A 72089-nucleotide genomic window follows, 5' to 3' on the forward strand; every position below is an offset into this window, starting at 1 on the left:
ACTGCAGTTTTATAATGTACTTTGAAATCAGATACTGCTAGCTCTCCAATATCATTCTTTTTCAAAGTCATTTTGGATGTCCAAGGTCTTTTACATTTCTATATAAGTTTTAGAATGAATCTAGATCAATCTGCGGGGAACTTACCTCTTAAAAATATTGAGTCTTTGGATCCATGAATAAGGTGCGTCTCTCCATTTTATTGTCTTCAGTAATATCTCCCAGCAATGTTTTGTAGTTGTCAGTGTACAGTGTCTGACATCTTCTGTCAGACTTCTCCCTGAGTACTTCACATTATTTGATGCTATTGTAAAGGTTATTTTCTACAACTTGAATGTTCAATGTTCATTGCTATGATATAAAAATATAATTTTAATCCAATATTAATCCTGTATCCTGAAATCTTGCTGAACTCACTTATTAGTTCTAGTACTACTTTCCTCTTTTCCATCAGATTTTCTTACTAGGCAATCATGGGTTTTTTTGGTTTTTGTTTTTGAGACAGGGTCTCACTCTGTCACCTAGGCTGGAGTGCAGTGTCACAATCCCTGCTCACTGCAACCTCCACCTCCCAGGTTCAAGTGATTTTCATGCCTCAGCCTCCCAAGTAGCTGGGACTACAAGCACGTGCCACCACGCCCAGCTAATGTTTGTATTTTTGGTAGAGACAGGATTTCACCATGTTGGCCAGGCTAGTCTCAAACTTCTGACCTCAAGTGATCTGCCCTCCATGAGCTCCCAAAGTGCTGGGATTACAGGCATGAGCCACTGCACTCGGCCCAATCATGTTTTTGAGAATAAAGAGTTTTATTTTTTTTTCCCCAATCTGGATTCCCTTTATTTCTTTTTCTTGCCTTATTGCATTGGACAAAAACTCCATTACAATGTTGAATAGAAGTGATGAGAGTAGATGTCATCGTCTTTTTCCCAATATTAGGGAGAACACACTTAGTCTTTCACCATTAAGTATAATGTTAGGTGTACATTTTTCTTATATGCTCTTTATCAAGTTGAGGAAGTTCCCTTATAGTCTTAATTTACTTAGAGATTTTGTCAAGAATGGATGTCTCATCTATTGAGATAAGCATGATTTTTATTTTTTGCCTTGTTAATAAAATAAATGTTATTAACTGATTTCTAATATTAAACAAAATTTTTATTCCTTGAATAAACTCCATTTGGGCATAGGTATTATTGTTTTCATATATTGTTGGATTCAATTTGCTAAAATTTTATTTAGAATTTTTTGATTTATGTTCATTATGGATATTGGTCTGTAGTTTTTTTGTTTGTTTGTTTGTTTTCATTTTAACATATTTGGCTTTGGTATCAGGGTAGTTATGGAATCTTAAAATAAGTTGTAAAGTATTCTCTCCTTTTCAGTTTTCAGGATGTCTGTGTCAAATTTATGTTTCTTCCTTAAGTGTTTGGTAGAATTCATCAGTGAAACCAATTGGAATTGGAATTATATTTGTGGGGAGATTTTCAACTACAAACTCAGTTTTCTTACTAGATTTAGGGCAATTCAGGTTACCTATTTCTTCTCAAGTGAGGTTTGATAGTTCGCATCTTTCCAGGAATTTTTCCATTTTATCTAAGTTCCCAGAGGTTTCTTGATTTTTCTCAAAGAGCCAGTTTTCAGTTTCACTGATTTTCTTCATTATCTTTCTATTTTCTATTATAGTGACTGTCATTCTGATTTTTACCCATTTCTTTTTTCCACTCACTTTGGGTTTGATTTGCTCTTCTGTTCCTAGTTTCTTAAGGTGGAAGCTGAAGTCATTGATTTGGAACTTTCTTCTTTACTAATATAGGTGGTTAGTGCTATGAATTTTCCCTAAGTACTGTTTAGCAGCATTCCACAAGTTTTAATGTATGGTATTCTGATTTTCATTCAGTTTGAAATACTTCATAATTTCCTTCTGATTTCTTCTCTGACCCATGAGTTAGTCACAAGTATGGCAGCGATGGGTATTTTTCCCTCTAATCCTTTTGTTGGGTTCTTCCCCCAGCTTTGGATAGCTTCCTCACATGTGTATGCTGACCAGAATCTTATGTGGATCTTTGAAGCCTTCTCTCCCTGTGGCTTTATCCTCTCCAGTACTCTGTCCTGTGAATTCTGTCTACCATGGTGTCTCAGAACTCTCAGTTTCATCTCCTCTACTCCAGAAGTCTGCTGGACTCTGTCTGGGTCCCTTCCTTATGTCACAGCCTGAACACTGCCTCCAGGCAGTAAACTGAAGCAGTTGTAGGCTCACCTCATTTGTTTCCTTTCTTTTAGGGATTGCTGTTCTTTATTGCCTGGTGTCCAGTGTCTTAACAGCCATTATTTCATATACTTTGGTATTTTTGGTTGTTCCAAGTGTGAAAATAATCCAGTCCCTCTTATTCATGTTGGCTGGAATCAGAAGTCAGTCTAGCTTGCATTTATGGACGTATGTATGTCATTTACTATAAAAACAGCTCTATTTTGTTTTTTGTTTGTGCTTTCTCTGCTATTTAAGATGGGTTACATTTCTATTTTAGTGGTTACCAGTTTATATCTTTATAAAACATCCTTAGTTCTCTCTACTTTTTGGACACTATCTGCTAGTTCATTATAAGTGATGACACAATTAGTGTGCTTATCTTCCTCCTTCTTAACAAACCCATTTCAGTCAACAACATTTTCCTTAGTGTGTCTGTTTATATGGATACTTATGTAATTAAGCTTATACTTCTATTATTTGAGTCTTCTACTTTCCCTCCTATTTTTATTGTCCCTTTAGTATAATTTCCTGGTAATAAGGGCAAAAGTGTTGACTTAAACAGACATATTTCATTAGAAGTCCCAAAAGCATTGCTTTAGAATATAGAGAAATGTATCTGAGCCCTGGTTCCTCTAATTACCAGCTCTATTCTGACCTTGGAGTAGCAGCTTAACCCATCAGAGTGTCAGTCTTCTAGTCTATAAGGAAGAATAACAATACAGTTGACTGAAGAACAACATGGGGATTAGGGGCGCCAACCCCCTGCACAATTGAAAATCCACGTATAACTTTTGACTCCTCAAAAATTTAACTTCTAGTAGCCTACTTTTGACTAGAAATCTTGCCAATAATACAAACAGTCAATTAACACGTATTTTGTATGTTATATGTACTATTAGTATATACTGTATTCTTACAATAAAGTAAGCTAGAGAAAAGCACATATTGCTAAGAAAATCATAAGGAAAAGAAAATATATTATTCATTAAGTGGAAGTGGATCATAATAAATGTCTTCATCCTTTTTGTCTTCATGTTGAGTAGGCTGAAGGGGAGGTAGAAGGGAGGAGTTGATCTTGCTGTCTGAGATGTGCAGAGGTGGGTGAAAATCTGCATATAAATGGACCCTTGCTGTTCAAACTGTGTTGTTCAAGGATCAACTGTATCTATTTTTTAAGGTTGTCATGAGACTTACTCCATATAACACATGTAAAATGCTTAGCATAAAGCCTGATGCATAGAAAATGCATACAAAATGTTAGTTATAATTATTATTAATAGAAATAGAAATCAACAAACAAATATATATGTACTATGTACTATACACCAGGCACTGTGCTAGCCACCTTACATTCCTTGTGTAATCTTTACAATGAATCTACGGCAAATGCATTACCTCATTTTAGAGAGGAGGGAGGGAGGCCGTAAGAGGTTAAGAATATAACAAAAGTCGCTCAGCGTGCGCAGGAATGACAATGGTGAAATTAAGACCTAAATGATGCCAAGTTCAGAGCTCTTGCCACTACTCCACAGCTGCCTCTATTGTGCTGAACCTTGCTGTGCTAATGAAAGCAGCACACATACACATACACGCACATATGTGTGCTCACTTTATTCTGAGAACAAACTTGGCTTTACAGCTCAGTATGTATACAGGATACACCTGGATGAATATAACCTGCCTGTTTTTCCAAACCCTAGGTTCAGAGTCTGGCTTGCAGACAAGGTACAGATGGAAATCTTCCTGGACTCAGGCCAAGAAGAGGAGAAAGGGTGAGAAAGGCTTGCCCCATGGCCTGCAGTAGCACTGAGTATACCCTTTAGATTAATCCTTGGAGAGTAGCTGGAGGAATGAAGCCAGTGATGTCTCTGGCTTGCCCAGTGCTTTACAGTTTACAAATTTCTTCAGCACTCACACCCTTTTAGACTTTTCATGGCAGTATTATAGCTGAGGAAATGGAGGGTTAATATCCTGCCCAAGGTCACATGTTAGTTGGTGATAGGGCCTGGACGACAATCCCAGATCTCCTGGCCACCTGTCCAGCGCATTTCTCATGATACGGTTTTGACTTTATGGATAGTATTTTCCCTTTTCTAGTTCTGTTGGGGCATGATTGTACCCCATAGATGTGTAAAAGGAAAATCAATATTTGACTGGATACTGAACATCCTCAGCATTATGCTATGAGCTGCAACAGATAAAAAAGCTTAAAGTCTGGTCCTGGTTCTTAATATTCATTCATTTACTCATTCATTCATTCATTCATGCTAAGGATTCACTAGTACCAGGCCCTGTTAGGATCTGGGAAATACCCTTCAAGGGGCTCACTATATAATAAAGTAGACGGATTCAAAAGTCAACTGTTCTAACTCAGAAGGAGAAGAGCTAAAATACATGTATTTGGGGTGTGGTGGGTTGTACTATTGAGAGTAGTTAACTTTGCCTGTGGGATCCAGGAAGGTATCCTAGAAAGATGAGGGTGGAAAGCCTCATAGGAGCTGAGGGATAGAATCTGACACAGATGGAGGCAGAAGTGAGCCTACCAGTGAGTGGGTGTGGCTGAAGGCAGGAAGGGTAGGGCAAGGCTGGGAGTTAGGTGGGCCACATGGCCACATTGTGGAGGCCTCATGATCATGCTGAGGAGTTTAGACTCTATCCTGTGGATGATGGAAAGACATTCCAAAACATTAAAGCTAGGCAAAGTGGCTCACACCTATAATTCCAGCACTTTGGGAGGCTGAGGTAGGAGGATCATTTGAGTCCAGGAGGTCGAGACCAGCCTGGGCAATGTAAGGAGAGCCCCATCTTTACAAAAAAATTATTTTAAAAATTAGTGGGTTGTGGTGGTGCATGCTTGTAGTCCCAGCCACTCAACCACTCAAGAGGCTGAGATAGGAGGATCGATTGAGCCCAGGAGGTTGAGGCTGTAGTGAGCTATGATTCCGCCACTGCACTCCAACCTGGGCATTAGAGCAAGACCTTGTATCTAAAGAAGAAAAAGTAAAAGAAAAAAAAAGGAGTAATAATGTGATCAGATTTGATTAGAAAGCTCACTGTGACACATGTGAGAAGAATGGACCAACAACAGTGGGATCAATGAAGAAACTGGTCAAGGTGAGGCCCACAGAGCAGGGTGTGGGGGGATGGGGAGAATTGTTCTGGCTAAACCCTACTCACATTGTAAGGCTCAGCATAGACAACAGCTCAAAGAAGGACCTTTAATATGGTTAGGAGCTCCTCCCCAGGGACCCCTCTTCAATGCCCTCAAAGCAGAACCTGAGCTCACTAGTGGTTACAGCTACAGCTTTTAAGCCAACTTTATAAGCCATTGCACCTTCCTCCACTGCTAGTGAGTTGTGTGACTTTGGCCAAGTTGTTTATTTACTCTGTTGTCTTGGTTTCCTTATCTATAAGGTAAAGATACTAATATCACCTATCTCTTAGCGTTATTGTGATGATTAAGTGGTTTAATGTATATAACGCTCTTAGAACAGTGTCCAGCAGTGATTAAGTGTGCAATAAAAGTGGGCTTTTATTATCGCTACACCCACTTGCTATTGAGAAATTGTGTATTTATGGATGCACCTGACCAGCCAGGGAGCTCCTTAGGGACAGGTATCCCTGTGCCAGCAGAGGGCCTGGGACAGAGCAGGCCCTCAATAAATATTTGTTAAATAAATTGGAGATGTAGGGGAAGATACATTCAATGAATATTTAGGAATTAAATTGTGCATTGCTGGGTGATGGACAGAACATTAGGTAGAGGGTTCAGGGTGAGAATAAAATCATTCTGAGCTTTCTAAACTGGGACAAAAAGATGATGGTGATGCCATGGCTGAGACAGGGAATCTGAGAGAAGGAGTTGGTTCAGAGAGATAAGTAGCTAACCTGCCTGAGATCCAATCTTTAGAAATGGACAAAGCAGAGATTTGAACCCAGGTCTGTAAGAGTCCATGTTTCATAAACAAGTTTATGTAACCTTCATGTCTGTATGTCATTGCCTAGCACAGGGCCTAATGCAGTAAGTGTTTAATAACATATGTCAAACGAGTAGGTAGATGCTTAAGTAAATGGTTCTCCTTTGTAGATGCCAGGGTATTATGGTTGCTTTTCTTTTCAATGGTAAATAGAAGTCTGTGAAGACAAGAGAAAAAGAAAAGAAAATCTCCATTAAAGACTAAAGAAAGAGGAACTAGTAACCAATATTTCAAATGAATGAACATGAGGAGCCATCATCCTTCTTCTTCCCTTTTTATGACACATCAGGACATTTTTTAAATGATTTCCAGCTTCATAACATACTCTTGCAAACTGCTAGGAAGGATGACTAAAACTACCCACCAGGAAGTTTTGCAAAGCCCAAGCCAAAAAAAAAAAAAAAAAAAGTGATATCAAGGAATCTAGGAAACAGGAAAATGCCTGGTGACAGGGAGACCAGTCATGCAGGCTCCTCTATACATGATCCCCATTTCAATCACCACCTCCTCAGAAAACAGATTTCTTAAGTCAAAGTGCTTATGGAATTGGCACCTGAGCGTTAGGGCAGGAAGAACTGTCTACATAGTGCCTATTTGAAATTAATAAGTTCTCCTTCAATACAAGTCTGGGTAGCAGAGCAGTAATAATAATAATTATTATAATGCCTATAATTTATTGAACGTTTCCCTCTAAAAACTGGTAAGTACTTTATGCACACTATTTCATTGAAACCTCGCCAAATCCTACAAGAAACATACTGTTAGCGCCATATGAAAGACAGGAAAACTAAGCCTCAGAGAGGTTAAGTAACCTGACCAAGGTCACTCAGCAAGAAAGGTGATATAAACCCTTATTCATGGATAAATTTTCTCCTTGACTCCTTTGAATTTGGAGCTGTGCATGGTTTAACTTCATCCAAATAATCCTAGTTGAGGCACGGAGCTCACATTCTAACTCCAGGGATGACAAGAGTATCTCTGCTCAAATGCCTTTTGCCAGTCCAAAGAAATTTGAGAAGTGTTGTGCAAGGATCAAGAGACATGGATTCAGAGAACTGGGTTCCAGTATTGACTTCGCCACTTATTGCTTGTGAGGCTTCTGCTGAATACCTTAAATTCTTTGGGTCCCATTAGTTTCTTAGTTTTTCCTCCTTCCCTTTCAACCCTCCTGCCCAGCACACACTCTGGAATATGAAAGGATTTATCTCAATGATCTCTCAAAGCTCTTAGGAAACTAATTTTTTGTTTCAATAATTGTATCTTTTCTAATAAAAATTTTCTAGTTAAAAAGGGATACAAACGTTTTAAAGAGAAACATACATGTTAAAGAAAAAGCAACACATACTTGTTAAAGGATACAAAAGAGTAGAAAGTAAAATGCTTCTTTTTAGTACAAGTAGAGTTATTGCTAGAATTTTAAATTTAGAAAAAACTATTAAAGGCCGGGCACGGTGGCTCATGCCTGTAATCCCAGCACTTTGGGCTGAGGAGGGTGGATCACCTGAGGTCAGGAGTTCAAGACCAGCCTGATCAATATGGTGAAACCCTGTCTCTACTAAAAATACAAAAATTAGCCAGGCATGATGGCGGGCACCTGTAGTCCTAGCTACTTGGGAGGCTGAAACAGGAGAATTGCTTGAACTCAGGAGGCAGAGGTCGCAGTGAGCTGAGATCACACCACTGCACTCCAACCTGGGTGACAGAGTGAGACTTTGTTTCAAAAAACAAAAACAAAAACAAATTAAAAAACTATTAAAGAAGGTTGATAAAGCTTTAACATTTAGCAACAACAACAAGCATGTTTGAACACTTCTCGTCACTTTCCTAAATATTTATTGACTTTCCTTTTGAAAGCATTTGTATTGCATATCCCCTTTCCAATATTCAGTGTTAAGGCTTAACAAGTCCCTAGGAACATTTTTATTCCTTTGGTGACTGAAAGTAAAATAAAGCAAAACCAAATCTTCTTGGGGAAATTTCTGTCCAAAACAATTCACTCCACAGCCTCTAGTTAAGAGCTTACTGTTCTCACGACTTGTGCAAGGAGATGCACAGAACACAATGTGGTCTAGTTGAGGGGACCCAGTGCTCAGTGGAGACAAAGCCAAAGAGGATCTGTGAGTGAATGAAGGTGAGTACCCAGTGCTGTGGGAGTGCAGATTAATTCTGTCACAGAGGAAGTGACAGAGGCTGCGTCTTGAAACGTGAACTGGAGTCCAACAGATGGCAAAACCTTGGGAAAGCAACCACTTAGACAAGCTCTTGTTTGGTTACCCAGTGCTAGAGTGACCATATAATTTATTTTCCAAATTATGGTACCTGATAATAAAAGGGGAACTATTGGCAATTATGTCAGGACAATGGGTGTAAACCAGAACCTCCTAGGTAAACCAGATGATATGGTGATTTTACTGTGTGCAAAGATTTTTATATCATGAACAACAGGTCCCTGAATTGCATTTCATGCTTATTGAAACCTGTGACAAGATAGTATGTTAAAAATGCTCCAGAGAAGGCTTCCCCACCCTGGGTAACTTTCTGAAAAAAATTGTAGATGTTTCCCTAACAATGCTTTTTAGTCCTATTGCTGGATTTTAGCATAACATCTATATGGCAAATTGTTCCAACTTAGGAACACATTGTTGTATTATCCTTAAATTCATTTGGTAGCAACTCAAGACTTTCCAAACCACACTGATACTCAACCTTATAAGTTTTGATCTTCCAATAATGCTTTGGGGACCCACTCAATGCTTCAAACTTCAGTGCTTCTAGTTGGTGTTTTTTGATTTGTTTAGCTGTGTTCGCAGTTGTAATTCCATAGAGGCAGCAAAGGTTCTCTCTTAGCTGGGACTATTCAGGAGTGGGAGAGGAAAACCAATGCATTTTAACACAGGATTGATGTTTTCATCTAGATGTGACATCTGTGGTGGTGTGCTATGGGGCAGGAGGAATAGCATGTGCAAAGGCATGGAAGCAAGAACAAGCTTAGAGTATTCAGGGGACTATGCGAGATTCTCTGGCTGGGAGTGGAGCTGGGAATGTGGTAGGAGAAAACGTGAAAAAGGTGAGTTAGGACTAGATTGTGGAAGGTCTTGAATGCCACCCCAAGGAGTCCGGACTTCATCCTGTTGGGAAAGGTGAGCCTCGGGAGCTATTTGAGCAGGATATTTGTGGTTTTTCGTTTGTTTGTTTGTTTGTTTTTAAAGACAGTAAACTGAATAAAACCTGGAGCCAATTTCTCCCTCCAGTTTTGCAGGTCTGATTTAGCCTAACTTTTTGCTAATGTGTTCGCTGCCTCCACCACACTCCAAACCCTACCTCCAAGGAAATGTATCTCAATTGACTGGGAATTATAGATGCACATTTCTGATGCTTTGAGTTCAGCCCCCTCCCAATCAAGGCTGTACTGAAATTCCTTAGCATCCCACAGCTCTGTCCCCAGGCAGGACCCCGTCAGTGGGGGGCTGGGGGTGAGGCCCAAAAAAGTAGGAGCAGAGGCTTCTGTCCTCTGGCCACCCAATTGTAAACTACTCCTGAGACCCTCCCTTGGTGGAATTCATATTCTCCCTTTTCTTAACCCTTAATACAAATCATGTCTTCCTGGAGCGCAAGTGCAAAGTCATGAATGAAACTCACGTAAAAAGGCAGCTGTACCCTTTTTGGCTGTTCAGGATTCTTAATAATGAACAGGCTTGAAAGACAATAGGTTCTTTGTCCCCAGAGGTATCGAAACAGGCATGTGTTAGAGAGGATTCTTGCAGGCCTTGGGAGCCAAAGCCTGACAAGTGATGATCCTACATCCCACCCAACTAGTTACAAGCTTGTTAACCTCTAGCCTCTGTTTCCTCAGCTATAGAAAGGGGATCATAGTAGTGACTTCTTTACAGGGTTCTTGAGAATACTAAACAAGACAATAATGGCACTTGGCCCAATGCCAGGCGCTAAGACCTGCCCAGAAAAAGCTGGCAATTATCAAAACTGGTACAATCCTCTACCTCTGAGTTCATGCGGTTGAGCTTCATGCTTCCAGGGGCAAACCAGTCATTTATTTTTTAGTGTGACCCCTAACTGGGAACATTACACAAGCAAAGTCCTAGAGGCACAGAATTAATACACTGAATATTACCCTTTGAAGTCATCTAGCAGTGGGAGCCAAACTTATCATTTTGCAGAAGAGGAAACAGATTCAGACAGAGGGAGGAACAGGCCCAATCCAAACATAAAGTTAAAGGCAGAGCCAGGATGAGAACCTAGGTCTCTGATACCTACTCCTGCTCTTAACTCTGCAACATGCTTTCTATCTCACTATCTTAGTAAGCAACATTCAAGACCTTCACGATTCCGTCTTCATTCAGTGAACATCTGATTACTTAGAGGTTCAAAGTGCTTTCTATATCTTAACTCATTCAATCCTTATAGCAACCCCACAAGGCTGATCTTATTGTCAATTTCCATGTTGTAGATAAGGACAGTGAGGCTGAAAGGGGTTAAGTCACTTGGTTAAGGCTCACAACCAGTAGGTAGTAAAGCCAAGATCTGAAACTGGACAGTTGGGCCCCTAAGCCTGTGCCCTTAACCACAACACCATATTGACCCTTCAAGAGTGAAAAAGTATGTGGCGTCTGCCTTAGACAGGCATACTCCCCAGGTGGGAGACACAACCTGCAATAAGTGTGTGCAGCCTCGTACTATGGGCACCAAGAGAAGAAAGGAAGGAAGGATTAATTTTACAGGGGGAGGAGGGAGAGAATCAGGAAAGCTGCCTGGAGGAGGTGAGCTTTATCCAGTTTCCAGAGCTGACTCACTTTCCTCCAGGTTTCTCTGCAGATGGAGGAGTCTTTGCTGAGGCAGGCAGGTAGAAAGGGACTGGAGCTTAAGGGATGCAGTCAAGGAAGTCAGTGAGAGAGGGAGGGCAGGACATTAGGCTTGAAGTGTGTGAGGTGGGCAAGTTAATGAACCTCCAAGAGCCTCAACTTTCTCATCTGCAGAATAGGGATGATAACACCCACCTTCTGAAGCTGTTTGAATATTAAATGAGATAATGTGTATATACTTCCCGACCCAGTATTATTCCTCTTTATTTACCTTTCATAAAACTATTTCGCTCACTAAAAATAAATTTAATTGAGCATATTTTTGACACAGTAGCATTAATAATCTTGAGTGTCATTATCAGTCATTCATAATAACAATATAATGAATAATAACGTTAATTGCCATTGACAGCACTAAGTGCTTAAAATGTATGATCCGTATTTATCCAATCTAATCCTCAGAATGTATCTTAAAGATAGGTAAGGCGTCATTATCCCCATTTTACAGATGAGGATAATGAGGCTGAGAGAGATGGAGAAAGATATACAAAGGTCACCCAGCGAGGAAGCGGCAGGATGGGTATTCAGACCCAGGTCTCTTGGTCCCGGAAAAATGTCCCCCCACACAGAGGATGTCCCGTGTTTGCAGTTCATGTTGGTCTTGGCCACGTCCCTCCGCTCTTTCTCAGAAGGAAAACAAACATTCTAAGAGGTCTGCTAGGCCGAGGGAACGCGAACGCCAAAGAGAGGGAGGGAAGGGGCTGGCCGAGGCCGGAGGATGGGCCCAGACTGGGAGGGTGGAGCCGGCTCCTCGCCCCGAGCCCCATAGCCGCATAAAGCGTGCTGCTTTCACTGGCCCGGTGGGGGCCAGCAGGGTCAGGGCCCGCGGAAACCCTCAGCCTGGCAGGCCGGGAGGCCGCGGTGCTGCGCTGGGTCGGCGCGCTCCCCGAGTGGCGCTCAGGCGGGGCGCGTTCATTTCATCTACAGACTGTCGGGAAGGCTTCCCGAACTCCTCCTCCCTGCCCGCCTTTGCGCAGGGCCGGACTCCTCGGAAACTGAAATCACGGGCCGCCCGGCCCCCACCAGTCCTCGTGGGATCCGGCCCGGGTTTACCTTCTATGGGGAGGCCCAGGAGGGCCGGGCGGAGCGCCGGGGCGGGCGTGCGCTGACGTGGCGAGCGGCTCCCTCCACCCGCTCCTCCCGCGGGCACTGCCGAGGCCCATGGGCGGGAAGCCGGGCGGTGGGCGGGACGTGGCCTCGGTCCCGGCCCTGCCCCGCCCCGCCGCCACTGAGACTCCCAACGCCACCAACGTCGGAGTTGCAGTTTCTTTAGCTGTCATATGCAGACAAGTACTACCCACCTCGCCTTTGGAGTGAGCAGCATGTATGTACCGTACCTGACACCTAAGAAATGCTCAATGTATGGTCCCTACATGGTGTCACTGTGATTGTTGTCGTTGTGGTTACGCTGGGTTGGGCAGCTCGCCTTGTGAAATAATGAGCTCCCATTGCTGAGACCGTTCAGGCACAAGTTGAATGAGTTCGGGGGACAAAAAGAAATACGTTAGAACAGGAAGTCCCCCAAATTTGGCATCCCTCAATACCGATCTGGTGACTTCAGAATCACCTGGGAAGCTCAAACAGCACCTCAGACCAGGGATCGAAATCCCGGAAGTCAAGCTCGTCTAAAAGTACAGCTTCGTGTGTAAACCACTGATCTAGGCCAATAGTCCCTGCACTTTTCATCTTCAAAGACCCTTCTGTGATTCCCTCCTGCCCCACTGACTGCACAGTGTAAAGTATGTTGTTGACCAAACTAGATTTAACTCACAATTAATTTACTCTCTAACTAAATTATTAATCAAAGCCCCAGAGTTCATTAAACAATTATTGAATACCTACTGTGTGCCAGGCACTGTGCTGGACACTGGTGGTCTGGCGGATAGACAAGGACTCTGTCCTCATGGACTTACCAGTCTGGGGAGGGAAAGCAGAAAATGAACAAGAATTCAAATACTGACACTGAAGCCAAGAGAATCCAGCTGAGCTGAAGGCACCCAATATTCCTACAATGAGCAGATATGGGTGTATCAAAAGCAAAAGCAAATAGAAGCCTGGCACAGTGGCTCACACCGGTAATCCCAACACTTTGGGAGGCCGAGGCAGGCAGATCGCTGCCTGCCTTAGAATATATTGTGATAGAGAAGAGTCCGTGAGTTCAAGACCAGCCTGACCAACATGGTGAAACCCCATCTCTACTAAAAATACAAAAATTAGCCGAGCGTGGTGGCGCACTCCTGTAATCTCAGCTATTCAGGTGGCTGAGGCACAAGAATCCTTTGGACCCGGGAGCAGAGGTTTCAGTGAGCTAAGATCATGCCACTGCATTCCAGCCTGGGGGACAGAGTAAGCTTCTGTCTCAAAAAAAAAAATGGAACTGTATAATTCCCCTGAGAAAGGTGGGTGTACCCCTCAACACACAAGCACAAATGCATATACCACAGCATTATTATTTTCATGGATCCCAAAAGGTCCAGGTCCTAGATGAAGAACATGTAAGGCCTCATGAAGAAAGTGCCTAAAGCCGGCATACAGGAAGACCCTGTAGACCAGATTCCTGCCTATGTGACCAGTTGCACTGCCTGCCTCACCTGTGAGGAACTACTAGCAGCTGCCCCCAAACACTCCAAGTAGAGTAGCTGAGAGGATGGGCTCTGAAGCTAGGCTGCCCAGGGCTGAATTCTAGCTCTATTCCTTACTAGCTGTGTGAGCAAAGGCAAGGTGCCTGTTCTCTATGTGCCTATGTTTCCTCTTCTATAAAGTGGTCTGAATAATACCTACTTCACAGAATTGACATGGGAATCAGAGAGATGGCACTTAAAACAGGTGGTAAGCACTCAATTTGTGACCCGTTAAACTGTATCTTTTTTTTTTTTTTTTTAACCTTTGGTGCTCTCTCTCCCTGGAGTAACCCCTTTCCCCCTTTCTCTGCCTGGAGAGCATATCAGCCCAATGTCCCTTCCTTTCCAGAGGCCTCCTTGCTTTACTTCATCAAGTAATTTGATGCTTTTCCTCTATGTTCTTGTGGCTCTTTTTAGACACCTCTTAAGCACCCGTCATATTGCAGTCATTTGTCTTACTGTTGTGTAGGTGTTTGCCCTCTTCACTGGATTATGAGTTCTTAAAAAGCAAGGGCCAGATTTTATATATCTTTTCATCTCTAGGGACAAGACAGTCCCTGGAGTAAACAGTTGACACTATCTGTTGAATTAATGAGTGGACAGATGGATGATGGATAGATGAGTGAAGTGACTTGCCCAGGATCACAGAGTTTAAATCCAGGGTCTCTGTTTAATTTACGTTGGGAAAATTACTCTTCTGAGCCTCTGGTTTCCCATCTGGAAAACAGATTTGATAATAATGGCTCCTACATCTTGGCATGGGAGGGTTCAACAAAGTACACACAGGGAAGTATTCAAGAATATAAGCGCTAGAGTCAGATTGCATGGGTTCAAGTCCCAGCTCCACCACTTATGAGCTGTGTGATCTTTGATAAATTCTTAACCTTGCTATGCCTAGAGGAGGCAGAACACATTAATGAGCTGTTCAGAAAATTAAAAGACATACTCTCTGTGAAGTCCCCAGTGCCTGGCTCAGAGTAGGTATTCAGTAAGTAAATATTGGTTTCCTTCCCCCAACCCCCACCTTCTCCAGACCTGTAGGGTTTGGACTCTGAATACCCAAAACAGCTGTTCAAATGCCATGTTTTGTTCCTAGTGACTAATGTCCCTTAAGCCAAGGTTGGAAAGGCGACTCCAGAATTGAGCTTACACTTGGGTACTGAGTTAGATGAGGGGAATGTGGCTGAGTGGTTTATTTAATAAGGAAACTTTTTAAAGGAGACAGTTTAAAATCAACAAACATAATACAAAATTGAAAGCAAGAGCTAACCCACAATTTCATATATGGGTTTCATATGTCATTGGAATATCTCTTTATGTAAAGCTATGAATAACAGGATCATCCAAACCCAAAATAATGTATTACAAACCATAAGAGCAGTGATCAGAATTGGTTTTGTAGCAAATTAGCCAGTTAATCAGTGTACAACATTGTAACAATTCTTGAATTTCCTTCTTCTCTATCACGATGTATTCTAATAAACTATTCAAAATTCTCCAATGGTCACATGTCAATTACTAAGCCAAAAAGTATGGAAGAAAAAGGGAAATATCTTTTTATGTTGGACCTAGTCTCCCATCACATGCCCACCCAGAGCTCCCCAAATCTCCTTCTTACTCTGGGGTTTGGAAGAGGCTGAAATGTGGGTACTCAGGGCCCTGGAAGCTGGCAAGTATTTGGCAGTTCAGTTCAAAGAGGAAATCCGAGAGGGTAGGGGCCTCAGCGGGACCGAAGGGATGAGATGCACAGAGAGGGAGGGAGAAGGGCAGGAATCTTATTAGCAAAACTAGCTGCCTGCTAAGTAGGGCATGTGTCTGAATTTCTGCAGAAAAGAGAGGATAGTTGCTGTTAGTTTTAACTTCAGTCCTTCAAAACTTGGGTAAAAAGGGGAATTGTGCGTGTGTATAATACTCCACTCTCTATTTCCCAAATAAACTCTATCTGCATCTTCCATCTGAATCTTTCTTAACCTGACCCTTACTTATCCATACCTTGAGCCTTGTTGAAACCCTGTTCTAAGAACTCCTTCCTGATCTCTTCCGTTTGGGAATGAATCTCTACCTTCTTCTCTTACGTGCCCATGGTACTTTGTGTCCCCACTTTAAGACTGCTCACAGACTTATTTAATTATACGCCAGCCAACTTCCTTCATTCTTTTCCCCACTTACGTTCCTCTTTTTAAATAGCTTTATGGAGATATAATTGACATACAATAAACTGTGTGTATTTAAAGTGTACAATTAGATACGTGCAGACATGAGAAACTCTCAGCACCAGATAGTAAGCATGTCTACCACCCTAAAAGGTTCCTTGTGCTTCTCTGAATCCTTTTCTTCTGCCTCACTTCCCCAAACAACCATGGATCTGCTTTCTGTCACTGTAGATCAGCTTGCATTTTCTAGAGTTTTCTATAAATGGAATTATACAATGTGTACTCTTCTTTCATTGGCCTCTTTCACTGTGCACAATTCTGTTGAGATTCATCCCTTCAACCTTCCCTCCTTATTGGATTGTGGACTTCGCCAGGCAGGAACGATGGCTCGCCTGGGGCATGGAGCTCAGTGATGGGCACAAAGCAAGACTCATGGAGGAGGATGTGTTTGGCAGCTCTGGATTTTGTGGGAGAATATATGTGGCTTTCAGGCTGGACTCGGTCACTTGTAGCTGCGTAGCCAGCAGTCAGTCAGTTACAATCGCAGCCTCAGCTTCCTCATCTGTAAATTGAGGGTGATGATAAACTCCCTTCTCTCTGGAGGGTTCTGTGAGACTTCACTGAGCCAGGAGATAAAGTGCTCTGTAAACTGTGAAAGGTCAGTCCTGGGCAAAGGATTAGGCCTGGATCAAGCCAGCAGCACACTGGGAATGCCCCAGATCCCAGGGCTAGTCAAAGTCAGCGTTGTCATCCAGGGAAGCCATGTGGATTTGAGATTCCTCATAGAAATAGCCAATAAGGACTATGCCTGGTGGCCTTTAATCCTGGCCCAGTCGCCAGAATGTCAAGGTTTCTTTCCCCTTGACCCTCCCCCCTTCCTCTGCGTGGGCTGTATGTATTTATGAGGTCTCTCTCCCTCCAGAGAGCCACACGTGACCGGAGGATTCCTCCTCTGGCCTGGAGCCGGCTGATAAGGGCAGTCCATCTGCTGGGGGCTCCCAGGACCAGCAGGAACAGGAACCAAGCTGGTGGAAGGGAGCAGGGGAGACTGCCAGGCCTGGCTGCAGCTTCCTCTGGCTAGAACTGAGGAGAAGGGGGAGAAGGAGAAAAGGAAATATTTGTCGCATATTTAAAGTCAACTTGACCTATAAAATCACACCAAACTTGGGGAGGCTGCCTATCTCCTCTGATGGACTACATTTCTTATATGGTATTGCTTAATAAAGAGAAGTATGGTGAACTGGAAGAGCCCAGAGATGGAGATTCAAGGCCTAGCACAGTCACTAATTTCCTATGTGAGCTTGCAAAAGCTGGTTTCCGTCTCCGGGCTTTACTTAATTAGAACCATTAACTGAATACCTACTGTGTGTTAGCCACGACACTGCATTTTCCATATGCTTTTATAAATGTAACCTTCAAAGCTATCCTGAGAAGTGAATATTCTTCCTCTCATTTTACAGCTGATGAAGGTGAAGTAACATGTACAAAGTCACCTAGGAAATAGCCAAATTATGAACTTAGTGCTATCTGGCAACAGAATCCACATTATTATTATTATTATTATTATTATTATTTTTGAGAACTTAAGGACAGCAATTCTCAAGGAATTAGCTTAATACTGAATTATTTGGCTGGGTGCAGTGGCTCACATCTATAATCCCATGACTCTGGGAGGCCGGGGCGGGTAGATCATCTGAGGTCAGGAGTTTGAGACCAGCCTGGCCGACATAGTGAATGAAACCCCATCTCTACTAAAAATACAAAAATTAGCATGGCGTGGTGGCACTGGCCTGTATTCCCAGCTACTTGGGAGGCTGAGACACGAGAACTGCTTGAACCTGGGAGGTGGAGTTTGCAGTAAGCTGAAATGGCACCACTGCACTCCAGCCTGGGCAACAAAGTGAGACTCTGTCTCAAAAAAAAAAAAATTATAATAATACTAATAAGTAATAATAATAGCAAATTATTTCTTGCTCATACTCTGTGGAAAGAAGGCTCTGTAACCAACTTAATATGGGGAATGCTGCATACAGCATATCCCTGTCTTGAAGACCCACGATTTCATTTTCATGTCTTAGAAGGTTCTGAAAAATCTTGGAGTAAAGAGATTTAACTCCTTCATTTAACCAAGGTCTTTGGGTTCAAGGCATGAATATATGGCCTCACAGGCAGCCACCAGTCCCGAGAATGAGTTCTGCTTGGCTGTGTCCTCACACATCCTCCCTCAAGAGTCCCTCATCATGGAGCTCAGCCCTCTGGCAGTGATCTGCTAAGGTCTGTCTTTCCCTGGAAAAGGGCTTTCCAAACTTTAAAGTGCTGCATGAACAAAAGGCCTCATTCCCCTAACTCCTAGTGAAGCAGGCTTACAGTCCCACAGGACTTTTCATGTTCTCATCACACTTACTTTATATTGAACCTACAGGCAGTGGCCAATACATTGTCTAGCTTGGAGCAACTCCTTTCTGCTCCGTGGGCCTCAGTGTCCCCATCTGTCAAATAATATATTTGAGCTTTCTGTGATTCAGACACTTTTAGTCTTTTCTTATCCACACTTCTCTTTTTCCCTACCTACCACATTTCTTATTAAACCAAGTCTTCTGTTATTCAGGAAATAGTTTTATCCTCCCATATACCATAATAATAAGCATTTCTTGAACGTTTGTCATGTGTCAGGCACTGTGCTAAAAGCCTTATAGATAGCATCTCATTTAAGCCTCGCCATACCCAAGTGAATTAAACACTATTATTATCCCCTTTTATAATTGTGGAAACTGAGGCATCAAGCAGTTGAGTCATGGATCACATGCCTCATGAGGAGAACAGCTGAAAATTACAATCCAGCATCTTCCCATGGCTCTCTGATCCTAGGCTGTGAATCAGGACCAGTCCTTGGACCTGAGCTCAGCCCAGGTCTCAGATTACGGAAAAGAGACAAGGGTCCAGGGAAGTTTTTGTTGTTGTTGTTGTTGTTTGTTTTTTGTTTTTTGTTTTGTTTTGGCCTTTTGTTGTTGCTGCTGAAACCCATGGAGCATCCTCCTTTCTGTTTTGCAGAGGAAGGAAATATGGTTATACTTTCCTTGCTAAGGAAATCCAACCCTCCACAAGGCAGCTTTCTTCCCATCCCCTTGACCTTTTAGGAAAAAGGTGAGGCCCCTGGGAAGGCTCTGGGGGAGACCAGAGGAGCTCAATGTGCCCTGTCTAGGGCAGGGGTATTTTTAGAGCTGGCTGCACACTGTTTACAAGGAAGCCAGTCCTTTGAGCGTGCCCTCGCCCTACAGGGAAACACTGGCCGCCAGCCCCACCCGCTGGCCCAGGCTCCTGCTGGCCCTCCCTTCCTCCCTCCCTCCCAGCTGTTCCTTTCTTATCGTCTCTATCAGCATGTGGGCTCTATCAGCATGTGGGTGTGCTGTCATTAGCACCCTGAGAGCACAACTGAACAAAACTGTAGCCCAGGGCACTGAAAACCTCTCGGAGAGGGCCAGGTGTGACCAGGTACTGGGGAAAAAATAAGAAGCTGCCATCAGTTGAGAAGATGGCCCTGGCAACTGGCTATCAACTGAAAATCCTGCAAAAGGATATTTCTCCTGTGAAGCAGCTGTGGAACCTCATTGTCCCGGACTTCCCGAAAGTGAAGGCCTGACAACTGGAGAGGGTGGCTTGGGGGAATGAAGAGGCCACAGGCCTGGGCCAGGAGCTCAGTTCTGCCTCCAACTCTTACCACAGGCCAGTTGCTCTCAACTGTGACAAGTCACTTACCCTTCAGAGCCTCTCTTTCTGCTGCTGTAAACCAAGGAGGGCTTGAATGGTGAGGGCTGTCCAATCAATGACTGAACGTCTCAGGCTCCTCAGTGATGAAATGAGAGTACTTAGGCCTGCTTCCTGGGGCTAGTGGTGGATATTAAATAGGGTGGTGGTGTTAAGCCCCTGGCACATGGTGGGCATGCAATGCATGCAGCCATGAAGGATACTTTCCTTATCTTTAGCACTTTACAGTGTCTAGCACAAAGTAAGCACCCAGCAAAAGATGCTCTTCTTTATTCTTGTAGCTCAGAGTTCTTTCACCTCTAAGACTACAAAAGCTCTCTCCAACTATGCAATTTTTATAATTAAGTATTTATTTCTTCTCCCCCAGCCCTGTGCCCATCCTGCTGTGATTCAGGAGTCTTGCAGAAGACATCAGAATGCCTTTCTCTGAGTCACAGTCTGTATCTTCTAGAAAAGGCTGTCCATCATCACCCCAAGCCCACTGGCTCCTGAGATACGACATCCAGACCCAGTGCAGCTGGACCTGGCTGGCCCAGGTAAGCCAGGCTTCCCAGGGTCCGATCCCAAGCTTGCAGGGTTGGGTGGGAAGCTGGACCCAGGCAGCCCCACCCCGTCCAAGCTTCTCCAGATGTGGGTACAGAGATTACAAGGCCTCCAGCCTCCTCAGAGGAAGTACCCTTCCTCCTCTGCCCTGTGGGCAGACTGGACTTCTCTAGCAGCTGCAAGAGACTGCAAGATTGTTATTTGAGGTGGCTAAACTCTCACCAAGTATTCTTCTCCTCACTGCCTCCTCCACCTGCCCCTCCAATTTCCCTCTTCCCTTCCCAGCCCTTTTTCCTTCCTCCTCTCCACTCCTCCTCCTCCTCTTCCTCATACCCATTCTTTCCTCCTGTTCTTCCCTACAGCTGTGCTTTTGACCCAAGTGACAGTCTGCTTATATTCCTAAGGGGAGAGTCCCAGCCAAGGGGAGAGAGATTGGCTCCTCTCTGTGGCTCCACGCCTCCCCTGTCAGTCCTTCCACAAAGATGTTCTGGTGGCCTCTGGCATATGAGGCCACCAGAACATCTGGCACTGGGCCAGCACCTAAGGGGCATAGCCAGGGGCTTGCACAGAGCTAGTTAGCCTGCCGGCCTGGGCCAGGCAAGCACACTTGGTTGGTTGGGTTGCATATTAACAAGGTGTCACTTCTGGCCACCTTCTTTACTGTCTCAAGGTCTTGCATGCACGCTCTGTTTCTAGAGTCATTTCACTGTGTCCCCAACAACTATCGTAACAACATATTACCTTAACTTCAACTAGCAGGTGCCACTTTGGGAGAATGTGGTTTTTTGTTTTTTGTTTTCTTTTTGACGAAGTTTCACTCTTGTCGCCCAGACTGGAGTGCAATGGCATGATCTCGGCTCACTGCAACCTCTACCTCCTGGGTTCAAGCAGTTCCTCTGCCTCAGCCTCCCGAGTAGCTGGGATTACAGGCACCCACCACCACGCCTGGCTAATTTTTTGTATTTTTAGTAGAGACGGGGTTTCACTATGTTGGCCAGGCTGGTCTCGAACTCCTGACCTCGTGATCCGCCCGCCTCAGGCTCCCAAAGTGCTGGGATTACAGGCGTGAGAGAAAGTGTTTTAGAAAAGAGGTTCCTCCTGTTTCTCTATCCCCTGCCCACCAGGAAAGAGAAGCAGTGCTTTTTTTTTGTTTGTTTGTTTGTTTGTTTTTGTTGCTGTTGTTGTTCTTTTTTGAGACGGAGTCTCACTGCATCGCCCAGGCTGGAGTGCAGTGGCATGATCTTGGCTCACTTCAACCTTTACCTCCCAGGTTCAAGTGATTCTCCTGCCTCAGCCTCCCGAATAGCTGGGATTACAGCTGCCTGCCACCACGTCAAGCTATTTTTTGTATTTTTAGTAGAAACAGCGTTTCACCACGTTAGCCAGGTTGGTCTTGAACTCCTGACCACAGGTGATCCGCCCACCTTGGCCTCCCAAAGTGCTGGGATTACAGGTGTGAGCCACTGCACCCGGCCAAAAAGCAGCACATTTAATGGCACAAGTGGCCAAATGAGTAATGGGGCCAGCCAGCTAACATAGGTGGCTTGAGTATGGAGTACTGGCAAGGAAGGATGTCAGGAGAGGAGGCTGGAGACCCAGCATGGGCCAAATCATGCCAGCAGCCACCACTGGAAGCCATTGCCCTTCGCATTCTGCAGCAAGGACTGCCTCTAGGAAGATATGGAGGCTGGGCTAGAGAATGGAGAGAAAAGCAGCAGGCAGACCCAGAGGAAAACAGCAACAATTCTTCTGGCCCCATCGAGCCTCTTTAATCCCAAATCTTTTCTTCCAAGCCACCCCTGACTTTACAAATCTCAAGGGTTCTAAGAGGCATGTGTTCATTCCCAAGCCACTTCTATACCCACCTGTGCCTTGCTGCCTGAGTGACCTTAGATAAGTCCTTTAGCCACTCTGGACATATTTTCTTTGCATGTAATCAGAAAGAAGGTGTGTGTGTGTGTGCATGAGAACACACACACACAACCACCAAAGGGTGGTTACAAAGCTTTAATAAATAAGACAATGTTACAAGGAAAGCACAAGCAGTTCTCTTTATGCTCGCCTTCAGCTGCTATTCCCATTCTACGAGGGGAAATCCTCACCCGGAAAACCTTGTTCACACTGGCACAGGTCCCAGGGCGTGAGCCCCTGTGGAGGCTGGGTCTCTCCCTTTCCATTTCCCTTGTTGACTTCCAGCGCGACTGTTGTTAGCTCGCAGATGGACAGGCAGTGCTCCATGACTTGCCAGCTGCCAGGCTGAATCTGCCTTGGTTCCCTAGGAGAACAAGCCTGATATCAAGGATGCAAAGGGGGCCATGGGGCCTCTGCTCAAGGCGGGAATCTCGGGTGTCTACACAGAGTCAGACAAGGGCTTGTGTTTAGGCTGCAGCTTCGAGATAACCTGCCACCTCCAGAAAGCCTCCCAGCAAGATAGAAGTTGGTGAGGTGACCTGGGAGTTAGGAAAGAGCAAGCAACAGGGGAGGAGAGGGAATCCCAGGAAGAGAGATGGAGCTTCGCAAAGGCACAAAGGTGTGAACGAGCAGGACAGGTTTGCAGTTCGTGGCCGCTACTGCCCTGAACACAGCTTCTCTGTTAATTAGTCACATTTTTGCTTTGATCATTTCTTCTCCCCAACTGGCCCATCCCCATCAACTGCCAATTTTCGTGCAGATTCTACCATCTTGTGGGTCTCTAGTATCCATTTCCTCTTCTCTACCCCTATGGCCATTGTCTGGGACACATAGCTCTTCTGGCCTAGACTAATTAGAACAGTTTTCTAACCGATCTCCTTGCCTCTAGTTTCTCCCACCTTCCAATCCATCCACCTCATAGTTGCCAAAATAATCTTTCTGACTGTGTTCCTTTTCTGCTTAAGTCCTTCAAGGACACCCCATCAACTCTGGGACCAATTCTGTAGCTTAGGACTCAGAACCTCCATAAGCTGATCCCATTGTCTTCCTCTCCTGCTTAATTTCCCAACAAAACCTACACATACCCTGAGTTATTACCACACTAACTATCAGTTCTCCCAAATAAGGCATACAGTTTAATGCTGTCTGTTGCTCTTCCTTTTACCTGGAATTCCCTCCACCCCTATCTTTCTGGCTAACTCCTACTCCTTCTTCAGAACCCAGCTAAGGAATCACCTCCTCTAGAAAGGTTTTTCTGACCCCTCCTCTGTGCTCTCAGAGCCTGACAGCACATATATCTCTAGTATCGAGGTTCTTAGGGCTGGAATTCAGGAGCTTTGTGAATCTGTATGGGGGAAGAAATGTTCACTAACTTGTACATAAAATTAATTTAACATTTCCTTCAATTACAAATGTAGGCTCAAATCACAGTGATATCAATGGTTCCTGTAATTTATTACTAATAGAAATCATAGTTATGTTCATACCACTTTACAGTTGTTACAGATTATCTAAAAATTGTATCTATGATTATCAATATTTTGAAAATAAAATAGTTAATAGACCTATAGATCTGGTTACTCAGTGTACAAATATGAAACCACATACATTATTACCAATTTATTTTTTTCTGTATTTTGTTAACTTTTGAAAAATAATTGCTTTCTTTACGATTGTATGTGCTTAATTTTATGCATTTTAAAATGTTATTCTGAGAAGAGGCCCAAGGGCACCACCAGACTGTCCAAGGGCTTCCCAGCATGAATGGTGACACCTTCTCTGGCATAATGCTCTTAAATCCCCACTGTAACTGTTGGTTCATCTTGTCCTCCTCTGTCAATAGAGTGTGTGCATCTTGAAAGAAGGGGGCCCTCTTTTTACATGCAAGACTTAATGCAGTGCATGGCACCTAGCATATTCCTAGAAATATTTTTTGAAATAAATACATGCAGGCAAAAAGGAAGAAAAGAAAGGAAGGAGGAAGGGAAATAGAAAATTTGATCTTCAAAGGCCATCTGCTCTTCCCTCTGCCTTGGACACTCTACTCCCAGCTGTGACTAGCTATCCTGCCTCCTCTATGCCTCTGTAACTCTAGTCTACTCTGTGACTCGACTCTACTCTCACTCTACTCTGTGACTAGCTATCCTGCCTCCTCTATGCCTCTTCTCTTATGTGATCTTCCCAGGGGGACCATCCATAGCACTGTATTTAAAATTACAGTTCCACCCCATGGGCATGCTCTGTCCCCCTTCCCTGCTCTGTCTTCTTAACACTTAGCACCATCAGACACACCATGTGTTTCTGACTTCTTACTTATTAACTCCTTGCCTCTCCTCACTAGAATGTAAGCTTCATGAGGGCAGGGACCTTTATCACATTCATTCATGTCTGTATCCCTAGTACCTGATAGAGCACTCAACAGATAATAAGCATTAAGTAACTTGAACGGGTCAATGGAAGCAAGCAAGTGGTGAAGGCCCATCAGTTAGCAGGAACCCCATTCTGTTGGGAGAGGTTGAGGGCTGTCAGGGTCGGTGGCAGAGCCAACTGGCTATGGGTGAATGGTGGGAAGAAGCTTGGGTTGTTTGGATTGGGCATGGTCGGAAGGACCTGGCACCATGACTGGGGAGTTGGACCCCATGGTGTGCCTGTTTACAGTGGAGAAATGACAGAGTCCCAGGAAGGCTGATCTGAGCCCGGGAGAAGGACTGGGGTGCAGCATGGAGGCTCACAGGGAACACATCTCATCTCAAGGCCATTGGTGTTGGATCAACAGCCTAGATTTGGGAAACTCCTGACACCTTATTTTCCTCAGTGTCTGGGAAAGCCAAAGCCTGTTCCCTTGTGAGGCCTGACAGCTCCAAGACCTCGGAAAGATTCAGGAACCACAACGAGTATGCCCCCTGGATTCCTCCCAGCTCTGTGTGCAAACCTCTGCCACAGAGCTTACTCAATGAGGTGGTGGTGTTCTTCCTCCACCAGGCAGCGAGCTCTCTGATGACAGCACTACCTCACAGTCTTCAGTCATTGGTAGTACAAGGCCAGGACTGACACAAAGTACATTTTCAGAGACCATTTATTGATGGAAAAATTGTGATTAGAAAATCACAGATGTGATAGTGATCATTCATTTGAATCACGAGGAGAGTAATGAACTTTGAGCTCCTACTGTAACCAGGTACTGTGCTGGCTACCTGAGCCACAGAACTGAATCAAATGGGGCCCCTCATCTCCAGGAGCTTGTGGCAGAGGAGGAAGCTCAACATAAAAATGGGTAATAACAACAGAGTGTGCCAAGGATTGAGGGACCACACTTAGGAAACCCGCCCCTCACCCAGTCTTCTGGTACTTACCAAACTAAATTACATTATTATTTAATTACTTGTACTCCGTCTTCCCATAAGAATATAAGCAATGAGAAAAGCTTTGTATTGTTCACTGCTCTCCTCCTAGCACATAGTAGATGCTCACTTGGGAAGTCTCAGAGGGGCACTGGTGTAGGTTTGATAAATATCTGTGAATATGTGCATGGCTTGAGGAAGCACAGAAAGTTGCATGTGCCTAGCTCAGTCCATGGATGGGAGCCACAGAAGACTTCCAGCAAGAAGAGGCTTTGGCCAGGAACACGGCGTTCCAAAGCTCACACCCTTCAGCATTCCCCATTTCATGACTTCTTCACAACTCAGCGAAGTAACACCCATTTTATGAATGAAGAAACAAATCTCAGAGACAGGAAGAAGCTTGGTAAAGGCCACTCAGCTGGGAGAGCAGGGCCCACATCTTCTGCTGAAAGTCTATGCTTTTTCCACACTGTTCTGCCTCTTGCCAACACATAATGAGGACTCCTTGTGGCAAAGGATGACTTGCTGTCCATGCAGGTTCTGAGGGGGTGAGAGACCATTCCCAAGGAATGGAGGGGGCTGGGTCCAGAGAGAGATCATCATCTCCAACATCAGCAGCTAAAGGAATGCACTTTCCCAGAAGCTCTACACAAGTTCACTCATTCTTCATAATCACCTGGTACTGGAGATTCAATTATTGTTCCCAATTTACAAATGAGCAAACTGAGGTACTATTAGGTAATTTTCTTAGATCACACTGGTGGTAAGGAAAGTGTCTGGGGTTCAAACCCACACAGTTGATCTCAGAGCCTACACTTTTAACCATTTTGTCTCCTGCCTCAATAGAACATGCCCACCTTGTCCAACTCTGGGAGGCTGCTAGAAACTTCCCAGTTAAGCACTCTTCATGTTTTAGACATGATACTGGGTACTCTGAGGAAAAGCTACAAAGAATAACTTTATAAACTTCCTGCCTTCAAGAAGTTGCTGACTCAGAAGACATAAGAAATCAATGAAACTAAAATGAAAGGTACAAAGTAAGTGCACCGGGGATAGGACATTTGAGCTGGGCCTTGTAAATTAAAGAGAGAATGGTGCTCTAGGAACAGGTCGCAGCATATACCACCTCATCCAGGCATGGCAGTAGACTCCAGGTTAGGGAAACATCAAATCAATTTGTGTGTCTGGGGAACAGAGGGTATAGGGTGAAGACAGGGGCAAGTCAAAGGAGAATTGGGCTCCAGATCCTGGAGAGTTTGAATTAATACAGTAAATACAGAATTTGCTCACTGTTTAGTTGATACTGACCTATCAGAGGTGGGGAAAAAAGGAAGTAATATAACCTCACCTGCATTTTAGGAAGATCATGCGGTTTCTGGGAAGCACTGGAGAAGGAAAAGCCTGAAGAAAGGAAGACCGGTGAGTCATTTAGCTCTTTCTGCAAAATCAGCCACCCCATAACCTAGAGGCCTAAAATAACCACTGTCTTATTATTGTTCACAAGTCTAGGAGTCAGTGGGCAGCTCTACAGTCAGCTACCTGCTCACGTGTTTGGTGGGTACTGGATGGGGCAATGGAGATGACTGGGGCACGTGTCTCTTATTACCTTGGGCTTCTTCTCATGGTAGATGGTTGCCAGGTTACCAAGAAAAGCAAGAAAGAGCAAGCCCTGATGCACACAAGTTCTTTTCAAGCCTCGGCTTATGTCGTCTTTCTTAGTGTCCGTTGGCCAAGCACAGATTCAAAGGGTGGTGCAATAGACAGCATTTCTTGACGGCAAGAACAGCAAAGTCATATAACAAAGGGGTGTGCATAGGGATGGGATGAATTTGGGGTTGTTTTTGTTAGGAGGCCATTTTTGTAATGGGCCAAGCAAGAATTAATAGTTGCTTAACCTAGGAGATGGCAGAAGAAACGGAGAGATGATTAGAATATATTTGAGACATATTCAGGAGAATGATTATGAGGGAGAGGAAAGAATTCAGGATACCTCCTGGGTTTTTGGAGAGAGTAACTGGGCAGATGGTTCTTTGTATCAATGAAGAGAACCAAAAAAAGAAGCAGGTTTAGGAGTTGTAAACACATTCCAGCTCATATGATTCTGCTGTGGTCCATGAACGTGCTACCTTCCTTTCTTAGAGAAATGTTCTTTTTCCAAACCTCCCTCCACTCTGACCACGTGTCCACATGGAAAGTGAGATCACTTGCATGACCCTGCCTTTCTAACAGTAGTAATTGGCCAGGTGTAGACATCTGATTCGAACTGGGAGTGCCCAGCCCCACATCCACTGCCAGCCAGGTCCGCCACGTACAGTTGTGCAGGTTATGCCCTGTAGAAGCTTGTCTGGCAGGGATAATAAGTGGGGACTGGAATCCAGCCTGTGCTCTGCAGGGCAAGCTTGCACCTGTGGAGGTGCAGACACTCAGAAGATAGTGCCCTCTTCTAACTCCCACAGAGGTGCTCTTTGCTGCCAACCCCAGTGGCTGGTCCAGGGGCAGGCCCATATGCCACACTAGGTAAATTGGAGTTCTCTAGGAATTATGACATTGCAGCACATGGGAAAGAGGTTTTTTCTACTCTGACCCCAAAACTGTATAGATAGGAGTGTGTAGCATCCACATCCCTGTGATACTGAGGAAACTGCTGAGAGAGAATGAGGCCAGTACATCAATGAACTCAGAAGACGGAGGTGTAAGAGAAAGAGAGCTGTCAGAATCAGAGCACCCCGTTCCAGCCAACTCTGCCATTCCTGGGGCTTGGTAGTTTGGTTTCTCCATCAGTTCTTTGATTTTCCCTATATTCTTCTCATTTAAAATCTCCTTTTTGGCTTATGCAAGTTCAAGTTGGGTTTTTGCTCCTTGTAACCAATACAATCTTGCACAATAAAGTAAAGAAGTTCATGTGTTCAGATTTGGAGAGGAGGAGATTGGCATGAAAGACAGGTCAGAGGGTGAATTGAAAGAACGTGGTGACCAGTTTGCTGAGAGTCACATGAGAGAAGGGGTGTCCTGGGGAAGTCCTGGGCTTTTGGCTTGAGAAACTGTAGAGGGATGAGGATCTCAGCAGAAGTAGGCAATCCAAAAAATAAACTATGTTGGAGGGAGGGAAAATGCATTCTTCCATTTATTCATTGAACAATTGTTCCCCAAGCCTTGTCTAGGCACTGGGGACTCAGCAGTGGATACGGTGAACTTAGATTCAGATATTATCTGTAGGACATCATTGACTATTTATTCAACAGTGAGCACCCACTCTAGGCCAAGCATTGTATCTAGAACTGAGCATAAATCCAGGCAGTGATGTCCAGCAGGCAGCTGGAAAGAGGGTGGAGCTGGCATTTCTGTTGTAAGCATCATCCCCATGGGGATAATTTTGGAAGTTGTGGGAGAGAGCACTTGGAGAAGAAAAGTCTAGTTCCATAAGCCTTGTCCATCATGCCTCAGCTTCATTCGTGGGCTGGGAACATGGTGTTTCTTTGGCTTGTATGGCTGAGAGGCAGACGCAGAAAGAGCGTGAGTGGAAGAGCCCAATCTGGGGCCAGCCTGGGGTCACACAACAGCCCTACCAGGTAACTGTGTGTATGACCCTGACTGAGTTGGCTACTCTCTCAGAGCCTCAGTTTCCTCAGTTTCAGAAGAAAAACAGGAATGCTTATCCCTCTGTTAAGAAAGAATATTCGTAAAAGTGTATTCATTCAACCACAAACAGGTATTGAACACCAATATGTGCCATGTTCCAGGGTAAAAGCCTCAAATGGGAGTATCAGAGCCATCATCTGGGAGGGATATATAAATCTTTGTGGCTGCCATACCTGGCTTCTGCCGCACCTAAGGCTGCCAATCTGACCCTGTCCACCACCAATCAACACCAATCTGCCCCTTCCCCAGCCCATCTGAAAAGCAATATTTTTGTGATTAGTAAAGAAAGAGAAAAACGAATGTTGTGCTGTCCTCTGGAGAGCTGGTTTCCAGAGCAGCAGAAAAAGGGCCCACGTGAACCATGCTGTTCTTGGCAGCCGCTGCGCTGTTCCTCACAGCCAGAGGCTTAGAGCTTTATTTGTGGTTTGAGTTACAAGCAGGGGTGAAAACCCCAGAAAAGTGGGGGGAAGGGAGAAAACATTTTAAAAGTCAAGAAAATTGCCCTGTATTCTCAAATGCAGGCAATTTGTCCAAACACCTGAGCTCTGTAGAATCCTAGTGGTCTGACTGTGGTTTTATATTCTGGGGCTCTGGGCCCAGTGTCAAGGGCGGGGGACATTTTTTCATACATTAAGAAAATCACAAAATCACTTTTTACAAGATATTAATGAATACCTTTACTGCTTCAATGGTGACATTGTTGGAGGTTTTAAAAAAACTCCAGGTTAAGGTTTGGGGGTGATTTTGTTTTGAAGGCTGCTACATAAGGTATTTCACAGTCATTAAATAGGAGATTTAGATGTTGACCCCAGGATCCCGTGCAGAGGACACTAAACATTTTCGAGATAAAAGAGCCCTTTAAGATCTTTAAATTCAACCCCCTCCTTACACCGATGATAAAAACAAGGCCCAGAGGAAGTAAGAAATATGTTCAAGGAAACACAGCAAGTTTGTGGTAGAATCAAGTCCAGATTCCAGGACCCAAAGGTCTTTGTAGCAGCCTTTGCAGCAGCCTGGAGGTGACATTGGGCCTCAGAAACCATGACTGGCCTCCCCCTCATGTTGACATTTCTGCGGCAGTGACTTTGAAAGCTGCCTTTTATGGCTCTGGCTTTGGAAGGGCAAACACTGTTATCAGTAAAACAACACAGGTGCTTTCTAGAGTTGGAGCCAGGTGGAGCCAAGCAGGAAGGGAGACCCCTTCGCACAGGCAGACATGACCCAATCACCTGTCTGGTTCAGAAGGGTGCAAAGACCCTCGTTGGGGAGTGGAACAAGAGGCTTCTGTGGTGGTGAAGGGCATGGCTTGGGGGCCAGACAGGATGGCTTCAAGTCTCAGTGACATGGCTGGCTAACTGCAACCTCAACAAGCTCCCTGACTGAGCGTCAGTTTCCTCAGCTATAAAACAGGGATGTTGATGGCTCAGTCCTATGACTGAGCATATTCCAAGTGCTCAATAGCACATGTGGCTAGTGGCTACTGTATTGTACAACACAGATACAGCATTATCACAGAAAATCCTATCATGCAATGCCGGTAGGGGCTCTGGGCTCTTGACATTAGTTCTTGATCTCACTCACTACAGCTACTGAAAACAGAAGACTGGTCCAGGTGAGGTCTCCAGCTCTAAGGGCTCGGATTCACGGCAGAGATCCACGGTTCCTGGCTCCTCTCTCTAGCCCTTAGTCCTCTCTATTACTGCAAGGATTTGGCTTCAAGGTTGGAGCCTGGCTCACTGCCTTTCTTATGCTTCCTAAGCAGAACCCCAGGGTGAGAGGATGTGTGTGTGTGAGGGGAAGAGGCTGGCCAATGCCTCCTGTAAAGGTAGGTGTCCAGAGTCTGAAAGCCTTGGGTTCAATTCCTGGCTCACTCATTCAGATGTTAATGGCTCCAGGTAAGTCACTGAACCTCTCGGAGCCTCAGTTCTCACATCTGCGCTTGCTCTGGTAAGGGGTAAAGAGGTAATGGAGGGAGAAACACTTTGGAATCTGTAAAGTACACTGTTCAGAATGAGAAACTTCTACAAGTAGATTGACTCTCCTTGCTCTGCCCCTTTCTTCACTAAAAGAGTATTTAGATAGAGGCAGATAGCTGCCTTAGAATATAAGCAAAAAGATGTTTTATTTAGAGACATTTTCCAGACATCTGGAGATGAGAAGAACTTGGTATCCCAGAGACACCCTGGAAGACTCCCCTAAAGGAGAATGGGAAAAGGAAAACATTCTCTGAACACCTATTATATTTTAGATACTGTGACAGTCTGTTTCATATATAAAGAGTGGCAATGATGATGATGCTGGCTAACAAGAAAGTTGAGTGCCCACTGTGTGACAGGTACCCTTTTGATTGCTTTACATATATTATCCCCATTTTACAGATGAGGAAGCTGAGGCACTGCAAAGTAAAAATAAGTTTCCAAGGTCACCCTAAGCTAAGGTTTAAATTGCAGCAGCCAGAGTCGCAGGGCCATGTGCACAGCCATCTCTCCACACTGCGTTCAGTCTGCACATTGTTAGTCTCATGTAACACCACCTGCCACTTTCAGATAAGGAACTGAGCCTCAGGAAGATTACGTTACTTGCTTAGGGTCACATAGAGGGGAGAGAGGAGGTTCATTGAGTGTTTTGCTTTTTTTCTTCTTTCTTCAAAAATATTTCCTTCTTTGGCTATCTTTTTGACTAGAACAAAGGCATTGTTGATTCAGTTTGCGTCTGAATCTTGCTTCCTATTATTTCCTCACTTGAGTCCTAGGTTCCCCTTAGGATCAGACAGAAGAAGTCTACTGCCTTGTTCATAGGGAAATCTCTGAAATACCCAAAGCCTATCCTCCCAACATGTTTGCTTCTTTTCTTCTTCAGGAAAAGAAATACAAGTCCTTCCGCCTTGGCAAAGATGATAGTACCGTTCCCTTCAGTGTTCCGGTTCTGCTCTATTGGATAAGTTCCGGTTTGACTATGACTACGTGAAAATGTGGAACCAGACCTTCACCCCACATTCCAGCTCCAGCTCTACCACAGAGGAAGTGCAATATCACCTTAGTTATTCAACACATTATGCTCCTCGTGATACAACCAGAGTTCACATCAGCAATCTTGGCAGCTCTCACCACGCTGCTGACTCACGACTCTCTCATGTCCCAATTTCCTGTCCATTGTTCTTTCCTCTACTTGGCCTGATTTCTAAAGGCCTCTCTTGGTTGCATTAAGCGGGATTCCTGAGGGATTCCCTTGGCAGTTACCTTGGGGGAGCGCTTAGGTTTGGGGCTGATCCATGTCCTCTAAATGTAGGACTTCAAAGCTCCCAAAGATAGGCAGACCCAGTGGGAAGCTGGGAAATGCTCTCTGACCCCTCTGGGAGAGCTGGCAGTCAGAGGGCCTTTTGGAAAGAGTCAGACCTGATCCATAAGTCCCTGGAAAACACCCTGCCCAGGGAGCAAATGCCACTGTGGCCTTGACTGAGGCTTCAGAAGAGTTTGGGAGCTGCAATTCATCCACACACGCATTCATTTTCAAGTAGTGGTTTGCATTTCAGGCTTTGGAGCCACATAAGCCTGGCTTCAAAGCCACTCTCCAGCTTTGTAGGAAGTCTCTACATTTTTAAACCTCCATTTTTTTTTTCCTGTAAAACTGGGGTCTTCATGGTACTTAACTTCATCGTGATGTTGAGAGAATGAAAAGAAAAAGGATAAATAAATGGCTTAGCCTCGTGCCTTGGCACATATTGTGATTGTTTCTTCATGTCTTTGTTCTCCTGGTGAAGCATTTATTCAGCAAGTGTTCGCCAAGAGGCTGCCGGGGCAGCTGGGCGCTGCGGCGGAAAGAACACAGATGCTAATAAAAGCCTGAGCACAGGATCAGGCTCTGTGGGTAAAGATGCTCCAGTGGACCAGCTGAACACTTTACAGGAGACTCGTTCTGGCTCTGCATTTGGACGGCTGAGCTCCCACCCACTTCATCCCCCACCCGCAGCACACACACCAGCTTCTGGGCCATTTCTGAGTTGGGAGCTTCTCAGATTACGCCCAGTGTGACCTTGGGCAAATCCCATCACTCATCTCAGCCTCTGGCATATTTCCTATAAAACAGAGATAATAATACCCACCATACCAAGTTTTTGTAGTAGATTAACCAACAGCAAATGTGAAGTGCCCAGCCAAGCCCAGCATGTGGTTGATGCTCCACAACTTCTAGCTCCATTCCCCCCACCACACCTTCCATAACCGTGTGCCAAGCTTGGGCTAGATGCTGGTGGTCAACAGATTAAAAGAAGCTAGACCTGCCTGCAGGGAATTTGAACTTTAATGGGGGAAATAAACATTTGAACTTCTATCCCAGAGAAAGAGTGCTAAGGGCTGTGATGAAATTATGTCTGAAGGGTTATGGAACACCAGGAAGGGCAAATCGCTTTGCCAGTTTGGCCCTCAGTTTCCTTGTGTGTCAAATGAATGAAATTGGTTACTACCCCATGTGAGATGACTTAAGTTAGTGAGTGTGCAACTACATGTTGGAAAGTTTAGTTCTGTGCTAGTGCTTCTATTTACTTATCTGTTTCCCCATTAGAACTTCATCTCCTTGAAGGAGATGTCTTCTAAGCCTATGTCTTATTCATTCCTCTGTCCCCAGCACACTGGCATAGAACTGGTGCCCAGTCAACATCTGTTGAGTAAACAGATAAAATGACTTATTATCTAATTTTATCCCCCAAGACCCCAGAGAGATACACCATCCTATAGATGGAGGAAAAACTGAATACAGAGTTCAGTGAGTGGCCTGGCAATCAGTGGCCAAGCCAGGCATCTTGGAACCTGTGGTGATGACCTTTCTGCTAGATTTCACAACACAGGCCACTCTGGCTCGGGTGGGGTGACATTGCTTTCCTGGACATGACTCAGCTTTCCCTGGGGGTCACTGAACCCAGCCATCAGCCTTCACACTGAGTCATGGGCTGAGGTGAACTTCAGACCTGAGGAGGGAGCAGGGCTGCCCTGCCAGGTGGGTGTGCCCAGGGATCCCTCAGTCCAGCTGAGCACACCACCTGGGAAATCCTTCATGGGGTGAAGATGGGGTGGGGACAAGGATGTCACACCAGATCCACACCCGTCTCCCACAAGAGTGTCTAAAGAGCAACACCTATCCCGTCACTGTGACTGGTGGGCTCTGACTCAAGAGGCGCCCCTTCTCCATCCCCAATGTCACGTCCTCAGCATTGACTCCAATCATCTTTTGTTCTGCCTGGACTCCTAGCCTCCACTCCATCAACCTTCTTTTCAAAGAAGTTAAGTGATTTGCCATAACCACACATTATGAATATCATGTACTTATGTTCAGAAATTCTTGACTGGCTCCCTACTACCTGGAAAATAAAATCTAAACCCCTGGCTCAGCACTCAAGGTCCTCTTGCTGAAGCCTCAGCCTACTTTTCCTGTTTTTTTCCTCTGTACACCCTTGAATCCTTCATTTTAGATCAGTCTGTGTGTTGCCATTCTACAGAGTTGCCCTTTACTTTCCCTTCTCCTTGCCCTTGCTAATATACTAACTCACTTTCATCTGGAATGTCCTTCCCATGTCTTATCCATTCTTCGGATCTGAGCTTAAAATCCGCCTTATTCAGGAAGCCCTCCCAGATCTCCTCAGCCCAAACACTGGGATAATGCCAGCTATGTTTATTGATAATTTCTGTTGCGCAAATTGTTATGATCAGTACTTTATATGCTTCATTTCAGTTGATATTTCCAGCAGCCTTACAGGTAAATGAGTATTTATTACCCCCATTTTATAGATGTGGTAACTGAGACTCAGAGAGGAGAGCTAACTTGTCCACACCTACATTCCTCTTGAGATTCAAACGCCAGTGTGCCTGACTCCAAGTTGCTCCATGACTTTGGTTCGTACTTCCAATGTTCTTTGCACCTCTTTGAGGTACTCATGTTGTTGGGTGTTGTATTTTCCTAGGGGACTCATCCACTCAGTTCTACTGTGATCTTCCTGAAGACAAGTGAGTAGCTCTGTATGTAGTGTCTGACATAGACTGGGCTGTGAGGCAGAAAGCAAGAACGAGAGAGTGAGAGTTATGAAGCACCGCCATGTGCTAGTCCATGCTAGTTACCATAAACATACATACATAGCTTTTAAGTGTTGTTAGTCTCATTTTACAGAAGAAACAGAGGCACAGAGAGGCTAAATAACTTGACAAAATCTATGAGAAAAAAAGTGGGGTAGACCTACATGGAATCATCTCAAAAATATACCATTAAGTGAAAAACACAAAAAATGGAGTGCCTGTTTGCATCATGTGTTCTCATTAGGGAAAATAGAAACATATTAAAACATATATATGCTTGTTTATGCTGAGACTGCTTTAGGGACACAGAAGAAACTGCTTTGGGGAGGTGACAAAGGAGGGCCTTAGAGGAATAGAGACTGGAGGGTTGAGGGAGACTTATTTTTTTAATCATCTAACAGTTTGAGTTTAAATAGGTATTTTTAGTTATTTGCATGTATGTCTTTCTCAAAAATAAAATTTGCTTATTTAAAATATGGATCCATGAAAATTTTTGAAGATCAAACATTCCAAAAAGAATTTAGCCTTGGGCTTTTCTGGCTCCAGGAATCTTTATATTATAACCATCTCATTTCTGACATACAGGCATACCTCGGACATATCGTGGGTTCAGTTGCAGACCACAGCCATAAAGCGAATATCACAAGAAAGTAAGTCACACAAATTTTTATCTTCTCAGTGCATATAAAAGTTATGTTTATATTATACTATAGTCTTTTAAGTGTTCAATAGCATTATGTCTTTAAAAACACTGTATATACCTTAATTAAAAACTACTTTATTGCTAAAACAAAAAAAAAATGGTAACCATCATTTGAGCCTTCAGTGTGTTGTAATCTTGCTGGTGGAGAATCTTGCCTTGATGTTGATGGCTACTGACTCATCATAGTGGTGGTGGTTGAAGATTGGGGTGGCTGCAGCAATTTCTTAAAATAAGGCAACAGTAAAGTTTACTGCATCGACTGATGTTTCCTTTCTTTCCACCTTTGATGACAGATTTCTCTGTAGCATGCGATGCTATTTGATAGCATTTTATCCACAGTAGAATCTTTTCAAAATTGGAGCTAATCCTCTCAGGTCCTTCCATTGCTTTATCAACTAAGTTTAGGTAATATTCTAAATCCTTTGTTGTCATTTCAACAATGGTAACAGCATCTTTACCAGGAGTAGTTTCCTTCTCAAGAAACTACTTTCTTTGCTCATCCATAAAAAGCAACTCCTCATTCATTCAAGTTTCATTATGAGATTGCAGCAATTCAGTCCCATCTTCAGCCTCCACTTCTAATTCTAGCTCTCTTTCTATTTTTGCCACATTGCAGTGATTTCCTCCACTGAAGTCTTGAACCTCTCAAAGTAATCCATCAGAGTTAGATTCTACTTCTGCCAAACTCATATTAATGCTGATATTTTGACCTCCCATGAATCACAAGTGTTCTTAATGGCACCAAGAATGGTGAATCCTTTCCAGAGTGTTTTAAATGTACTTTGCCCAGATCCATCAGAGGAATCACTATCTATGAAAGCTATAGCCTTATGAAATGTATTTCTTAAATAATAAGACTTGAAAGTTGAAATTACTTCTTGATCCATGGCCTGCAGAATGGATGTTGTGTTAACAGGTATGAAAACATTTATCTTCTTGTACATCTCCATTAGAGATCTTGGGTGACCAGGCGCATTGCCAGTGAGCAGTAACATCTTGAAAGGAATCTTTTCCTGAGCAGTAGGTCTCAATGGTGGGCTTAAAATATTTAGTAAACCATGCTGTAAACAAATGCGCTGTCATCTAGCTTTGATGTTTCATTTGTAGAGCACAGGCAGAGTAGATTTAGCCTAATTCTTAAGGGCCCTAGGGTTTTGGAATTGGTAAATGAGCATTGGCTTCAACTTAAAGTCACCAGCTGCATTAGCCCTTAACAAAAGTCAATCTGTCCTTTGAAGCTTTGAAGCCAGGCATTGACTTCTCCTCTTTTGCTATGAAACTCATAGATGGCATCTTCTTCCAATAGAAGGCTGTTTCATCTACATTGAAAAATCTGTTGTTTAGTGTAGCCACTTTCATCAATGATCTTAGCTAAATCTTCTGGATAACTTGCTGCAGCTTCTACATCAGCACTTGCTACTTCATCTTCCACTTTATGAGATTGAGACTTCTTTCCTTAAACCTCATGAACCAATGTCTGCTAGCTTCAAACTTTTCTTCTGCAGCTTCCTCACTCACAGCCTCCATAGAATGAAAGAGAGTTAGGGCCTTGCTCTGGATGAGGCTTTAACTTAAGGGAATGTTGTGGCTGGTTTGACCTTCTATCTAGACCACTAAAACTTTCTCCATCTCAGCAATAAGGCTGTTTAACTTTCTTATGACTTGTATGTTGACTGGAATAGTGCTTTTAATTTTCCTCAGGAACTTTTCTTCCACATTCACAACTTGGCAAACTGTTTGGTGCAAGAGACCTAGATTTAAGCCTATCTCAGCTTTCAAGATGCCTTCCTCATTAAGCTTTATTATTTCTAGCTTTTGATTTAAAATGAGAAATGTGACTCTTCCTTTCACTTGAACATTTAGAGGCCATTGTAGGGTTATTAATTGGCTTAATTTCAACATTGTTGTGTCTTAGGCAATAGGGAGACCCGAGGAGAGGGAGGAAGATGGGGAATAGCCGGTTGGTGAATTATGTTCACCATCTTATATGGGAGCAGCTTGTGACACCTTAAAACAATGACAATAGTAACATCAAAGATCACTAATAGCAGATCACCATAACAGATATAATAATAATGAAAACATTTGAAATATTGAGAGAATTAACAAAATGTGACACAGAGGCGTGCCTGAAGTGAGCACATGCTATTGGACAAATGGCACTGATAGACTGCTCGACGCAGGGTTGCCAAAAACCTTCAATTTGTTTAAAAAAAAAATCTGCAAAGCACAATAAAATGAAGCTCAATAAAACTAGGCATGCCTGTAGTTGGAGAAAATCTTCATACATGGTATTATGAGAATTATGGTCAGCTGTATATGAAAGAAAACTCACAATCACTTAAATGTCAATAAGAATAGCATCACTTAAATGGCAATAAGAATAATATCAACCTCACGGTTGCTGAGTGGCTTACATAGCATAATTAGACATATGAAAAATTAATTTTGATAATACATGTGATATATAACCATGATGTTTAATTCTCTCACATAATAACAGAAGTCAAGATGGAAATAATCCTGGACTGAAATCCCAGATTCTTTCTAACTTGTTGCTGTGCCATCCTCAACATATGGCTCTGCCATCCTCAACATCCTAACTGGTCCGAGGTGGCTGCTCCATTAAGCAAGAAGGATGAAGAGCAGGACAAAGGGTATGGCCTTTGCATTTAAGAACACTTCTCAGAAGTTGTAAACCCCACTTTTGCTTACATCTCATGAACCAGCACTTAGTTACCTGGCAATACCTGGCTGTAATGGAGCCCTGACATTGCAAGATTTCATTTTCAGCATCCACATGCCCAGCTAAAAATCAGGTGTTCTGGATGGGTACAGTGGCTCATGCCTGTAATCACAACACTTTGGGAGGCCAAGGCAGGAGGATTGCTTGAGGCCAGGAGTTTGAGGCTGCAGTGAGCCATGATCATGCCACTGCACTCCAGCCTAGGCAACAGAGTGACATCCTGTCTCTAAAATAAAATTTTAAAAAATTAAAAAATAAATCAAGGGTTGTATTGTTAAGGAGGAAGGGGAGAGTAGTTATTTGGGAAGAGCCAGCCTGTCTCTACCACAGACATCAATGCTTTGCTTTCAGAATTTATCTGCCCTGCTCTGTAAAACTGATGTACTACTGGATATATTTCACATTTCTGACATACTCCAGGGCCCTCTATAGAGAACATTAAAACACATTGAGAGAAAACAACTAACTTCCCATTAAAGGCCCAATTTCTAAACCAAATCATCAATGGGCTTTCTCAGAAGGAAGGTCCAATTATATGATTCTGGGCAAATGAATTACCCTTCCTAAGTCATGTGACCTTGGGCAAGTCATTTACCACTCTAAGCCCATTGTGTATCACTTAAATGGCAACGAGAACAATATCTACCTCACAGAGTTGCTGAGTGGCTTTACACAGCATCATGAGACACATGAAAAATTAATTTTGATAATATATGTTTTTTAACCCAAAATATCCTAAATCTTTTCAACCTACAGCCATTTCAATCTATAACCAAAATCATTTCAACCTATAACCAATTTAAATTACTAATGAGACAAATACATTCCATTTTTCACACTAAGACTTTGAAATTTAGTGTGTGTTTTATCCTGACAACACAGATCAGTCACATTTCATGTGTTCTCTAGCCGCGGGTGGCTGCCAGGTTGGACCGGGCAGGTTGAGACTAATTTAAGTGTCCTTGCTGGGTGCTCCCTTAGCACCCTATACTTACAAGTGAAGAAGTCATCCTTTCTGTGGCAAATGTCCGTTTACTTGGTTTAGCCACAAGCAATTCCCTTGAGGAGATGGAATAAGAGGTACGTACCCCCAGGGCCTATATAGTACCTAGCACAGAGCAGACACTCAATAAATACTTGTTAAACAAATATTATTCATTTCTCTATCCCCAGTGCTCAGCCCAGTGCTTGACCCTCAGTAGGCATTTAATAAAGACTTACTAAATTAATGAAGTCATGACCCAACCTTTTAATGGTAAGTGAATTTGCAATTTGACAGCAGGTGAAAACCTGGCAGTTTATTGCAGAGGAGACAATGGTACCTTTCTAACCCTCAAAGTAACACCTGCCGTTAAGTCAAATTTCCTTCACTGCCTCCTTTCTCCCAAACAGAACTGGAGCCAGATGGGAAGCCATGGGCCTTTCCATTCCAGTAAAATCGCACAATGCCTGGTCTGCAATGATAAGCAAGCATATCAAGTTCCCATGAACAAATAAAATTAACTTTCAGCGAGGGCCAAATTTCTCCATTTCACTGTATCTCTTTTTCTTATCAGAGTGTGCAAGGTAAGAGGCTCTGAAAGGTTGCCAGTCACTGTCTGATTGAAATCTAGGGAGCTTTACAATAATGCTGATAGTAATTAAAACGATCAGACATTTCAACCTCAGCACTGCACCACCACTTACTAGTTAAATGAACTGAAGTAACTTATGTGTCTTCCATGAACATTCATTTTCTCATCTGTAAGATAGCCAGACTTATCTGGCCATGCTGCTGTGAGGACCCTGTAAGAACAGAGCTCCCCACACATGCTGGTGCTCAGTGAGTGGCAACTTGCATCATTCCCGCAGCAACCTGGCACGGCTCTCTGAATGATATTTGCAAAGTGAGACTTAGCATTATTTTTGTCTTGACAATCAGCCATAGGCCAGATGATTTCCTTAAAGTTGTTTCGAGTTGCCCCCACCCCCTTTGTGGACAACTAAAACACAAACACTATTTAGAAAGATCTGGGCCGAGTCATTTCTTTGGAGCCTGGTGGCAGGCCAAGAGGCTGATCACAAAGGCGGCATTCAGCTGCAACAACAGCAGCCTGGTGGGCAGGGGCCTTGTCCCAAACATTCTTGACTAGGCTTCTTGGGGGAAGGTGTTACCGGCCTGCAAATATTTGTTGCTCTATTTCCATAGCAACTACAGTGGCCATAGTGAAACCCTGAAACTGCACATCGAAACTTGGGAGGTGCTGCAAAGCCAAGCCTGTTTGGGAGGAGGCTTTCTCCTGGACCCTTCCCTCCCCTAAAACTGAAGACTTTTCCAGGATTCTTTCAAAGGGCATTAAAGAGAAGCTATTGTGCCAGCTGCACACAGCCTTCTGCCTGCTCTGAGGAAGATGTATGGGCAAAGACTGTTGCCAATTGCCCATGATAAGCTTTAAGAGACTTTAAGCCAAAATGAGTGCCTGCCTGTTTTCTGCAGAGCTTTTGCAGCATGGTGTGCTGAGTCTGGCTCTGGCACAGAACAGTAACACCACCTGTGCAACCTCAGGGAAGTTGCTCACTGTCCCTGAGTCTTTTCCTCAGCAAAAAATGCAATTAAGCCCAATTTAATAAACTCATATTGATGTCTACTCTGAGCTAGATGCTGAGATTACAAAGCTGAAAACACCAGGCTATTCCCCTCAGGGAACTCAGATAGCCTATCAGGCAGAACTGTATTAAATATTAAGTTGGATCATACCAGGTACCCACTGCCTGGCACCCAGTGAGATCTGTTGTACTATAAAAGTTTATTTCCCTTCTTCTTCAAACCAGGCTACTCTAAAGAAAGCCCTGAAAGATGATCAAGGGCCTATGCATTTTTATAACATTCTTGTACCCAAGATAAATTTATCAGTTTTGGACATGATCGTTTACTGATTGTGTACATTATATCTTCATTATAACATGCTTTCATGATCCATACCTCACTGGACTTTCTTAACCATCTGCTGTATTTGGAAGGATAAGAATGGGTGTTTTCACTTCAGAGTGAAGACACTGAGGCACAAAGGTGAAGTGATTTGTCCAGGTCGCAGTAGGAATTCGAACATACATTTTCCAACTTATTCTTTCAGTAAATATTTCTTGAGTAGCTGCTAGGTGCCAACATTGTTCTAGACACTGGGGTCAAAGGCAGTGAATAAAACAAATTTGCATTAAATAGTTCAAGTTCTAGGGGAAGGAAGCAGACTGCTAACAAACACATAAATGCAGACTACATTAAGAAGTGATAAGCACAGTGGAGAAAAAAGTCAGCAGAGTAGAGATGATAGCATTGCTTGATACTATTAATAGTTTATATAGATTGCCTGGGAAGTACTTTCTGAGGAGGCTGGGGAGAAGTGAGGAGCTGGCCCTGTGGATACCATGGTGGAAAAGTGTCCAGGTAGGAGGAAGAGCAAGGCGCGAGACCCTGAGGTGGGAACACGTTGGCACATTGTAGAGCAGCCAGAAGGCAGGCTTGGCTATAGCAGCAGCAGAATAGGGAGGTTGGCAGGAGAGGAAGCCAAGGAGAAGTGAGTGGTCCAGTTCATGGGGAACTTGTAGGGCGTGGAATTCATGTTGGGTTTTACCCCAGGTGAGATGGGAGTCGTTGGAGGGCTTTGGGCAAAGCAGTGGCCACAGTGTGATTCAGCAGGTTAAAAGAGATCCTGCCGACTCCCACATGAACAACAGTCTGAAGGGCAGCAAGGATGGAAACAGGGAGACCAATTGTTAAGAGGCTACTGCAACCATTGAGGCAAGAAAGGAGCATGGCTGCCTGAAGTGATGAGAAGTGTCAGATTCTGGATCTATTCCTCAGGAAAAGGCTTCAGGATCTGCTGATGGTTTGAAGTTGGGGTGTGAGCAGGAAGAGCCCCTGATGACTCCAGGGCTAAGTAACTGGAAGAATGAAGTTGCTATGTCCAGAGATGAAAAAATCTCAGAGAGGAGCAGGTTAATGATAATCAAGATGTTTCTTTTTTCTTCTTTTTTTTCTTTTTAATAGAGATGGAGTCTCGCTCTGTTGCCTAGGCTGGAGTGCAGTGGTGCGATCTCGGCTCACTGCCAACCTCCGCCTCCCAGGTTCAAGCGATTCTCTTGCGTCAGTCTCCCGAGCAGCTGGGACTACAGGCGCGTCACCATGTCCAGCTTTTTTTTTTTTTTTCAGTAGAGATGGGGTTTCGCCATGTTGGCCAGGCTGTTCTCAAACTCGTGACCTCAGGTGGTCTGCTCGCTCCAGCCTCCCAAAGTGCTGGGTTACACCACACCCAGCCAGGATGTTTCTCTTAAATATGTTACATTCGAGGTGCATACTGGAGCTCCCATGGAGAGGGCAGGGAAGGTGGAAAGAGGCAATTTGAAGAGATTCTTTTGCCATTCTTCAGATTACATGTTATTTAAAGTCATAGACCTCAGTCAAAATCCCCAAGGGATTAAATGGAGGTAGAGAAGAGGACCAGTCCTTGGAGGGCTACAATGCATGGAGTTAGTAAGAGGAAGAGGACCCGGCAAGAAAGCTATGAAGGAGGGGCTTGCTAAGGTAGGAAGAAAACCCAGAGACTCCCATCCTGGAAGTCGAATGAAGAGTTTTAAGAAAAGAGTGACCCAAAGGGTCAAATCAGTCATTGGTTAGGGTGACAAGTGAGAATTGACTTCCGGATTTGGCAAAGAATGATCCTTAGTGATCTTGACAATATCTGTTTGGGTGAAGTGAAGGTAAAAGCCTGATCGAGTAAGTTCAAGAGAATAGGAGGAGAGAAAGCAGAGAGTGCAAGCAGGTCCAACTCTTTGGGGAGTTTATCTGGAAAGAGGAACAGAGAAACAAGGAGGGGATGGGGATCAACACAGAATTTCATTTTAAAACATAGCTGGCTTCATAGCATGTTTTTGCATTGATGGGAATGGTCTACCAGAGAAGGAGAAGTTAATGAGGCAGGGGGGCCCTGGTATAGGGTCAATCCTCGGGAGTAGATAAGAGGAATGGGATCAATCAATTTCAATCCCTAGAATGTCTTCTACTAAAATGGCATGGCCTTTTATTCATAAAAGCATACATCTGGGGATAATTTTAAACTACTTTCAAATGCAAACATTTCTTTTAATTACACAGCATAAGTTTACCAGGAGGTGTCAAAATATTGCCCAATGGATCATGGAGAACCTACCTTAGTGAACACAATGAGTTAGCCACTCTTCCTACTGAGTTCCCTCAGTATTGTTATACACCTAATTGCAGGTTATTTATGTGGCAGGCTTCCCTGGTAGATATGAACTCCCCACAGGGAGGGACTGTGTTCTGTTCTTGTCCTGCAGCCCCATGCCTAGCAAATGCTTCTTCACAAACCATTTGGGAAAGGAAGGAGAAGAAGGAATAAAAAGAAAGAAAGTGAGAATTGGATCATCCTGCCCTTTTGAACCTCTCTACTTTCAAATGAGGCATGAGCCTGATACTATTTTGGAAACATATCTTCCCAATAGTAGAGTGAGGAAACAATTTATTTTCTTTTTAATTTGTGAAACACAAAGGAAGAGAAGGAAGGGAATGAACATTTATTGAGTGTCCACAATGTACTAGGTACTCTGCTAGCCAGTCACTTGAGTGATCTCTTTTACAGATAACCAACATGATTAGGAAAAAACTCCATTTTGCACACTAAGTCACCAGCACCACCATTAAGGTTAAATTGTCATGTGATGAAAGGGGATGCCCCATATAGCAGTGAGCTTTCCATCAATGGAGTTACATAAGCAAAAGCTGGATAATATCTATGGGGAAATCCCAGCACGTAATGGTCATTGGGCTTTATTAACTTATGGACCAATCCAATCCTGGGATTCAACGAGTCCAAATTATATAATTCTATAGGTGTATAATTGATACTTCAGGGTTTCTCATCATCCAAATATGAACACATACAAGTGTTATGTCAAGAGGCAATGCTGGCATAGTACTTCAATATGCAGATGCTGAGGTCAGACTGCTGGGGACAATATCTTGCTCTGCTGCTTACGAACCAGACTATGTGCCTCAGTTCCCTCATCTGTAAAATAAGAATAATAATAGGATAGACCACAATCTAAACTTCATTTAAAGTGCTTAGAACAGCATCTGGCATATAGTAAGTGCTCAGTAAATGGTGGCTATTATTTATTCAGTTCAACCAACTCATAGACTGCACCACCCTGGGACCCATGGGTATCTGTTTTGGCCTACTCTTACACATTAAACCAAAGCCAACTCCAACTAGAAAGGTTGGGCTCAGCAGACAGAAGCCCTTGGGAACTGAGTTACTTTGATGGGGGTACCAGCAGCCCCAGCCAAATGGCCCCCTTCCTGCTCCACAATCATACCCATCTGCCCTGGCTGGGCAATGTGCAGAGATGTTTATGGCGACCTCATTTATTTTCCTTTCTGTGACTGCTGCCTTCCAAAGGCCAGGAACTGCTGAAATTAAACCAAGGCAGGGGCCAGGGGAGCAGACAGGGCCTGGGCCAGGGCCAGGAGTAATGAAGTGGAAAATGTTCACACCACAGGCAGCATTACAATGCACCTGTACAAATAGAATGAGACCTGCCCACCCCCTTCCTCCCGGGGGCCCAACTGCCTTGCTGACTTCTCTTTATGGCTTCACTCTCTGCCTTGCCTGGTCAGTGCTTAGGCCTACAATGAAGATAAGAAACAAAGACACCTAGAGTGGAGCAATTAGAGAAGGGACAAAATCAGAAGCAAGTGAAAACAGAGATACCCTTAGCTCACACATTTCCTGAAAATTGCGGCAAGTTCTCTGAAGGCCCAGTCATCTAAAACATGGGAGAAATACAGCACAGTTAATGAGTGCCAACCACGCACTAGGATTTTAGCAAGGCACTTTCATATACCTTTGCACATTCCATTCATCCAGTACAGTTTAGCTCCATGTCACAGACAAGGAAACTGAAGCCTAAGAAGACAAAGCTGGCAGGTGGCCAAATCAAGATTTGAACCCAGGTTATTATCATTCCTATTTTATAATGAAGTTACTCAGAACCAGGGTGGTAAGTGACTTTCTCAAAGCCACGTAGCTGTAGAGTGAAAACCCAGAGGTCCTGGGCTTTTGGGGTGGTGGTCACCATGGCACTAGCCAACAGGAAGGAGGCTTAAGAGAGATATGTAGGCCAGACCATCCTTGAACAGTTGGGGCAGTAAAGATGAAGGGTTTGGCTTCCCCAAGAAAGAGAGGCATGGGGCCATACTGCTACCATGATGGAAGACAGAGAGAGGACAAAGGCTAACCTTTGACCCATGTTTTATAGTTTTTGAAGCAGTGTGACTCTGGATGAGTCTCTCAATCTCACTGTGGCTCAGCTTCTCCATCTCCAAAATAGGAATTCTGTGAGCCTTAAGTGACATGGTATATCTAAGGCCCAAAGATCTGTTGTTTGTCACCTCTCCCAGACTCAGTCACTTCACTGCCAGCTCCAACTGTAGGTGAGCAGAATGTCCGATCCAGAATCCATGCCTCCTAAGTGTTTGTTGTGTAAAAAAATGACTGAAAGATGAATAATGTCATCTTTCCATAATGTTTATCAGTATATCATGGTCTTATCTTTCTCAGAACTATTATAACCCAGTTGCTCCTAAGGCAAATTTTCCCAATCATATTTTGTGAAATGCTAGCAATCCTTGAGGTAGCCTTTGTCCTGAATAATTAAAAATAAAGAGCAAAAAATAATTTTGAGATACTTTGCTAAAATATAATTTAATGCATATACAGTTAACCCTTGAACAACACGGATCTGAACTGCATGGGTCTGCTTCTGCCTCTGCCACTCCTGAGACAGCAAGACCAAGACCAACCATTCTTCTTCCTCTTCCTCCTCAGCCTGCTCAATGTGAAGATGACAAGGATGAAGTTCTTTACGATGATTTACTTCCACTTAATAGTAAATATATTTTCGTTATAATTTTCTTAAGGAAATTCTTTTATTTTACTTTATTATATGAATATAGTATATAATACGTATAACAAAAATATGTGTTGACTATGTTATCAGTAAGGCTTCTGGTCACTAGTAGGCTATCAGCAGTTACATTTTTGGGGAGTTAAAAGTTATACATGGATGTTCAACTGTGCAGGGGAGTCAGTGTTCCTCACTTCCATGTGGTTCAAGGGTCAACTGTACATAAGAAGTATGTGCATGTGTGTATTCCTTATTATTACAGCATAGGATGCATAGTGCTGTGGTTTAAAAAAAAAAAAAGGATGAGAAATGGCACACCTTAAATTAGAATGCCTGGTGGTCTTATGAGAGATTCCTGATTTACAAACCTGGAACATTCTGCTATAAAATGATACATAGGTGGCTCTAAACAACTCATTTATATTGCCTTTTGGATGATTGTCAGTCTATGTTATATATATATTTCTTATAAGAGCACCATGTATTTCTGATATTAATCAGTGTTTGTTGTGCATTAAACATATGAATCACTGTGATCATTTCTTGCAACAATTAAATCAGACATACTTTTCATTCCTCTTTTAATCCAAATGTACATTATATTTGTAGGTTCCTTTTGGTAGTTCATTAATATGTTAATACTATTTTTCCTAGGTTTCCTACGTAAATAAATCTGAAAAGTACTATCCTTATGGAGGCGTATCATTGAATTGCTCCTGCCTCAAATTCCTGGTTTCCTTGGGGAAACAGACATTTAGAAATGGAGGGAAAAGTGTATGGGGGGTTATAGGTAATAAAATGAGGTTCCACAAAAGTTAAAGTTTTAAAAGAAATGAACCTCTTATAAATCCACTATTAACCAGGATGGCAAGGGAGCTGTAAAACATAGATAGATAAACAGAAATGAGCTTGTAAAGGATAGAAAGTCCTGCGCTAGGTTTAAAACAGAACCAGCAGTTTGTCTATATAAAAGACAGGCCCATGAAATGTCACAGAAAGTTTAAAATAATGAGGATGCAACCTTATTAGTTAGATAATTTTAAAGAGAAAGCAAGATTAGTTAAATATTAGACAAAGCAGATTTCAAAAGGAAAAAGATAACAATAATCACTTTATAATAATAAAATTTGTGATCCCAAGTGAGGACATGTCAGTAATGAACTCATTAAAATTAAAACACTGCAAACAATTTTGAAAAATGGAAAAAAATGAAGATTTCAGATTTTATTTATGCTTTACTTAATTTATTCATTTTAAATAAGAAAATGGAATTAATGATATTTTAACTAAAAAGCATTTTTAAATAAGCCATCCACACCAAAGAAAGAGTGATGGGTAGTAGAAAAGAAACTATAAAGACTAAAGTTAATTATTTTGAAAGCAGGAATAGAGTATATAGTGACTTCACATATATTAATAAATCTAAAGACTGTTTCTCTGGGGTAAAAATAAATTATCCTTATAAACCTGTGACAAATCTATTCAAGAAAAGAGAAACAAATTAAAAATGCAGGAAAAATATAATACATATAGAAGATATAAATGTCCAAAGAATGTTATACATAGCTATATGGTTATGCTTCTGAAATTTTTTTATTAATTTGGATAATTTCTGGAAAAAAATTAATTAATTGGTTCAACAAGAAATACGCACACACACACAAACACATGCGCAGACACACACACATATCAATAACCACAGCACAATTTAAGAAAATTATCTTCAGGATTACCCTCTCCTTCAGCCTCGCAACCTCCAGGCCTTATATGGTGAATTCTCTAATACTTTAAGGGAAGAGATTACTATGCTGCCTAAAGTGTTCAACAACAGAGAAATATGAAGAGTTATCTCATTTTTTATAAAGCTATCATAAATCCTTATATTAAAATCTGACAGATAATACCAAAAAAGTATTCATAGTTCAGCTTCACATATTAATACGTTTGTGAAAATGCTAAATAAAATGATAGTGATTTGAATTCTACAGTATATTAAAAAGAATAATCCACCATGACTAAGTAGGGTTTATCCCAGGAATCCAGTGATTCTTAATATCATCTTGATGACTACAGACAGGAGAAATACAAACTCGAACAAATAATAATGAAGAACTACTGTTGACAAATTTTGGACATATCAAAAGACTACAGTTATTAAAATCACATAATGCCAAATACAAGAAAACACAGGCAGGTGAATGGAATATAGTACATCCCCCAAATGGGCCCCATTTTACATTTAAATGGAATGTAATAATACATAATAATATAAGTAATTATATATGTAATAATATATAATAATATATGTAATTACATATGTAATAATGTATAACAATGATGACATCACAAATTAATAGAGAAAAGAGAAGACAGGAGATATGGGTGGGGAGGGGAGGAGAGCAACAGCTGCGTTTAAATATCTTAGGCTCGTTGGCAGAAAGAGGGATCCTTCTCTCAGTTTAAACCTCAGAAGCAGCATCCTTCGGAATGGCCAACAGGGATGAAGATGTTTGCTCAATGAGTAGAAAAGCAGAGCAGTCTCCAGAGAATGCAAACAGGGCCCAGGATATAATTTGCGGGAACCAGTGCAAAATCTAACTGTGGCACTCCTGGTTTAAATGATGAACCACTTCAAGATGGCGGCAGCAGGGCATTATACCAAATGCGGGTGTGTGCCTGCACGGTGGCCCTGGCCTGGTCCTGAGTTTCCCATCACAGGAGACAGGAACTGGAGGAAACACTGCTGTGGACATTGTCAAGTGGCATCAAGCATGAGACAGACAAACAGACTAAATACTTTATTCTAAGATAATCAGTGATGACCATTCCCCTTGCTCTCACATTTTCATCAAAATCAAGAGGTACGACATGGACACACCCTGGACTGCCATTTTGAGACTTGCCTCCTTCTCCATTGAATCACCTAAAACTGTGCCAGTTATTAATATATAGCGCTTGCTCATATATGTCCTGGAAATATAAAACTGTGGTTTGTGTTATGTAACTTTACTGTTTCACAGCATTTCCACACATACTACATTTGACGATGATAGAAAAGCATTATTTTCTTCATTTTACCTGAAAGGGAAGTTTGGCCCAGGTAAGTTCTGATGTGACTGAGTCACACAGCTGGTGAATTCGCCAGGTGGGGCTCAAACCCAAGTCTTCCAATCCTAAATCATTCCATTATTTGTTTATCCATCCTTCCATCCATCCTAACTCCTACTCTGTACAACCTCCTTGGTAGGCCCTGGGGACTCCATAGCTCTTGGCCTTAGGAGCTCATAATTTAGTGGGAAAGACTGACACATACCCAAGTTCCACCATCCCATAAGATGAGTAAAACAATGAAGGTGAGTACACAGAACAGTAGCTGCACCGAATGCTGAACTCTATCTAAAGGGGCTAACAGAGCCTTCACAAAGAAAGCAGCCACCTAGCAGGCTTTGAAGAGTGAAATTGAGTGCTTCCCATTACACAGCTAAATTGAACCATCACAAAAAAAAGACATAAGCTCCCCTGGGTTCTCAAGGGAATTTTGTTGGCAAAACAGGTCCACACCCAGTTGATTTAGTCCCATTAATGGGAACTTTGTGCCATAGGGAATCATTTGTAGAGACCAATTTCCCTAGCAAGTGATAAAGACCTGGGAACCCAGGTTAGGAAGTAGTCAGGAGCTGAGAATAGCCGGGAACCCAGAGATAGTCCACACCCCAAAAGTATATTCTATGTGTTGGACAAATGTAACACATCTCATTTGGGCTCATCATTAGCAGCAAGGTCAGTGACCAGGATCCTATACATGGTTCAGAGATAGCATTCACATGGAGCATGTTCAGGGTCTGTGCTGGATTGTCCCTCTAGCAGGTATTAAGACCAGAATCAGAACATGTGACTTACCTCCTATCCAAGGCTACATTCACTTGCTCCATGAGGAAATAAGATGTCTGCCTAACAGTCAGAGAAATAGGCCTCATCATTCTTGGCTAATTCCCTTCATCTTTGTGGTTCAGCTTACCTCCAGGGCAAACATGACTGATAATGTCTGCTGCCTGCCTATTAATCCTAATAACCCACCTGAGATGTCAGCTGGAAAGCTCTAGCTCCACAACAGATTTTTTCAAATACTTGGCCACCAAGGTGTTCATTGCTATAATGAGTTTACATCAGAGAGAGCAGTGTTAGGAAAATAACAAAGTGGCCATGATAACATTCATTGTATTGTTAAACACAGCATGGCTACGAAGATGGATGATTGCATGCTAGTTTTGGCTCTGCCACTTTCTGGCTATAAGTGGGAGCCACGGGTGACTCAGCCTCAGTATCCTTTTATAGCAAATGAGCATGAGGTTACCTACCTTATAGAGCTGTTATGAGAATGAAACAACATAATAGACAAGAAAATATTTTCATGTTATACAATGCTATAGAAATGTTGGCTTTTATTACTGTTAGCAATAATATTCCATTGTACTCAGAGGAAATTTGTATCCCATTATAATTACAACCCAAATCCTCATTACTTGTGTGACATCCACATTACTTCTTCACATAGGAAACAATCACATTAAGGTAGGATGAATTTTAAAGTAAATTGCTCCAGAACATACAGGCTGATAGGACCTTAGTTGGGACCAGAACCACCCCCTTACCATCACAAATGGACCACATATACACATAGTCAAAGCCTAAGTTAGGTTTCACAAGGGAAATATCTTAAGATCTGGGGCAAGTTGTCAACATCTCTTTGTAGCAATTGGTTCCTTAGTTGCCTCCCAAGGAACTGGGATCTAATGGTGGGAACCAAGACATGCCTAAAATACCATAATTTAAGGCATAAAGTATTAAGGCCATTAGCTTGACACAGGTAGAGTGTGAGGGAGGCATAAAAAAGACAAAAATCACCATTATCTGGATAGAAGAATCAAAGAAGCCTTCCTGTAAGAATAACTTTTAAACTGGGCTTTGCAATGAACACAGATTACCAGTTTGCTGTGGTAGAAAGAGCATGTACTCTCGATTCAGCAACTAACCAGTTGTTGACCCTGGTCAAACAACAGCCTCTACCTCCGAGCCTAAGTTTTCTCATCTGTAAGATAGGATAAAGCTACCAACTGGGAAGGATTAATGTTAGGGATAAATTAGTAAGCAAACATTTGTTTCAACTGTAGACAAAAGGTTTTCATTTCCACTTAATACTTCTGCCCCTCAGTGAGTTCAACTTATGTTTCTAAAAACTAAAGGTGATAATTCAACCAGAGGGTATTTATGGAACATGCTATATGAGCCCAATAGAGTGCTGAAAGCAATTTGAGTATCATGGACTTGCAGTATTTGTTAAATTCTAAGATGCCTTTAAATGTAAAAAGCACCACTGATTTGATCATTTTTAGGCTTGGGGGAGATAACATCATATGAACATATCACTTGTAAGATCCTTATTGATTTCAGAAAAATTAAATTTGAAAAAGTATGTTTTTGAATGTGAAGACATGTGGTCTATGATATAGCCTTTCCTCAAAAAGTAAGCAGTCCAGTTGGCAAAATAAGACTACATGGATGAAAAAGAAACAAACAAAAAGCCAAGTAAATACACAGCTAAATAATGCAGACAAATTACCAAAGATCTCAGTCCATCTTTCCTTTTTTTTTTAGAGCACATGGAGTTGTGCACAGGGTCTTACTCTTATATTGCTTACAACCCATAACCATAGGCCATGTGTTCAGACATTCTTGACCAGGACTAAAGATTCCTGTAGACATCTACCATTAGGTAGCCTTCAGAATTGCAAGTGCAAGTTCAAGTCAAACTAATTCAATTTTAACATTTCCTAAGCATCTACTCTGGGCACACTGTTGTGCTGAGTGCCGTGGGAAGATCCGATGCCTTGCTTATCCCTACAGTGCCCTCACAGCCCCTGGTAGAGCATACAGCACACAGTCAATGTGACTATTGTTTTCCAAACCTAGCTGAACGGATCCTATTATCCAAGTGAAGTCCAAATTCTTATGCAAATGAAAAAGAACCAGTCAATCATTAGAGAATGGTCTGCATCAGTGCTTCTCAAAATGCCTATGGTAAAGGACCAGGTTTTTATTTTCAATCTGTGGCCAACTGATGCTTTTTGTAAAACACAAAATTACATGCTTGGATGCCATGGTGATGCCAAATTGCTATAAAATGTCTCAACATTAATTCTCAACTTCTGTACTTATCTCAGCAAGGACCCATGATGATTTGTAAACTGACACCCGTATGCAGACCTCACTTGGAGGAGCACCAGTCTATATGATTCCCAAAACCTCACTATCTGAAAATCTCAGAATGACTGGGAAAAGCAATTCACAAGTTTCATAAAGCACTAAATAATCATGATGCTAAGAATATTTATTGTTTTTCAAGTGCTTCTTATGTGAAAGACACCATCAATGATTAGAAACTTGTCTAATCCTATATTTTCATTGAGGAGACTGCTTTGAATTGAGGAAAGCAATCAGTGCACCCCTCAGTTCTCTTTGTCCATGGCTTAAATGGAGCAAGCGTGGGTATCTTTAGCAATAGAAAACACGGGGGCTCTAGAAGTCAGGCAGCTGTGGGTTAGTCCCTGTGCTTCTATTTACCATCGATATGAATTAGGGCAAGCAACCCCCATCTCACAGAGCCTTGATTTTCTTATCTGGACATATGGACCTCTGTTACCTGTGATTATTGTTTGAGATGTATGATGGATTGCTATGGTGTCAATGTAGTCATGAGGCAGTCGAGTGGTTTGTCATAGACTCCAGTGAGTAATAGCAGCAGAGAGAAAAATTCTGATGAGGCTCTCAGAGTAATAAAAGTCCTCAAAGCCTCTCTAATAAAGAACAGCTGAGGGACAAGAGAAGCGTGGCCTGGAAGAGAAGCAATTCAGAAGGACAAAAGAGCTGCCTTCATTTTAAAAGACCTGTTACGTGGGAATGAGCATGGTCTTTTCTGGTCCCAAAGCCAATATGCAAAAATTATAGAGAGAAAGATTTCTGCTCAAAGAAAGAAGTTTCTGGCATCCAGAGTGTTCCAAGGATGGAATGGGCTAGCTGGATTGGAGTGAGCTGCTGCTGGTGCATGAAGCCTGTGTCCTCTTGTCAGGGAAGTCTGTAGTGGGTGACAGTAGCAGGAGATCAAAGATTGGACTAGGTTGTCTCCAGGTATTTTCTGGACCTACCTTGACAACTCTGAAAATCCAAGAAGCAACTTTCTCACTGTGGGAAGAGCCTACTCAGCCTTTTGTTGACTTGGGTATATAAGGCAGATGTCAATAAGTCAACCAAAACTACTAAAAATGGCAGAGTGAGTGCTGAAAATTGGCCCTATATCCCTTTTATTTGTCTAGCCTTGTATAGTATGTGAATCATCTTCACACATTGCCTCACCCACAACTCTGGGAGGTTTTACAGATATGAAGCAAAGGCTCAGAGAAGTTCCTAGTTCAGCAAAGAATTCACACCCAGAAAATTAGAGACCCAGGGCTCAAACCAAATAGTCTGATTCTCAATCCCAAGCTCTTCCCACTGCCCTCTGACCCAGCTTCCATTCATCCCTTTCTGAGACTCAGTGTTCCTATCCTAGGTAATCAGACCCACCACAACACTTAGGCTGCTTGTGAAGGTCAGAGGTGGAAAGGTATTTGAAAATGCTTTGAACAATTAGAATAATTTCCTTCCTTCCTTCCCTGCCTCCCTCTCTCTTCCTTCCTTCCTTCCCTTCTTCCTCCCCCTTCCCTCCTTCCTTCCTCCCTCACTTCCTCCCTCCTTTCCTTCCTTCTCCCTTCCCTCCTTCCTTACCTCCTTTCCTTACTTCTTCCTTCCTTTCTCCTTCCCTCCCTTCTTCCCTCTCTCCCTCCCTCTCTTTTTTCCTTTATTCCTTAAATGTTTACTGAACAGATTTAATGTTCCAGGAACTATGACAATTAGCTAGTAGGCCAAGATGAATAATACACAGCCTTCACCTTCAGGGACCTACCAGTCTAGCTGGGGGATACAGACATGATCAAGAGAAAGTCATAAAGTGTGTCAATAGTGAAAATATAAATGTGTATGATGAAGATTGTTCAGAGGTAGGGGTGATTAATTCAGGTCGAGGAGTGGAATGGTTAGAGGAGACTTCCCAGAGAAGGTGACATCTGAACTAGGCTTGAAAGGAAGACTTGCAGCTCACCAGGCAGGTGGTGGTGGAAAGGTTTGGGTGGGGAGGGAGAGGCTATTTCAGGAAAAGAAACGAACGTTCACTAAGCCATGAAGATTTAGAACAGCGTGGTATATTCAGGGGCCTGGAAGTAGAACTGGGGGCGGGGGGTCAGGTAAGCACCAGGAGTAGTGATAGGCGGGACTAGAGAGGTCAGTGGCAGTGGGGAGATTCAATGCTAGCTTAAGGAGCTGTGATTTTCTATCTTGAGTGAAATGAGGAGTTTCTAAAGTGATTCAGCCAGAGGAGAGACATAGTCGGGGTTTTCGAAGAGTACTCGGGTATCAGAGTGTAGAATGGATAAGAGGGGAGAGGCTTGTGATTCTCTTTCCTCCTTTTCCATGCCCCAGATGCATTCTCAGCACTTTTCTGCTCTTCTCTGTGCCCAGGAGGCTGGCCCTTGCAGACTGTTTCTTCTGGGCTCCCCTGAACTAGGCTCCGGGTCCAAACAATGGGAAGTACCAACAGAGGGAAAGTGGGTAGAGAGTGCATTGTGTGATTTCTCTCCTGCTCTCTCCCTATTGCCACACGGCCTCTCTGGCTATGCCCCACCGGGCAGCCCTTCCTCCACAGTTCCAGTTCTCATTGGGCTTCAATATCTATTTCTCTCCCTTGTCCCTTTGGTTGTAGAGATAACAGCTTCCAACTGTTGCTAGTCTCTAGGTGCCTCAACATCCCTTGTTTATTCCATTAACCCTGCTCCACCCCTCTAAGCAGTTCCTTCATTAATGTTTCTGCATTGGAATCATGTGAGGTGAATTCTGCTTCCTGCCATTTCCCTATAGGTCATGGTCAAGGTTGGATAAAGGCCTAGAGAGAGGCAGAATCATTGCAGTAACCGGAGAGTGGGAGACAGAAGTAGTGGGGGTGAAGAAGAGGCAGCAGAGTGCAGAATCTTTCCAACAGAGAGACAACAGATCTTGATTTCAGCTTCTGCAAAGTTTGCAGGAGAGAGAAGGTCCTGAGAGGTTTCTGACTTGGCAGGACATTTCCCAAAATGGAGAATTCAGAAGAAGCAGGTTCCGGTAGACTGATGAGATTAATTTTGAGCAGCTGAGTTTGAGGTACCTTTGGGCCATCAAGAGAAGATGTCCAGGAGGCAGATGGATTAAAGGATCTGGTGTAAAGATTTAGCCAAACCACCAGCATACAGAGCTAATAGCTAAGGTCCATGGACAACAGAGAAGGGCACTAAACTTGCCATAAGCTCATCTCATTGGTTCTGTATTAATAATTATTGATATGAAAATAAGTAGAGTTATAATGACCCAAGATTTCACAGAAAACTCTATTCAGAAGTGCCTGTTTTGTGCCATGATTAGTTGCCCCCCTCTTAAAGATGTAGGGGTTTGTTTTTCAAATCCATGATTTTCCCTGGTGTTCCATTTAGTCATTCCTATTTTTCACCACCAGATTGTTTGCTGGGGAAAAGAACAAAAACAGCAACAGATGTCTTTGTTTTGGGGTTTTGCAAAACTCCCTGGTTAAGATAACACTTTCAATTAAAGAAATTATATCATCCAAATACCATATGCCTATAAGCCTGCAATTGCAAAAATCACCTGCTTTCTGAAATTATTTGAAGAGTCCCTTTAACCACCACTCAGTAGCTCAGTTGGACATCCAATTAGGTCCCTCTCTTCTTTCCTGTGGATTCGGAAAGCTTCAGTTCAGAAAGCTAGTCAAGAGGGGCATCCTCTGATTTGTTCTCAGAGCTTCATAGACACTCACCACTAAGTTCTTAGTCTTCACGTGCACCGCCCCCACCCCCGCCCGCCACACACACACACACCCGTATGTGTGTAGCCTGTGTACTATTCATTGTTCATTAGGACCTGGCATATTTTAGGCACTTAGCAAACAGCTGTGGAATAAATTAACTAACTTCTTCTATCCTTTCTTCCTCTTTCTCTCTTTTTTCTTCTATAGCTTCACATTTCCTGAAAGACTTCTGTGCCACATGGTTGCTAAGCACTGAGAGCACAAAGATAATTAAGCCGATTCCCTGTCCTCAGCACACCCATAGTCTAGTGGGGAGATGGTTAAGTAGAAGGAGAATGCTAATTCCAGGAAGAATAAGAGCTTCTTGAGAGAAAGAACCAGGCTTCATTCCCTTTGTAGTCCCTTTTTGCACAGTGCCAGGAACTCTATAGACATTCAGTAAATGTTTGCTGAATGAAATGTTTGTTGAATGAAGTATGCCTTACCCAGATAAGCAAGCCCTATACTGCAGAAGCACAGGAAAATCATGCTAAAAATCTGAGTGGGAGTGAGCAGAGGAGGATTCATTGAGCAGGTGGTATGTGCCCTGAGAGCTGAAAAGGGCTGGGGGAAGGCAGCAGAGCGGGCCTGCTGTGCTGGAGGAAGCACTTCCGTCAAATCACAGAGGTGTAACTGTGCTTAGGAAAACACCATGAACCGTGAGCAATCCAATTTGGCCACTACATCAGGTGAGAGGAGGACATGTGAGCTGAGCCCCAGTGTAGAGGGTCTTCAAGGCCTGCTTTGAAGAGTCTGAGCTTTGTGAGACATTGAGGACACACTGCAGGCTGTGACAAACATGAGGTAGCATCTAGTCCAACTCAAGCCTACTGTGATAGACTCACCCACCCTGTCCTGTGTTGTGAACATTAGGTAAGAGTCTGATCTTTCTTATTTGACTACAAGCAATTTCAGATTGGGGATTTGAATTCAATACTTATGGAATATGCAGCTGGATACTTTTTCTGCCCAACTAGATCCACTCTCTGCACTACCCTATCCAGCTCTGTGCCCCTGGAGGCTGACCATGTAGATGATATCAAGGGGCTCCCTTGTCCCCAGTCTCCAGTTGGTTTTGGCCAATGGGTGCCACCAGCAGGAGATCAGAACTGAAAGGAGAGTGAGGTTAGGGTATTTCCTCTCCTGGCTCCTATTCTGTCAGGTTGCTGTGGGTTAGCTGCATTTCTCTACCAAAGACCACAGCTCTTGAAAGGCTACAGCCCTCTCTATGAGGCTACCTCCTCCTGGTTCCATGACCATGCCTTCCCCTCACCCTTTCAGGCCCGGGGAAGATAACAGTGCCCTTCTGTTGCTAGCCTTCAGATCTAGCAAGATCCTTCATTGCTTTCTCTATGCCTGTAACTCTTTCAATAACTCTTCACCTGAAACTGCCTGGTTTGAGTGTTCTAAGACTTATGCGACCACCTTGCATATACTAAGTACACTCTAAAGTGCTTTTCATACATTTATTAATGTAATCCTCTCAAAGTATCAGGTTAATATTAGTTTTCCCACTTACAGGTTAAAAAAAAACCTGAAGTTCAAAATTTTTAGATAATTGGTAAAGACCGTCTTCTACAAGTTGGAATCCCCCCATTTTAGAGTAGTTCCTAGCACATGACAGCTCCTTGACTGAATGTATGAGTGGACACAAGATTGTACATACTAAATACTAACATGAGTGTTAGAGATCACAAGAGCTTTTGAAATTCAGTGGTAGTAGGAGTAGCTTTGGAATCAGAAAAAGCTGAATTAAAATTGTAACTCCACTACTGACCATTTCTCTCAGCCTTAATTCCTTGTGTGGAAATTTGCATGACAATTTCTACTACATAAGGTGGTTGTAAGGATTAAACAAGATAATATTCCAACAATACCCAGGATAGAACACGTGCTTTATAAATGGTAGGCTTAATTATACACACTCTAATTAATAGTTACAGCAGTGTTGAAAACCCACATGGACAGATAACCTCAATGAAATATGCTTTTCTTCTCTGCTCCGAATTATTGCTCCAAAACACAAATACATACAAACATACATACAATTCCTCATTAGATAAATTAAGTTGCCAGTGCTTGAGGTTTCTTGTTCATACTGTTCCTGTTTCTTTCACTTGGCCATCTCAAAAGCTTCATGTTGGGCCAGGCACGGTGGATCATGCTTATAATCCAGCACTTTGGGAGGCCAAAGTGGGTGGATCACTTGAGATCAGGAGTTTGAGACCATCCTGGTCAACATGGTGAAACCTGGCCTCTACTAAAAATACAAAAATTAGCTGGGTGTGGTGGCAGCCACCCGTAATCCCAGCTACTCGGGAAGCTGAGGCAGAAGAATCACTTGAACCTGGGAGGTAGAGTGTATTAGTCTGTTTTCACCCTGCTAATAAAGACATACCCGAGCCTGGGAAGAAAAAGACATTTAATTGTACTTACAGTTCCACATGGCTGGGGAGGCCTCAGAATCATGGTGGGAGGTAAAGGGCACTTCTTACATGGCAGTGGCAAGAGAAAATGAGGAAGAAGCAAAAGCGGAAACCCCTGATAAACCCATCAGATCCATGAGACTTATTCACTATCATGAGAATAGCATGGGAAAGACCGGCTCCCGTGATTCAGTTACCTCCCCCTGGGTCCTTCCCACAACACGTGGGAATTCTGGGAGATACAATTCAAGTTAAGATTTGAATGGGGACACAGCCAAACCATATCATGGAGGTTGCAGTGAGCCAAGATCATACCACTGCACTCCAGCCTGGGCCACAGAGCAAGACTCTATCTCAAAAAAAAAAAAAAAGGTTCATGTTGGAGATTGTGCAGGTAGAAGGGATGTTAACAGGAGAAAGAAAGAAGGAAAAAGACATATTTGAAAGCTACCATGTACCAGGCACTTTCATATTCTCTCATATTTCATTTTCACAAGAACACACAACACATAGACAGAATTCCTGTCTGTGATGAACTTGGTGAAGTTCAGAGATGGCAAGTACCTTGCTCAAGGTCATACAGCTTGTACAGAGTGCAATCAGGATTTGAGCTCAGGTGTTCTAGTTCCCAAGTCATATTCAGCCCTCCCCATGCCTTACTGTGGGCTCTAAGCCACCTCCTGCAGCCAGGTGGATTCCCCCATCTTTCACTTCACTGGATGCTTATGTGTCTTCCTTTTTAGCTCAAACATCTTCAACTGGAAGCAGCCAACCATTCCAAGACACATGTTAATTACTCACTTAGGAGTAAGCCACACGTCTTTCCTGCTTTGCTTTGACAGCTCTTCTCTTTTGTTTCCAGGGGAGAAATGGCACATTAACAAAATTCCAATAATGAATATGATGGTGACAAAGCAGAGAGAAAGCACAAACAATAGGAGGAAATGTTGAAAGATTCCCTTTCATCTCCTAACGGCAGTCTGAGGCTGGACATGTCTACTCCTGGGAATAGAATCCAAGGGCAAAAGTCCCTCACGATAAGGAGCCCACATTTTGTAAGTGCATGGTTACTCTTCCTTCCGTTTTTTAAAAATATTTTTCTAACCAGGTCTCCGGAATTGAATATAAACACTGCCAGTGTTGTTTCATCCTTTCCAAACAACATTCCACTCCCCAGCCGCTAACGCCCCTGTTGAGAACTTGAGTGTCTAGATAAATGGGCCCATGCCTTTGAAATCTTGGGAAAAAGAGGTGAGACATAACAAAACACACAAGCTCTGTTCTGATTCTGCTTCCATCTTCAGAATGACTCTGTGAGAGCGATCCTGAGGGGAAAATAGGACGGAAACTCGGATTTGATCTTCACTCACCCCAGAGCCTCAGCTGTGCTCAGAAAATGAGGGAATGAGAAGAAAGTGGAATTGGACAGAAAGCCTCGCTTTTGAATCCTGGCTCCTGCATGTATTAGCAAATGACTCAACACATCTGAGCCTCAGTTTCTTCAGCAATGCAGTGGGGACAATAACATCTACCCCTCAGAGCTGTTATGAGGACTCAAAAGATACTCTGTCCTGTGGTTTGGTACCCAAGCTGGTCTCTTTGGGGCTCAGTCTGGTGCTGGTTGATGGGTGTGGCCACCCCATACCTACTCCTGCAGCCTTTTCAAAGAGAAGGAAGCTTCAGTGTGAGCACTTTGAAGCATCTGCTTACTGATCTGAAGCCTCCTCAAGTTGAGCCCTTGGGATGCCCAGCTGCACTCAGAGATGAGTTTTCACAGCTCAGACTACAAAAGCTTCAACAATTCAGCGTGTTCACCACTCTCTTTTTCATTTTTATTTATTGTTTTAAAAAGGGAATTACCACATAGAAGGCAGGGGCAGAGAGGAATGGGGAAGTGAGGAGCCACTGTGAAGACAGGAGCTGGGCAGACCAGTCTGGCTAACGAGGTTGGTTGAGCCTATCTTATCAGAAGATCCTTGTAGAAGGATTGTTGAACAACATAAGGATCAGACAAACAGCAGTATAGCAGCCAGGCAGACAGAAAGGAGCCAGAGCCCCACATAGCCTAAAAAAGAGCAAAAAGCAGTTTATTTATTTATGTAACAAATTTTTTTTTAGTACCAACTACATGCCAGATGCCAAGCTAGATAGAGGTGGTGTATATATCTCTGAGTGAGACTAAAACGACCCCAGTTTTCCTAGAGCTTATATTTTTGTTGACCTGGAATCAAATATTTAATAGTTGTGTACCCTCAAGCATGTCATTCTACCTCATGGAACCTCAGTTTTCTCACCTATAAAATGAGAATACCCACCACCAGGGCTGACACCGTAGGTCTTCCTGAAGGGCTTATGACTCTTTGAATATTTGTTTAACATTCATTTAGAAGAGAATGTATTGGATGAGGGAAGAGCTAAGAGAGCATGCATGGCAGGTCCAGGAGCTGGAGTTATGCAGGGCACAACCTCACAAGCACGCCTGATGCCCCAGGATGGCAGCATCCCACTAAGCGCTCCACGTGGCTCAGCAAAAACGAGTCCTGTGATCATCTCAATCCACCCTCCATGGAAGACAGTTTAGCCACTTGCAGGCTTATTCCTCCCCTCAGGCAGTTTATCTAACCTTCTTCCAGCCACGTACATTGTTCTGTCTCAGAGCTCTTAAAATACGTCTCCTATTTCCAGTGATACTTAATCCCATTTGAACCCTGGTAGATTGAGTTCCTGTTCAACTGGCCAAACTATACCATAACCCAGCTCGGTTTACTTCCAGGATTTGAAGAGTTAAATGAAAAAGAATATGTAAAGCAGGACCTGGCAGGCAGGACCCACTCAACAGGAGATAGCCCTCATAATCTCCATGACTTTTACCACAAAGCTGTTGGAGAAGTAAATTAGGTGATACAGAGGGAGTGGTATCCAGACAATGCTCTATAGATCCCAGTGAGTATCATTATTGTCCATTTTATCAGTGGTAGGAGCAACAGAGGCCCAAACAATCAGCAAACTAGATAGCTAAGGGTCTGAAACCTCAGAACAAACTAAGGAAAGCAGAGTAAGGATGACCAGAAACACCTCATAGTTTGCAACCCTGTGGACAAAGACATGCCTGCTCCTCTGCTCCTGCACAGATTCAAAAGGAAACCCTTCCCCCTCCCCCATTCTCTCCTACCTCCCCAGTCCCCATCCCAGCTTCCGCCACCCAGCCTCCACTATTTTCTGGGCCCCTTTAATTTGGAGGCTTTTAGGGCCACATCCTGCCATCAATTTGGGGGCTGACTTCAATGAACGTTCTGTGCAGGGCGGGAGAGGGGCAGGATACAGCTTTCTCCTGGCGGGCCCTGATACAATAGGGTTTTCTACTGAGATCAATGGATTAATTGCAAATGCTCCATTTGGGGCCATAAGGAGGTGCATTGTTTTCCCACAGTCGGCTGGCTGTCAGGGCTTAGGCTTGCCAAACTTCATTTTTGAAAAGTCAGGGAAAACAATTTTGTGAAAAAGGGGTAGGGGTGGAGGGGTACAGCACAGTAATTTTGATCATTTCACTAAAGGTCAATAACAATTATAGCAAAAATTCAGAAGGCACATTTGTTCTCTGACTGAGGCCCTGTCTGGAAAATTCCATCCCGAAACAATTTGCTGTCTCTCTTCCAGCCCTCCCCTCCTCTACAAGGCTCTCTCTCCACCAACGCCCCAGCCCACTCCTAACTACCCCATCCTCTGGCTCCTCCCACCACATCAGAAACTCTCTCCCCTGGAAACAGCCTTCTAGGTTGAGAAGGAGAAGCGACCAGGGAATTATCTTCCTTTCCGTCGGGAAGTTGAGATGGGTACAGTGGCATCATTCCTTTCTCCCTGGGGTTGTGGAAGTGTTTACCTGGTGGTGGAAATGGCACGGGCATAGGGGAATTAAAGTCCTACTTCTAATAGTTAATAGCTGATACTTGGGAAAATTCAACTCTCTGAACATCCACAGTATCATCTGTAAAACGGGAATAGTAATCTGGACCTTGTGGGATTACTGTGCAGATGAAATGAGAAGATGGAGACACCATCCAAACTACAGTAGATGCAGCACAAATGCAGGGCTCAAAACCACCTAAAGCAAGAGGTTCTGATCATGGCATTTCTCTGTGTGGAAACCCCTCATGGCACACTACCTGCACACCATCAAGGCCACATCTGTTGGCCTGACATTCAAAGTCCTCCACTTTCTGCCCTCCTCCTCCCTTTCCAGCCTTATTTCCCACTCCTTCCTCCCTCCCTCCCTTTTCTGTGCATAACCTGTCCTTTCTCTATCCTAGCCACTGTTCTAACTCTGAATTCCGAAATGCACATGTTGATATCCTACCCATCCTAAGACTAAGTTTAACTGTCAACTTCTCCAAAAAGTTAAATTCTTTCAGCTGCGATGAATTATCTCCTCTATACTTAGCACCTTGCTTCTTCCATGCCTTCAAAACTCCATATTCTACTTAGCTATAGTTCTCTCAATCCCTCACTGATTCATCGAACACTTAGAATTGTAATTCAGAGCCCAGCCCTGGGGTCATGAGTGTCTGAATTTGAAACTCAGCTCTACTTCTTGCTTGCTGTAGGATCTTGGCCTTTCTGTACCTCAGTTTCCCCATTTGTAAAATGGGAATAATAATTGTAACTACCTCAGAGGCAGTTAATATGAGAAAATACATGTAAAATCCTTCAAAGAATGCTTGGTACATGGTAAGTGCTCAGTAAATATTGGATAGTATTATTGTTAAATACCTAGTCTGTTTCAGAGCCTAAGAATACAGTGATGGATAAGACAGGCTTTTCTTCAACAAATATTTCTTAAGTGGCTTCTATATGTCAGGGATTTCTGCTACTTCTAGGGGGAAGAAGAAAGGAGTGGAGATAATAAACAGAAAAAATTAGATAAACAAGAAAAATATCATCTTGTGAAAAGTGCTACATTGCCATTTACAGTAGATTTAAGTGATGGAGCATAGGTGAAGGGCTTTTTTAGACAGAAGGCTGAGAAAGCCTCCTCGAAGAGGTGGCATTTAAGCTGCATGAACTAACCCTTAGCTCCCACTTCCTGTAAAGGTGAGCAAGAGTTCCTACAAGGGAGTGGCATAGGTGCTGGCTAGGGATGTAGGGGTCGTGATTGAATACAATTAGGTAATGTCTTCACAGGATGGTAAACACCCTTATATTCTCTTGAAGGAGCTGAAACATATGAACACCACAGCTTCAGGGCCAGGCAAAGTTGGGTTTGTGTCCCAGCAGTACAACTCTCCAGACTTTGAGCCTCACTCTCCTCTTCTATACAATGGAGCCAATGACACCTCTTACCTGTGTGTTAGAAACACCACCTAAGAAGATGTAGATAAAGTGACTCTGCAAGGTAAGAATTCCATAAATATTAACTCCCCTCCCCACCATATCAGAGAACCCTAAAGTTGAGAACTGCATTTCTGTACATATCACTATATTAAAAACCTAAAGGGGAAAAAAATGGAATATTCTAGTGACTACTTGTTCATCTCCCACTCAAATGCCAAAAAATGTTTTTTCAAGGGAAACAAAATAGTAGGAAAAGGAAGGATGCTTTAAAAAAAAAAAAAAAAAAAAGTCTCTCTTCTTCCTTGCCCTAAAAAAAAAAAAAAAAAAAAAAAAATGGTTTCTAGAACATCAAAAGCTCCTCAAAGGATCAACAATATTTTTTGATGATGGAAGTATGAATAATCAAACATATGGATTGCATTTCTTTAAATTATGCAGTACCTAAAAACCAGGAGGGAAAAGAGGGTGCTGGTAAAAATGTTTTTCACATTTTATTAAAACCTCAAGTTCTGAGAAATACTTTTATGACTATTACACACACACACACACACACACACACACATATTTTTCTCTATCCAACTTTCAAGAAAAAATAATTATCACAATGAGCACTTTCTTCCTGCTCAAAGTGTTGTTCTGGCCAGTTCTAATTCTTCAGCACCAGCTTCATTCATAGAAATTAGGGGACCATAAAATGGTTTGGCTCCCAAGCTCTGCTAACATAGCAGTTGTGTGACCTTATGCAAGTCACTTAAATTCTCCAAGCTTGGGCTTTCTCTATTGTAAATAGGAAGCAAAGTCCAGACTTCACAAATGGTGGTGAGAATCAAATAGAATGAGACCCTATTTGAACAAGCCTTGTAAATTGCAATGTCAAGTTCATGTGAGAGATGGAAATGGCTCCAGGAAGCTATATGTGCCTGGACAGGGATACCAGCAATGGTTAAAGAGGCCAAGTGCCCACCTTCAAACTCCTGCTCTGCGTATTATAAGTTGTGTGTTTCTGGGCAGATAACTAAGCCACTCTATGCCCATTTACTTATTTCCAAAATGGGATATTGCTAACAATAATGGTACCTACATCACACAGTGGTAATGAGGATTAAATAAGTAAATATTTATAAAGTAGTTAGGATGGTGTCGGTGTTTGTTCTGAAGGAGAGAACACGAGAAGAAGGAAGGAAGGAAGGAAGAGGGAGAGGAAGAAGGGATGGAGGAAATAAACACCCCACTAGAGATCTCCTGTGCTGGAAATTCACCATTTAGTCCTTGGTATTAAGTATTATCTTTTCCAAGAGTCCTTTTTGAAAATGCAAATGTTCATAAAAGGCATGGCATAGCAATTCAAATTTAATGTGCATTTATTGAGCAAGTACTGTATGCAAGGCAGTGTGTTGTGTCATATAATCCTCTGACCCCTTCGAGAGTGGGAGTGGGGAAGGTGACACATGGAATCAAGAGGAAACGGGGAGACCGAGGGAGAGAAAGAGACAGAAGGGCCATTTCCCCTACAGTGGCTTTGGCATTGAAAGGACTTGGGTCCATATGTCGGCTCTGCCAGTTATCAACTCCATGACCTTGGACAGGCATTCACCACCTCAAGTTTTACCTTTTAAAAAATCAGGATAATGACAATTAGGTTGTTGTGGTGATAAAATGAGATAATGTGTGTACACATCTAATTTTTCTCCTCCCTACTCCCCATTTTTGTGACATGCCTCCCGTGACTTCTATGCACTGGATGGAAACGAATTGCTAATGGCAGCAGCTAGAGGACTAAAGTCAGAACTCTGTGAAGAGGACATCAGTTTGCCACTTTCTCTGTTCAGTAAAAAGGCAATTTTTGTGGAGACCATGCTCCACTAACTCATAGGAAAGCATTTTCTCCCTGTGACATCTCCAGTCGATTTCAGCCGGCAGTAACCAAGTGACTAACTCTTCCTCCAGGGGCAAAGAGCCAGACCTGGTGTTCGACTTCTCCCTAGCCTCCCAAGTGCAGAGATGATTCCTACCGGATACTGGTCCTTGGAGGAAATGGGAGAGAAATTCAGCTTTGGCTTTAGCAATTCAACTGATAAAGGAGGCAGGGAAAAAGCTAAGTGAGACAGGAGACTACAAAGCCCTCTTCCTGGATCCTGGCAGATGCCAAAGGAAGAATCCGCGAGTGAGTAATTCTGCAGCCTGGAGCCCAAAGGCTGCAGCCAGAGGTCTGTGCCAAGAAGGCAGCGGGTGCAGGAGAGGTGGGCGGCTCCTGGGCTGGCCTTAACCGGATGGGGGACAGCTCAGTGTGAGTCAGAGGCTGAGCCTCTGCTCCAAGGGCCTCCTGCAGGCCACATCCATTCAGATAGGCCTCCCACGAAGGAAGCTTTCCCCTGCATAGACTCAGGTGGCCTTTATTGTGATAGTGTGTCATCAGTAGGCATTGCATGCAGATGATAGAAAATTCCTGCGGTCCAAGCACAAGTCTGCACAAAAACAGAACAGATAGTCAAGGACGCAGGTATCAGGTCTGTGCCCAGGTTTTGGGCTGCCGAACTCCCATGCTGAAAATGACAACAGCTATCATTTATTGAGAGCTCACCTGGTCCCATCACTGTGCAAAGTGCAAGCCAGCTCCAAAGCCCTTATGTGCAACTACTAAACATTTTGGTCTCCAGAGTGTACAGTAGAGCTAGGAGAATATTAGGTAAGCCAGTTCTCTAACTACCTCAGTTTCCCCATTGCAAAATGGGGATGATATTTGCCTACATTATGGGTTATTTTGAGAACTGCAGCACAGCAATTCAAAATCCAGGCTTTTGAGTCAAAAAGATCTGGGTTCGAGTCCCAGCTCTGCCTCTGATTTGCTGTGTGAGCTTGAGCAAATGTCTTATCCTCTGTGAGCTTCAATTTCCTCATGTTTTGTGGATCGTAAGAGAACCAACCTCAAAGGGTTATGACAAAAATTAAATGAGATAACATATGAACCTGCTTCCTCATCTGTAAACCAGAGAAAATAATACGCATTTTTCTCATTGTTGTGAAGAGTAAATAACATTTTAAGATGGCTTATTAATATATTTCATATTCAGTAGGTTCATGGTTATTATTATCATTATTACCATTTCCATCAAATAAGCCATTATATAAAAAGTTATTGGTAAATTTTAAGAGGCTGTTTTTGATAAAAAATATATTGTTTACTATATTTAAACAAGGCTCTAAATGTGGTAATTAGTATTTTTATTATAACTGCCATTTTCCTCATATACTACAATCTCAGTATGGGGCAAGGGAGCAAAAAACTCACTTGATCTCTCTGAGTTCCTTTTCAGGAGAAATTTAGGTTACATTAGGATTTTCAACCTCAGATCTGCGGACTCAAAAGGGTCTGGGAAAGTAGTAAAGGCAGTGAGAGAAGGGTACCTAGAGGTATTTTCAATATTCCAAAAGGTACGGGAAATCATATATTTGTCAATAATGTGACCTCCACAGACTACCTTGAAGACCAAGTTTCTTTTGCTTCAGGTTGAAATTGTAGTGGCTTGGCATGGCACTACTAGTTAACTGCTATTCCCCAGACCTTCTATCTGGCTGAAGTGTGGGCAATAGACAAGCTCTGTTAATACCGTGGGACTCTGGAGCCAGAGTCCCTGGCTCCCCACTTATCAGCTGTATAAACTTAGGCAGGATTTATAACCTTTCTGTGCCTCGGTCTCTTCATCTGACAATACTGGATAACAATATTGCTTCCCCATGGAGCTATCATAAAGAACCATATATGTAAAGCAGTTAGGATAGTGCCTGGTCCACAGTAATCACTCCATATGATGAACTCAGTTGTCATTGTCATTGCTATCAGATTTCAAGAAACACCTACCCAGACTCAAAATAAATCATCAATGGTAACAATTGGAAGCATGTTCAGAGTGAGTTTCTGTGATGGGGAAGAAAGAGAGCCCACACTTATTGGATGTGTATGAGACACTGGGCTACATGGTACAGATGTCATTCTATGGGATTTGGCTCACCATGATGTAAGAAGAGTGTGTTACAAAGGAGGAACCAAGGCTCAGAGGGGTCCCAAAGTCACAAAACTAGCAAGTAGAAGAACCAAGATTCCAATACAGCCCTTCTGGACCCCACAACAAAATTTCGATGAATTATACCATGGGGATGCCAGGAGAAAATTAAATTACAGAGGGTAATTTTTCCTTTTTTTTTTTTTTTTTTTTTTTGAGATGGAGTTTTACTCTTGTTGCCCAGGCTGGAGTGCAATAGCGTGTTCTTGGCTCTCCACAACCTCCGCCTCCCAGATTCAAGCGATTCTCCTGCCTCAGCCTCCTGAGTAGCTGGGATTACAGGCACGCGCCACCATACCCAGCCAATTTTATATTTTTAGTAGAAACGGGGTTTCTCCGTATTGGTCAGGCTGGTCTCGAACTCCTAACCTCAGGTGATCTGCCCACCTCAGCCTCCCAAAGTGCTGAGATTACAGGTGTGAGCCACCACGCCCGGCTCAGAGGGTAATTCTTAAACAACAGCATGAAAGTCCTTAGTCTAGGGTTGTAGATGCTTGGTGACATGGAGCATTCTTCTCCTCTTCTGATATTGGCAACACTGAGAAAAACTTCTGAGCCCTCTTTGGAGAAAAAGGAGTCATAGAGTTCTCCCTCTCCTGGTGGGCTTCAGCTTCTCTTGTTATCCTTGGAATCCATACCCATATTTATGATAGCCACAGATTTAAAAGTTCTGAGGAGCCTTGGTTGAAAATCACATTTCTCATCTTGGCAGTGGCAAAGAAGTAATTTTTGCTTCCCAATTCACTTTAATTGATCTTTTAACTAATGTGTTCGACCCAAGACTTGAGAAGGTAGCAAAGAATGACTGACACTCCTTCACACGTGTGCTCATTCACTCCACAAACACACACCGAGCCTTCTGTGTCCCAGGTTCCGTGTTGGGTGTTAGGGACACAAAGTCGCTAGCATAAAGAGCTCTCCATCTACCAGGGGGTGCAGACAAATATATAAAAGGTGGCAGTTGCCACTTTAATGGAGGCAGCCACAGGTCCCTGAGCTCACAGATGTCGATCTTCCCTAGAGGAGTAGTGAAAGGGCCCTGGGAGGAGGTGGTGTCTTACAAGACCACTAGGGTTTGCTGAGCAGAGAAGAAAAGGAGGAACTGCATCCTCAACAGAGGAAACAGCATGCGGAAGGGCCTGATGGCATAAGGAGGCAGCAGTCAGATGAAGAAGGACCTCGAAAATGCCCTGCTCAGAAGCTGGGATTTTATCCTTGGAGCTACTGACGAACCTTAAGCAGGGGAATGGCATGATCATATTCTGCAAGCTTCACTTGTGCCATTTCCTGGTTTGACCCCTTGACATGTTTTATCAGTAATATTCATGAAGGTATCTGCCATCCCAGAGCTTTCATCTATACCAAGAAATTAGATGACAATAATTATTAAAATAATAAAAATCTCATATTGGAGTTATATTGAAATTTCTTTCTTACTTAACAATGAAGTTCTAGAAGACAGACAAGATTTTGTTTACTAATGCTTTCCCAGCGTCAACCACACATAATGCCAATATACAGCAGCTTTTCCTTAATAAACATGTGGTAAGTGAATGAATGAATGAACAAATGAAAGTTTGTTTCCACTGCTCAGTTTGCCAAGCACTTTCATACTCATTGAAATCTCTCAAAACTTCTGTGAGGTAGATAATTCCCCTCCTTGCCCTGCCCCATTTTGCACATAGAAAACCTTGGGTCAGAAAAGAAAGACATCTCATAGTGATACAGGGTCAATATAAGACAACATGTATGGCAGGCACCATGAGAAAGCACTCACTGCTAACTGGAGTGGCCAGGGAAGGCAGCCTTGAACCTAGCCTTGAAGACCTAGTGTGTGCTCTTGGCCCCACTGGCCCCCACTCAACATCCCTCAATGCTGGAATTTTACCTTATTAATAGTCAGCCCTCCATATCTATGGATTCCACATCCTCAGATTTCACCAACCACAGATCAAAAATATTTAAAATAATAATAATAATAAATAACAACAATAAAAATAATACTTCTTTTTAAAATGCAGTATAACAACTATTTACACAGCATTTACATTGTATTAGGTAATCTAGAGATGCTTTAAAGTATACGGGAGGATGTGTGTAGGTTATATGCAAATACTACACCATTTTATATTAGATTAATATCAGGGACTTGACCATCCTCAGATTTGGGTATCTGCAGTGATCTTGGAACCAATCCCCCATGGATACCGAGGGACAATTTTGATTGGTATTGTTTATCGAGTATTTACTATGTCAGGCATTGTGCTGACAGGTTCACATGCATTATCTCATAGTTTCACATGAAAATTAGAGTAGTAAATACAGCCACCAGGACTATTTAATGAATAAGGAATCTGAGATTTGAGATATTACATAATTCGACCATTCTTCTGCAATAAGCAAGCAAGGAGCTGGATTGAAACTCAGGTCTGTTTGACTCCAAAATATTTTTTCTCACAAATGCAGGGCCAAGAGTGATAACCTGCATTTCAAAACATCATCTATGGGCACAGAAATATGGAAAAATGAGTATAAACACCTTTTCTACCACCATTCCTTTCCCACTCCACAGGGGTGGCATAAAATACACCAAGAGCTGGGAGAAGGAAGGACAGTCTGCATTCACCACATAAGCATTAAATAATGAATAGGGCAATGGATTGGAAGTCAAGGTATCTTTGAAATAATGTCAATATATTACTTTTAAGGTGTGGGCCTTGGTAAGCCAATTAACTCCTCCGCTATATAAGAAAGGGACCAGAATTGATACATTCTAAAATCATTTTAAACCTGAGTCTCCATGACTCATCTAGATTTTTTTTTTTAGTTTAGTTGAGGCATTTCTAGAATATCTTGCTTACATATTGTGTCACAAGACTTGCCTAGCCCATATCTTAGCAGTGTCATGTTCCTTTCCCAGGAAATCTTAAGAGGTTTCTAATTGATGACCAATGCTATATTAAAAATCAAAGAGGAGAGTGATTGTTTTTCCTGGCCACAAGAAAAAAAAATCATAATAATCATCAAAATACTGCTCTTTTGTTAAAAAGGGTTAAAAATCTGACTTAAAGCCGGGCGCAGTGGCTCATGCCTATAATCCCAGCACTTTGGGAGGCCGAGGCGGGGGGATCACCTGAGATCGGGAGTTTGAGACCAGCCTGGCCAACATGGTGAAACTAAAACAAAACAAAAATAAACAAACAATCAAAAAACTAAAAAAAAAAAAATACAACATGGTGAAACTAAAGAAAATACAAAAATTAGCCAGCCATGGTGGTGTGCACCTGTATTCCCAGCTACTCTGGAGGCTGAGGCTGTAGAATTGCTTGAACCCGGGAGGCAGAGGTTGCAGTGAGCCAAGATCACACTGCTGCACTCCAGCCTGGGTGACAGAGTGAGAGTCCATCTAGAAAAAAAAAAAAGAAAAAGAAACCTGACTTGAGCACAACCTTTTTATCCAGCTACCTATGTGCCCTCTGGCCACAGGGACATTATATTTCTCCCATGGGGGAATCAGCACCATGGCATAGCAGTTAAAGGGAACCCTCCCTAGGACTCAGATTCCCTCTGTAAAATGGGTATTTTCAAAATGTTTGCTCTGCCTACTTCACAATGCTGTTTTGTGGATAAAAAGAGCTAATGGATGAAGAAGGCACTGGACAAATACAAAGGGGATGAAGATGATTAAGATGATTCTATACGTTAGGGTTCTTGAGAGAAACAGAACCAATAGAATGTGTATACA

General features: G+C 43.0%; 1 long non-coding RNA gene across 1 annotated transcript; it reads left to right on the forward strand.

Moving 5' to 3' along the window:
* Window positions 1-11854: 11854 nt before the first annotated feature.
* On the forward strand, window positions 11855-32795 carry LOC134809090 (uncharacterized). The gene is made up of 4 exons (XR_010153778.1): window positions 11855-12425; window positions 20008-20176; window positions 26795-26854; window positions 31934-32795. It is a non-coding gene; the product is annotated as an uncharacterized LOC134809090 (long non-coding RNA).
* Window positions 32796-72089: the final 39294 nt, after the last annotated feature.

This window comes from Pan troglodytes, chromosome 1 (genome assembly GCF_028858775.2).
Source record: "Pan troglodytes isolate AG18354 chromosome 1, NHGRI_mPanTro3-v2.0_pri, whole genome shotgun sequence".
NCBI classification, from domain to species: Eukaryota; Metazoa; Chordata; class Mammalia; order Primates; family Hominidae; genus Pan; species Pan troglodytes.